Genomic DNA, 72,089 nt, shown 5'->3' with positions numbered 1-72,089 from the left:
CTCCACCCTTCCATCTTCACAGTTACTTATATGAATGGAAAGTAGTGGTATGATGATAATCACAACTATCACAATTCCCACCCCTGTAAGCAGCAACCAATGGAATGTGATAAGGCAGAGGAAAGTACAGCACAAAAGTAAGCGGTAACATATGAGGGGAATACAGGCAAAATCAGTTTCCCATAGATTGAAAATCCAGAATAAGAATGCTGGCAAGAGCAGTAATAAAAATACAACTTTTAAAATTTTATAGTTTACTAGCAATATGATTGTCAAGACTTCCATTCAAGGAAATGATGTGACAAATTATGACATTTTAAAGAGAATGGTAGCTTCAAAGCAACAGAAGAGCTTATTATAGCCCTTAAATCAGAGCAAACACAAACAGGTTAATCGATCTTGCTTACAAAAATTGCCCTTTAATACTTCACAGTGAGAGATCACAGTATGAGATAAAACAAGCACCCCAACTGCATACAAAAGTGCCCCACTCATCAAAATCCCTAGTAATTAGGTGTGCTACAGATCCTTCAACACTTGGGGGGTTTTTTGTTTTTTGTGGAGGAGGAAAAAAGAGGCTACTTTTGTTTTCTCTCTTGCATGCTATTTTTCCCAGAGATAAAAGAAAAAGTTTCATTTTCATCTGAGGCCTATAAGCATCTCATCTTAAACAAAAAGAATTTACTAGCTCTGTCTCTGTGCTCAGTCCTATCACTGAATAACAACAGTCAATCCTTTGTAATGAGATCCTTAATAATTTACTTTTATCACTACAGTAGGTTAAACCACATCAGCATGACAGAGGAACAGAAGCCAACCAGAGCAGGGACAAAAGGTCAGAGCAGTGAGAAGACAAGGGATCAGTTTTATGTTTTATTATCAGAAGACAATGCCTAGTATGGGAAAAAAAGTTCAGGTGAAATCATTTCATGTCCCCGGAATTGCCATTACCAAGAACAAACATCACTAGTGCCTTTTCTACAATACACCAAGAAAACAAAGACACTACTTTTATGGAAGCTAGAAGACAATATGGGAAGATATAGAGGTGTGATCATTGTTCCAAAGAAATTGTGTGTGTGTGTGTGTGCGCACGCACACATGTGTGGAGAGAGGAGAGGGAGAGGGAGAGACTAATCCTATGAAACTGCAGCATAATGTAGTAAAAATCCTGAAGAATTGACTTAATTTACATCTTTCAATTGAATGTCTAGAATGGATGCAGTTATCCACTGAATATTGTACCAAATTTTCTGAGCCAATTCTTGGCACAAGAATCTTTACAAATATCATATGTCCCAGAAAATAACTATGATTTAAATGCAAATGTTCATGCTTCTTTTTTCCTTAACTCTTAGAAAACAGAATGAAATAAACTTATGATAGAACACATGATGAAAATAGACAGCCCATTTGTTGAAACGTTAGAGGTTCATAAAATAAGGTATGAAAGTAGTGATAATGTAAAAATGAGGAATGAAATATATTAATGCACTAAAATACCGATTGTGAGTTATAATATCCACACACTATTTATTTGTTCAATTTATGTAACCACCACTTTAGCCAATTAACTCTGGGCAGCTTACAGTTCTAAATAATAAAACAGTTAAAACAATTAAAAAGAATATAAGAATAAAACATTCAAATAATATGATTTGAAAAGGGGGTTCACATGCTGAATCATCCATCTGAGGGCAAACTTTGCTGATTACAATGGACAACAAAGATCTTGATTCTTGAATACTTTTAGGTATATCTTATAGATTTTTCTGCTAATCATGAAAATAAAATGCACCATTTTATAGTAATCTGTTTTTATGCAATGCCAATGTACCTTTTAGTACCTGTTGGCTATGCTGCACATGTGAAAGAAACATATGAAAACAGGACAGGTCCCAGGACAGAAAAATGTGGCACTTGAACCATTTATTGATCCAATAAAGATACCTTTTCTCCACTTCACATAAAACTCAGAGTGATGAAACATTAGAGTGAAAGTGATGAACAAGGAAGGTGAAGGTTTTTGTTATTTGAGACAGATGTTTCCAAGAGTAACTGATACCAAAATTAAGGAAGGCATTTTTGTTGGTCCACATGTCAGATACAGTACATCATTAATGACAAGCCATTTGAAGATCTGTTAGTGCGGCTAGAGAAAACGACCTGGAGAGCATTCAAGGATGCTGTTGAGATTTTTCTTGGCAACTACAGAGCACCAAACTATATTCATCTGGATGACAAACTGCTTGGCTACTATTTAAAATGTCCTTCTATACTACTCAAGCTATAAGTCCTAATTATATTTGTCCCATCCTTGTAAGCTGCTTAAATAAGATGTTTTCAGGGTGCTGTTTAAGGATGGTGGACCTTGCTCTTGAAAACATGGATCAGATCAAAATGTATACTATGTCTTATGTATTTAATCCAAATTATTCCAAGTTGACCTGTTTTAACTGAAAATTTTTATCATGGATTAATGAAGAGATAGGACAATATAGGGGTCCAAATGTCAAGAGATATGTTTCAGATTCCTAACTTTAATCGTTAGGCCATGGATTCTGTGACACTTTTAATATGTCAACATGTGACTCTCATGTTCAGACTGCAGTTCTCCTGCCATTATATTGGTTTACCAAATAAATAGATGATGGGCACAAAAATATGGCAACATTGTGAAATCATGTAAATTCACAAGATTCATTTTTTCTATAAAAGTTGCTTCTATTTGGAGCACACAATTCTTCACTGAGAGGGAAAAAAACATATCTTTCATTCATTTCATTTTTTAATCTGACCAAACATGAACTCTGTGATGGATATAATTAAATTACTGCATTATCTAGTAAATCAGACCCAGATGTGATATGATGATCTCATGAAATAAAGACCTCCCGTTCCCTTAGGTTTGAATGAGATCAGAAAGGGAGAATTAACTCAGCTGTCCAGTTAAATCAGTTCTTGTTCCTCCTTTTCTAATACAGTACTGCCAAGTTCATCTTTTACAGTTCATGTAAGCTCTAAAACATTGAGCCTCTGTACAAATCAATAAACAATATTAAAACCTTTGTCGTGATTCTCTGCATTTGCCAATTCAGGTCTTGCCCCCAAGAGACTGAAAGATTTTTCTCAAACATAATTAACTCATTTAGCTTAAATATAAGGCACTCAATTAAAACTATAAATTCAGTGAGGTAATTTAAGAGTGCCTGGTACCGTTTATGTTCACCAACTCAGATATTCTACAATTTGATCAGAGGGTTATTTACCTTTTATGTGACTCTGCTATATTAACAATTTTATTTTGCTACATAACAATTGCTAAATAACATTAAGTCTTCTATTTTGTTATTTTTATTTTGCTTCAGTTGGGAAGTAGAAATGGGGTAAAAATTATCCTAAAATGAAACAGGATATTTCTGAATGTTTGTTCATTTGCTACAGCATAAATTAAAGATATAAGAGATTTGTGAATTATATTTCATTTTAAAAAATCATGATGATTTTTATACTTATAGCGGAGAGGCAAATGGTCCACATCCGTGACACTGGAGATGGTAAGAAAATAACCTTATTATTTCCCACAAACATAGTTCTTCCCATCAATAGTATCCAAAGTTTCAGTTTGACCCATTTCATAGAAGAGCTATTTTAAAAGATAGGGAAAAAAAATATACCTCCAATCCTCAATACAATTGTCCAATTTTGATGCCGTCCTCTGCTATAAATTTGCACACAGCTGCAATTAACACTTTACACAAAACGCAGAAATCCTATTAAGGGATCTTTCACCCCATGTCTCAATTAGCTTTTAAGGATGAGACATAGTGATAAATCATAGTCTAAGGAGCAAATTATAAGGAGTTTGACACTAATGAAGAATTCCCTATATTTCTCTGTGTGGGTGTCTCTCTCTCTCTGTCTCTCTCTCTGTCTCTCTCTCTGTCTGAGAGAGAGAGAGAGAGAGAGAGAGAGAGAGAGAGAGAGAGAGAGAGAGAGAGCAAATAGTAGTTTGTGGAAAGAGATTTTCAGATTTGTAACAATAGATTAAAAAAACCTGCATTTAAAAAAAACCTGACATATTAAGTAAAACCAATTCAAACAATTAGCAAACCAAATATTCTTCTTTTCTTGTTATCTAGAATATTTCTGCATCGACCCTTCATACATTGAAGTTTTTAGGCAAAGTTCCAATAAGAAGAATAGGAAGGATAACATAAAGCATAAAGAACAGAAATTTGCACTCTACAAACTATAGGACAAATGACAAATTGGAGGACAAAACTAAGGATTAGTCATAAGCATTGGAGAAAAGCAAGAAATTGTGTCAAAGTCAGCAGCTAGATTCACATTCAGGCCACTCTGACAATAAAGTCTTGTCTTGATTCTTTCCACAGAGAATTACCAGCATTACAGGATATTCTGAAACTTTCAAGCAAAGCCGATCATGAAAACAGCAGCTTTTATTTTATTACTTTCAGAGCACTGCCTTGTCTTGTGGTAAAATGGAATTCTGCTTTCTATTGCCACATTTGACAGTTCTCAGACATAATATATTTAGAGAATACTTCTAGAGTTAGTATTGCTAAGTCTGGCTGAGTAAGAGTTGATTGTATTTAATTCCGTCATATGACATTGCTGTAAGTCTAGATCCACTTTCCTGTTGATAATTCTTATTGAATTCAGCGGATCTAACTACTGAGTACATATATTGGATTGCATTTCGCAAAGTGGTTATTTTGCCTCTAATGTCAGAAGCAAAAAGAGCCTATCATAATTTTCTATTTTCCATGCAATTATTTTACTCATTAGAAATACATAACTCATTATCCTGCCAGAATGAAAGATATTTAAGTCCTATCAATTTTACCATGAAAGTGATCTATGTAAATCACTCCTAATGAACTTTGTAGGATCTTGCAAGTCCTTCTCGTTGACTGGATTGTACCCAGCTGAATCAATGGGCACTTAGCAAAATAAAAGAAATAATCATAGTGAAATGCTGAGTATAAAGGGCTGCATTATTATTTTGCACGATCGTTTTCTCTGAAGAGAACAGCATAACACTTTTCTCTCAATATATAGTCCAATGGGTCTACCTTCTGTTATTCTTACATGAAGAGGCCATTTTAAAATCATCTCATGCCCTACAGAAATCATGTTGGGTTTTTTTTTTAAGGAAATTGAAACTGGCTAGCAAATCAAATTGTAAAATGCTGGATAGGTCAAAGTGGTAGAATTTCCCAACCTCTTTCCAAGATTATATGCCAAAATACTGCATAACATATGAGATTTCTCCAACCTTGTTTTTTTTTTCCCCTTAATAACTTTAATGCATCTACACAATATCGCTTTCACAAGCCCTTTTAGATGAAATTGCAGAATCAGGCAAAATTTTCAAATATAATCTCAGCCAAACCATGCTCTAACGGTTTCAACTGCCCAAACTTGTATTTATGTTTTTAGAATTCCATGTACAAAAATGAAGCAGCTGTTATAAAGAACACAAACCCTATTTTTTTCCCAGAACCACCAAACAGCTGCCAATTAACTAAGACAGAGAACCCCCTTTTCTACTTCTGAAGCAGCTACCATTACTTCCCTTAATTATAAAGCAAGAAGTAAAGCAGGGAATAACCCTGCAGTAAATTTGAAGGTGACATCAGCCAACTATGCCAGTCACTCAACAGCCTCCTAGTTTTGCTTCAGGTTAAAAATAAAAAAAAAAACCATCTGCATGGGAGTTGATTTTTGAAAGACTCAGAACTGTAAACTCATCAACTAGGCAACATTAATCACCTTGACTTTGTTTGAAATGGTGACACTGGAGGAGTCTGAAGTAAGCCTGGAAGGGCAAAAGCCAAGGCTCAGGAAACAAACAAGCTTCACTTCAGCCATAATGGCCCAGTAAAAAGGCATAGAAATCTTTTACCCAGGTAGATATATTGCCCTGGTGAAACATGAAAAGGATGAGGGAGGCAGAAAAGTCAGCAAGCCAAACTGGAATTATGTGGGATTGACAAATAGCCAGATTGGATTACTCAGAAAAGGTAGGAAGCAATAATGAGCAAGTAAGTTTATAAAAACCATTAACAGGGAAAGATTTAAGAACATTCGAAGTGAGTCAATTTCCTCGTGCACCAGGTTATATAAGCATTTTTTTTCCTAAGAAAATAATCAAGTAGAGTTGGGGCATCTGTAGATGATTTTATATTGGCAATTCTACTCCTACAACCAAGTTGTAGTTACCTAGTGGGGTTTTATTTTATTTATTTTTTTGCTTCATTTTTTATGATCCTTTTTTGGAAATTAAAATAAGAATTATGTTCCAATTCAGTCAGAATCAGCTGAAGTAAAAACTTCTCAAATTGGAACAATTTCTTCTCTTCCTTTTGGCACCAGTAGCAAAGTTAATATTGATATCAGTGCTTAATAAGAGGGCTCTTATTGCAGCATAATGATAGCAAACAAATTGTTGGAATGCATTAAAATACTAATGGTGTGTGTGAGTGTGTGTGTTATAATTCTTATTCTAAGAGAATTAGGGAAATGTTCCTATTTGCTCATATGAATAATACAGGTTAATATAAAAATTAAAGTCTGTAGCCCTGCATTTTTCAAAATTAACTGTCAGTGTAGCTAGTTGTTGAGAAACCGTATTTACTTCAAAAAGCCAACCAAATATTATACTCAAGTGCTTGGGATTTTGATTGGCTCATCAGAGATGAAGCACTTTCTAGAATGCAGACTTCAACTTTTCTTTAGAATATTCATTGTGATAAGGAATATGATCAAATACTGAGCATGTTATATGGTTTTGAATGATGTAGCTTACAAATGGTATGGGGTCCTCTTCTTGATCAGGGGCTTGGACTAAAGTTTTCTTCCAACTCTGTTATTCTGTTAAATGTTTTGTGTACTTTTCTATAATTCAAAACCCATAAACCTTACCTGTTAAAACTAAAGAATTTAGTTCAGGTATATTTAATTTCAAGACTAAAGGGTATCTTGAAGTATGATGATAAGATTGGAAGAATAGCAATCTGTTTAACGGAGAATGGAGACAGATCAAACCCATTCAATGTAAAATGCAACGTGCAGAGGTGGTGATTGGCGGTGATGTGCTGTGGCGATCCTGGCAGCCTGGAACATGTCTAAAACAGAGCATATGGAGGTCAAAAATGTGACGCGCGGAGGCAGCGATGGGCTGTGGCAATCCCAGCAGCCTGGAACAGCTGATTGGCAGTATTCCGGGAAGCTGATCCGAAGCCAGTCAGCTGCTCATGCTGAATCAGGCTGCAATAACGTGCTGAAGCTGTCCAGGCTGTTTGCTGTTTGTGCAAGGATGCTAGCCAAATGAATACCAATGAATGCTGGTAGGCAGAGGCAGAATTTTTTTTTCTTAGGTTTTTCTCCCCAAAAACTAATGTGCGTCTTATACTCCAGAACATCTTATACTCCAAAAAATATGGTATATACCAACATGTTTGCATGACATTTCATAAACACCACTGAATATCCCACTCAAGCTTTACTAAAAACTAAAGTAAATGTAACTGGTAAGTGAATTATATGCTTTTGCTAGTGTATAGTTGAAAAAGTACAGTAATAAAAGCCAGTGTTTTTGCTAATTAAATTTACTAATTATTAGAAGTGTTTGCTGCTGAAAGATTTAAATCACTTATTGAACCTGAATGAAAGCGGTAGCAGAAAGCACAGGCCTCTGGAGAGCTTGGTAAGAAAGGAATGTATTAAAAATATAATTGGTTTTAAAGCATGTTAGATTATTTTGTTCCCATGATTTACTGTATGCTGTCTGATTTCTAGTCACCTTAATGTTGTGGGATTTTCCTTTCAGCTTGTATTCTGTTAATAAGTTATTCGGAAAAGGTGCTAAGACGGTTCTCTTTTTGTGACAAAATCCCAGGATTTCAGAGTCCAAATTAAAGTTGAACAGCAAAGTTTCTCTTGAATTGCTTTGGGAGATGCAAGTCTTCTGAGATAGTTAACTATAGAAAGCCTGTCCAAGCCTTTTGTTCTTTCTTTCTTTCCTTCTTTCTTTCTTTCTTTCTTTAAAGAAAAATATAATGATATCTGACAAAGAATCTCTACATTTATCTACAAAGTCAGGACTTTCAGATTTCAAGCATTTCTACAGCTCTTGAACTAGAAAGCTCTAGTTCAGTGGTGAAATCCTCTGCGGGTTGCCACCAGTTTGCTGCCCGTGCATGCCTGCTGCACACCAAACATGCCAAACGCATGCTGGGCACGCGCATGCAAAACGCACACCAAACGCATGCTGCATGCACATGCACACCAAATGCACACTGCACACATGTGCATGGACAGTGTGCACCAAACGCACTTCACACGGAAAAAGAAGCCATTTGAAGGTGAGTAGAACAGTGGGAGGGAACAGCTGTGCCGCTTGATTTAGATTTGCTAGAAAGCAGGATTTGGCACAGCTGATCATCGGAAATACCGGTTGGGACAAACTGGTAGCTTTTTTTCACTACTGGTTCGCCCGAACCGGTAGCTTTTATTGCTACCGGTTCGCCCAAACTGGTGTGAAACGGTAGCATTTCACCCCTGCTCTAGTTATATTGCACCAATGAGCTGGTGTGTACAATTATATGGAGGTGCTGATTGTTGTTGTTGTTGCCATTGCAATACAGCCAAATTTGTTATCACGTTAGCCATTTACAGAAGAAAGGGATGAGGGGGGAGTTAAAAAACAAAATGGATGTGGTACATCTATGGAGGCTACCCTACTTCTTTTTTTAATTTATTTGTATTAATGGATACTAACCAAGCAAGACTAAAAAATACATCACTGATAGAATACTACTGATTAAAATTAAATAAACTTGAGAAGAAAAAAGAAACAAAGGAAAAGATAAACAAGGCACCACATCATAATAACATAAAATGGATTCAATCTTTAATCTTCTTATTAAATCTAAACTAGAAAGAAGATATTGTTCCATCTTCTCATTTTTAAATAAAATGACATTGATAACCCATAGCTTGAATTTATTCTTAAATATCATCAGTATAGATTTCTTTCCAACTATATAAAATACTTATCTTTGCCAAGCTCTAGGCCAGTTATGGTGAACCTTTTAGACATCAAGTGCCCAAATTGTGTGCGCGTGCATGCCCAAACTGCAAGGTGCACGCACACATGAATGCATGCATGCGCTGACATGTGCACATCCATGCGCCAACATGCACACATGTGCCGACATGTGCTAATGCATGCATGCGCGGACATGAGTGCATGTGCAACAGAGACCTGAAGATCAGCTGGCCAGTAGGAGGCGGGGCATCCCAGCACCGGCAGTGCAGCAAGAGGTCATATCTTTTTCTTTCGTGAACTTCTTTTTGTCGTTTGCAGGGAAACAGAAGCTCACGAAAGAAACACCATGGAGATCTGACCTGCGACGATGGCGCACATGCCAGCAGAGAGGGCTCTGCATGCCACCTCTGGCACGCATGTCATAGGTTCACCATCACGGCTCTAAGCTTAACAGCCACATTTCTTAATAAGTATCAATGCTGTATTTCAGGAATATAACGTCGCATTATATTTTTAACTATTACATTTTTCCCAAAGCTATATCAAACACAGTATATATATTGTAACTTGAAACCAAAATATGTCATGACTGGAGAAGACCAAGTCATATAAGCCAGAAAGCCCTCAAAATTCTTATAATGCTCTATCACTTCTTGAAATGATGATCAAACATTATTTTCTCCCTTGTTAAATAATGAAAAGACCAGTGAAACATTTGCCAGTTCAGATTACTCAAATATTCAGGCATTTTAAAGAGAAATCATCCCTCCCACAAAGCCTGCAGCCATTCCTCCACTTTTGAAAGCAAAGGAAGAATCTTCTGCCTCCTCCCAAATTGTAAATACTATAAAAGCTCAGTTAGAGATGGATTGAGGGAAACTGACTGGGCTTCTTTTCTGTTCCAGCTTCTGTGATCCTTAGAATATCAAACCCAGTCAGGATGGCATGGGATATCCTGAAGTTATAAGAGAAATCTATGATCTTAAAAATAATCATTGGGTCTGACATGCGTATGAAATTCAAAACTTATCACATTCTGTTTCATTCTGAACATCATTCCAGGCAGGGGTGGGTTCTACTTACCTTTACTACCGGTTTGCAATGGGATCGCTTGCACATGCACAGAAGCTTCTGTGTATGCGCAGATTTCTTCTGATGACATCAGGATCAGTGGGCGGAGCCTCCCGACAGTTTTACTACCGGTTCTATAGAACCGGTCCAAACCGGGGGCAACCCACCACTGATTCCAGGGGATAGTACTTCAAACAATGGACAAGGCTTGACAACCTGCATTTTATTACATTTAAGGTAATAAAAATCTAATTTATGTTAACTCATGATATAGGTTCCCCTTATATATAATATTTTTCCTTTTTTTCATATCAAAAATCACAATTTGTTAACTTGTGGATGGTGTACGGAGGTCATACCCATAGTAACCTTGGAATCACAACATTGGGCAAGGCCTGCATTAAATTATCTTGCTCTACAGACAACCACTACCATATGAGATGAAAATATAGATCCTTTCTTAAATTAGTTCACTATTCAGATTTGCAGATCCTACCTGTCTGTCTGTCCTTCTGTCTGTCTTTCTAACATCTACCATTTAGCTATCTTTTTATCACCAGAAGTGGCAATCAACCTACTTTATTAGAGGATTGGAATTAAGATTTTTTTTATATCATCTAAAAAAAAAAAACTAAAGCAATTTGGAAACCTATAATTATATAAGAATTGATTGACACACATTCAGATCTTTGCATTTGCATAGCTTATAGCATGTAATTAAATGGAGATTAATATGCAGCTGACTCTTAATGGAAATTAATATTAGATACATCAGCCTTTCACTATTATTTAACACTGGATTCCTCGTCTCAGAAACCCTCTGAAATATGACATGCTAAATAGATACTGTTTCAGAGAAGCAGGATTTTACTAAAGACAAGTACATTAAGCCAAGTATTCAAAAGTGTCATTACTAAATTGTCTGGCAAGCAATAGCAGTTCGGCCCTTAATGAACTTGTAAATAAATGTTTGTCTACCGCAGCAGCAATTGCACAGATGCTTATTCTTAACTATCTGTGGATGTCAAAGTCAACGTGATTGATTAACTTCCATTGAAACTTCTTTTCAATGTGAAACAAAGCTGGCAGAAAAGCGCTACTTTGCATGCAATGTTATGATGAGAACTTTATCCCTATAATTTTTACAGTTTTCTATATGCAGTCACTCTAATTGCTTCAGAAAGACACTTAAATGTCTTCATGGGGAAAAGGTTGAAAGAAATTATTGTTCCCTTTACCCATATTTGGCGTGACTAAGTTGTACTGTATGAGTAGGGATAACATTTAGAGATAAGATTAAATTCCACAAGTCCTAAGATGCACATGGGAAGAGCAATATTGCGAAAGAAATGTACGTACTGTAAATATCCATGATACTTTGGATTCTTAAACATGTGGAAGCCACAAAAGAGGATATCTCTCATAGTCCAACTTTCAAGGCCTGTTACCTCTCTTCTTCCCCATGATTTACAATATACATAGAAAGCTACTGGAGAAGAAGGCTATATCCATATGGCAAAAGGAAAATCTGAACTTGCATTTATCATCTCCTTCTGTCTTTAACAGTTCTTGAAGAGAACAAAAGTTGAATGATCTTTTAGAGCCCTATTTTGCAACAACAATGGTCATTCAAGGAATAAACCTAACAAGGCATATTGCCTCCAGACAGGTGGGATCAAGGAGATGTTTTACACATTCTGTAGACTAAGTAGAGTCTGTTTTTTTTTTTTAATAATTTGTTTATATACAGTGCTACTCTCTGACCTATCTTGATGTTCTTTTTTTGAAAGCAGAGGAATTTGCTTGAAATCTGTTTTGGTTACGATTTTGTGATCCCTGCTGTTGTTAAACTCACTGTAATTCAGTCCATTTATCCAGATACACAGTTAATATTTTTCTCTTAAAATTAAAGCTATGAAAAGTCCACAAGGAACTAACTTTGTCTTTCAGATTGGCAGTCTCCAGGAAAATGCTTTCAACAAGGAAATGTTAAACCAGGACCTATTGCCCTCTTCGATGATTTTTTGGGATTAGAGAAACACCATTTACCCTTTTATAACTAAGAGGAAGCTCAAATTTGCATTTCTGAATACATTTCTTTATGTGAGGCTCCATGGGATATTCTGATCCAAGGGTTGCAGTTTTCACACTCCCCTTAGTCAAATAAATCAGTTTTGTATTCCAACATATCACTTTCTCTATAAAATAAAGCAAGAGAAATCTCTTCTATTTATAAACAGATCTTTAAAGCCTCCTCATTCAGTTCTGGTCAAAAAGAAATTCCATTAATAGCTACTAGAAACCACAACACATATATTTTAATCCTGGTCAAATAACTTCAGTTTATATTTCTTCCACTGACTCTTATAAAACATAATCTTTAATCCCATCAAATAATGTCCCACAAGTTGATTTATCATTTTCTATTTGTCTTCTTTTAGGAACAACTTCAGTAGTTTGACCCATCCCCTTTGCAAATCCAAGATAAGAAGGCTTTCCAAATCATTATTCTGGTTTATTATTTGTGTGTCCTCTTTAGTTGTTAAGACAGGAGCCAGTATCATATGTAAATCCATTGTGTTATTCTTTTCCATATCATTCTTGTAGTCAGGCATTTTTAAATCCATTTTCAAATCCATAGCATCTTTTTTTCCATTTCACTCTTGTAGTCTGGGATTTTTTAAAAGTCCATTTTCAAATCCACATTCAAATCAATCTAAATCTCTATTTTAGCCAGTAAACTCTGTTCTTCTTTTATATCCTCTGTTAAATCCATTTTTATAGTATCAGGCAATCTTGTAAGTAATTTCTGAATAATTTCTTTAATTTCTTCCATAGTCAAATAATATTACTTCAGTGTATTAATGGACCTCTTCTTCTCCAATTGTATCCTTAGTTCTCTCAGACTTCCCTCAAATCAACCTTCAAAGTCCCCTCTCACTATATGTTTATTTTCCAATCAACAAAACTTTCCCACAGGAGGATTTCTTACCGTTAATTTCAAAATCTTCATCATTTTCTTTCATAAAATTTTAAACATCTCACAGGAAATGCTCTTTCAACTCCATCCGGCCTTTTGGAACATCAATGTTCTAGTTTCCCATTTGCTGTTTTCCAAACATTAAAAGTTTTCTTTTTAATCCTTAAATTTACATAACAAATTTCATCCAGGGTAAAAGGAATCTCTCCTGGCATGATAAAACTTGATCTAAGAAAGTACTTAGCATACAGAAAATCAATAACTGACAATAATCACTGTGGATAGTGAGATGGGCAACATATAAATTTAATAAATACATGAATAATAAGAAACTTCTTAAAGTAGTTAAGAAAAAATGTGGGAAAAGCCAGTGTTTATTGGAAGGTGCAAGACCACAGTTTAGGCTGGATGAGTTTCTCCCTGCTCCCAGTGTTGTCACACCTGAGGATCTCTTTACAGATGTGTTCTGTGCAGAGCAAATTTGCAGGTGGCCATAGTCAACTTCTTGATCCAGAGAGGAGTTCTGGGAAACCAGTCCATTCACTGACTGCTTTTAATGCTGCAGTCATTGGCTTCAATCTCATGGAGCTATCTTCAGTCCTCCATTGCTTCCCTGGACGTCTCCTAGTAAATGTAATTTTAGACTTAAGTGGTATTGATTTCTAGCCTACTCTACAGGGATAACAATTACCTATTTGCTTTTGCTGTTGAAACCCATATCTCTGCTAGAATTCAAGGCAGCAAACATAGCAATAGCACTTAGACTTATATACACCCCATAGTGTTCTACAGCATTCTCTAGGTAATATGTCAACATATTTCCCCCAATAATCTCATTTTACTGATCTCAGAGGGATAGAAGGCTGAGTCAAGCTAAAGCCTATCAGGATCAAACTCCAGGTTGTGGGCAGAGTTTGCCTGCAATACTTCCTCCTAACCACTGTGCCACCAGAACTCCATACATGGTTTCCTTCCCCATTTTATCCTCACCACAGTTCTGGGAAATTAGGCTAGGAGAGTAGCTGACCAAAAGTTATCCATTGAACCTTATGGGTAAGTAGGGATTGAAATCTGGTTCTTTGAGACCTAATGTTAATTATCTAGCCATTGCACTTATTCTTGTTCTCTAATAAGTGGGCTGGTAAACTGAAGTTCAAATTGACCTAGGACCAGGTAGATAAATTAATCTTATTTTCTACCAGTTGACATTCATTTGGGTGAAGGAGAATTTATTTTGGAAATTCTTTCAAAGAAAAGAGGATTTCCAAGAAGCTCATGGATGGAATTTGATGTTCTTGTGCTAATTCGTTACAAAGTGTCCAGGGGGTGGACATGATTGACTTTTTTCCACCATCATCGGTGGAAATGTGCAATCTATCTGGATTCAGTTAAATCTTAGTAAAAAACACAGAAGGAAAGTCCATGTCTTCATTTATTTATTTCAATAATTCTGCTATTTTTAAATGATAAAATGGAATCTTCTTCTTGAGAAATTTGGGGATAATTTTTCCTTCCACTGGAAAAGACCCTTGTACCTGGTTCTACTATGGATTCATTTTTTGCTTGGTGTAATTACTGCCTTTCTGATTATTCTGTGAAAGTTAACTAGCAATAGTAGCCGGTTGTCTTGGGAGCCTCAATTATTGCTCCCTGGTAGTAAGAAAAATCCCCTTTCCCAGTGGATAGGAAACACTCTATCTTCAGGAGAATTAAAAATTCTGCTGTTGTTGCTGTTCCCACTAATAAGTACAATGGGACACAGACAACTTCAGACTCTATTAATTTTTAGTGTGACTGCTACAGCTAAGCAGAATATCATGCCAACATCCTCAAAATGAACTTCTCTATGAGTAAGAAGGTATCAGTGCACAACTAAATCTGTTTTTAAAAGAAAACTCCCCCTTTATAGCCCAACCCTATATCCCCTGTAGGGCTCTTTCAAAGGGAGCGGATGCAAATGTGACCAAGGATGATTAATAGAAAGCAAATTGAAGAGTCATTTATCAACTGGCCTGGCAGTGGGGAGGAGGGCCCAGGAACCGACAAGAAAATTCTAAGTTCCTTGAACTTGGTGTTGGATAAAGCAAAAACAGGACAAGGCAAAAAATTCATGAATACGCTCCAGTTAATCTGTATGCGTGCTGCAGTGCTCTGTAGTTTAGATCCATTGAAATCTGAAATTCCCTTCCCTGTTGATGTCAGCTAGTTAGCCAAGATGGTGCATTACAGTTATGATCACTGCACGGCACATAATTTAGATTTATCTCTTTAGGGATTCAGCTCCACCCCCTGCTAGCTAATATGCTCACCATGTTTAATGATGCACAAAATTTCCCTGAGTACAGGTTATTTATCTTTATCAGGGCTTGCTTTTGGCTGGCTGTCAGTTATCAACAAGAATATTTGTTCCTAAATGGTTTGTGCTCATCCATATTCCAGTGCAATCCAGAGGCCCATAACATCGCTAATATTTGCAGTAAAAGTGCTTCAGATCTTCTGATATATTTTAGTAATCCTGATTTATGAGCCCCAAGTAGCTCTCCTTTTGATTCAAGGATATGAATGTCTTGACAAAAAGTGGCAAAGACTCTATATAATATAAAAAAGCAAGTTGATGTATTATGATATTTATTTGTTTGTTTTTCTCACCAGACATACAATGACCTCTATGTGATTATGTGCACGTAAGCATGCCTAGAATCAAGATTGAAAGTGGGGAAACCATCTTTCCCCCATTCCACCCTCACCCCCCCCCCCAGCCTTCATACAGAAGCATTACATATTCAAGCTACCTCTCTACAAAGCCAGATGTGTCATTTTCACAAGGACAGAATTTATTTCTTATTCAAAGTATCTGGCTGGCTTGCAGCTGAACATGGAGCTGGATTCTTAATCAAAAATGTGAATTGTGGCGTGCAACTGTACTCATTATCCAGAGCTTTTTGCCACTGCTAATATAGAATAGAATAGAACAGAATTTTTTATTGGCCAAGTGTGTTTGGACACACAAGGAATTTGTCTTGGTGCATACGCTCTCAGTGTACATAAAGGAAGATACGTTCATCAGGAATCATAAGGTACTACACTTAATGATAGTCATAGGATACAAATATGCAATCAGGAAACAATATCAATATAAACAGTAAGAATACAAGCCACAAAGTTACAGTCATACAGTCATAAGTGGAAGGAGATGGGTGATGGTAACGATGAGAAGATTAATAATAATGCTGACTTAGTAAATAGTTTGACAGCGTTGAGGGAATTATTTGTTTAGCAGAGTGATGGCGTTGAGGAAAAATGTTCTTGTGTCTAGTTGTTCTGGTGTGCAGTACTTTATAGCGTTGTTTTGAGGGTAGGAGTTGAAACAGTTTATGTCCAGGATGTGAGGGGTCTGTAAATATATATATATATATTTTAAACAAATAATTTTTATTGAATTTTTAAGTTTTAAAAAACAAAGTAAAGAAAAATACAACAAAAAATGAAAACACATTAAAAACACGTAACAAGCATAACATTACATCATATATTATTTTACAGCTTACTGTATCAACCTGGATATATATTCCCTATTCTTATTCAATTGTTCATCTACGTACTTATATTTACATTCGTATCTATTTACAAAACCATCATTATCCGGATAACACTATTCAGTAATTTACACTTCCTAGTTTTAACTCAATTAAATTAACAGTCCAAATTATTATTTTGATTTCTTTTTTCTAACCAATCATATAGTTTGTTCTACACTATAATATTCTGACTCTTTCCTCTCCTTAATTTTCAGCATCATCTTATCCATTTCTGCACATTGTAGAATTTTTCGAATTACTGTTTCCTCTCCTGGTACTTTATTTTGTTTCCATCCATAAGCGATGGTAATCCTTGCTGCCGTTAATATATGGAGTATTAGATATTGTAAAGATTTGTCTATTTTTGGATTAATTATTCCTAATAAATAGAGTTCTGGTTTAAATTCCATTTTTAATTGGGTAATTTCCTCTAGCCAATTTTTAAATTTACGCCAAAAATTTTTTATCTTGGGGCACATCCATCACATATGGTAGTATGTGCCTAATTTGTAACCACATCTCCAACAATTATGTAATAGATTTGGGAACATTTTGGCCAATCTCGCTGGTGCCAAGTGCCATCTATGGAACATTTTATACAAATTTTCTTTATAGGCTACTGCCATTAATTTATAGTTTCTATCCCACAATTTGCCCCACTTTTCTAATTCTATATTGTGGGTCTGTAAATATTTTCACAGCCCTTTTTTTGACTCGTGCAGTATACAGGTCCTCAATGGAAGGCAGGTTGGTAGCAATTGTTTTTTCTGCAGTTCTAATTATCCTCTGAAATCTGTGTCTGTCTTGTTTGGTTGCAGAACCAAACCAGATAGTTATAGAGGTGCAGATGACATACTCAATAATTCCTCTGTAGAACTGTATCAGCAGCTCCTCGGGCAGTTTGAGCTTTCTGAGTTGGTGCAGAAAGAACATTCTTTGTTGTGCTTTTTTGATGATGTTTTTGATGTTAGGTGTCCACTTTAGGTCTTGAAACTATTTGGAAACTCAATGCTTTTATTTGGAACACTTATGCTCAACTGTCTGCATTTATATTTTTGCACAATAAAACTGTTATAACAAATGGTCTTGTCAAGTATTGCTGAATTCATTGTCATGATGTGATTTCTAATCCACCTAAGGGACAACGATGTTTCTATGAACACTAACCTGTATGGAATGGAGGCGGGGTTATATATGATAGAACTGAATATTATTGATATCATTTTCAGAATACACTTTGATTGCAAGACCTCAAAATAGCCATCAAGTTTCTCCTTCTTATTTCTGCAATATCTGATTTTCTCAAGGCAGAGATCCATTGTCTTCTAAGAGGGGAGGGCAAAATTAAGTCCCATTGAGAACTTGATCATCTGGGTTATTTTTATTTTTATTTTTTTGTCAAAGTTGCATTGGAGCCAGCAGTTAAAATTAATAAACTACAACAAAAATAAGAATTCTAACCTGCTTCAATGAGGTTTTCTTCCCCGTATAAAAAAAGCTGTAGCACCTGCACTCTCCTGAACATTCATGTGGGGAAAAAATGTTTTGACTGCTGCATTTGAGCCATAGTGGTTAACTACACAAGGAGTTAACTCCAGCCATAGAAACATGAGGCTCAGACAATTTAGAATGCATGCTTAACCTAAGATTAATTCAATTTATTTAAATGGGTACTTTGAGGAGTAGCATAGAGAATCTGCATGACTTTGGTGGTGAAGGTTGAACTTGCTTTCAAGGCTTCCTGACTTGGACTCAGCAGTAAATCATCCATCTCCTGACATTTCACAGCTTAGCGCCATCTCTCAGCTTAACTCAGCAGAAGAGCCACAGACATGGCACAGCTGAATTGGAGTCTTTAATGCAGATGTAATGCAACTACCACAAAGCAATGCTATATAATTTCCCACTGCCAATAAGTAGAAGTTTGTGATTTTCATGCTCTTCAGAGTTTAAACTGATGGCTTCTTTCTCCCACCCTTTCAAATTAACTCGGTGCAGCAATTGGTGGCCCTGAAACTGAGCAGTTATATTACATTGACATTATAGCCATCGCTGGGCTTGAAAATTGCTCACCATCCTTTTACTCTCTTCCCTCTCCATATGAATTTAGAAGTGTTGGATCCTTCTCCTTTTACCTCATTTTTGGTTTTGACAACTATAGAATTAGTTTATTTTATGGATTAGCCCATGAGCCATATCAAAGTGCAGAGTTCCAAACACAAATAAAAACAATTCAAAATGAATTGGAGACAACTATAGAGGTTTACTCACTCTTTCCATCTTTATTTTTTTTTTCTTTCATCAGGAAATTTCTCCATCTCTAAATTCTACATGTCTTCCCTTTCCTAAGGCAACATTCATTTCATTTTTTTCCCTTGCCAGAAACTATCTGTTTCAAAACTCGCCTCTCCTTCCACTTCGTGGATAGAGAAATCAGAGACAAAAATATTTTCCCCTTCTACTGCATCATCAGGAATTTCCTCCCATTTTAAAATTCTCCTTCCCATGTTCTGACAGGGCAATTTCAGCACTTTTCTTGTCAATTGTGCAGTTGTTACCTTCCTCCATTAATTAACTTCTCCTCAGAACTGCTGACAGGTTCAAAACCATTACTTCATGGACAGTTGGGTGCCCTAGTCTTATAAGGTACCTACTTACAAAAAGAGTAATAATCTGCTGCTCGTCAAGAACATACTTTGTCTGGATGTCCCTTCCAGTGAATATTCAGGTTTTCCTTACCTGCAGCATGAGTCAAAATATCATTTTCTTCTATTCTTATACTGCCACAAGTTCTTTTTGGACTCCCAACTGCTATTCAATGAGCAGGTAGCAGCTGTAGCCAAGATGGCCTTTGTCCTCTTCATCCCTTGTGCCTGTTTCACCCTTTTTAAGGTCAGGGACCCTTCAGATAGTCACTCATGCCCTAGTCACATCAGAGCTTGACTACTGCAAAGTGGTCTATCTGGGGCTGTCCTTGAAGACCACCTAGAACAGAGGTGCCAAACCCGATCACATCACGGGCCATATCATGACATATCTGGATTTTTTGCCTTTGTGGGACTGGGGTGGGTTTGGCCTGTGTGGGCCAGATCCGGCCCACTGGCTGTATGTTTGACATGCCTGACCTAGAAGATTCAACTGATCCAAAATACACCAGTATAAACAGTATAAGCATGTGTGTGTGCTAGAAGCCGGAAGCCAAAAGAGCAGCCGCCCAGTGTGCATGTGCATGATGGGTGACTGCTCTTCTGGTTTCCAGTGTGTGCATGCACGCCGGCCACCTGGTCTTCTGGTTCCTGGCTTGCATGTGCTCATGAAGATCATCTGGCCATGTGCATGCCAGAAACCGGAAGAGCAGCCACCCGGTGCACATGCATGTGACAGGAAGATGATCTTCCTGTTTCTGGCACACACATGCGCACCAGCCAGCTGGTCTTCACGTGCGCATGCATGCCAGAAACCAGAAGACTAGGTGGGCGGTGCGCATGCGCACGCTGGGGGGCTGCTCTTCCAGTTCCGGTGCTCCTGCACGCGTGAAGACCAGCTGGCCAGCACGCCAGAATCCAGAAGAGCAACAGCTGACAGCTCGCGTGCCCAGAGAGATAGCTCTGCATGCCACGTCTGGCACGCGTGCCATAGGTTCGCCATCACAGGCATAGGGCCTGGTTACTTGAGGGGCTGCCAATCTCCCATATCATCCCAGCCACTTCAATCTGGTTAGTCTGGTACACACTCTGGGTTCCTCTAATTAAGCATATATTGACATGTGTTGAGACCTCAGAAGTGTGCCTTCTCTGTTGCAGCACCTGCCCTTTGGAATGAGGTGCCCCAAAAGATCTAAAAGCCCATATCTTGCTGATGCTCTGAAGGAGCCTTAAGATCTGACTTTTTGGCAAGTGTGATTGAAGCCCCTTTTAATTTAAGATTTTTTTTCTTTTGTTTCCACCTGGTTTGTTATTTTTATTATCTTGTTTTTAAATATTTTGTAAACTGCCTAGAGTCATTGTGAGTTGGGTTACACATTGCATATAAGTATAGTAAATAACAGCAACAACTAACCAAATGCCCATTAGGAGGACAGGAGCTCCACAGCATCTTCCCTACTTGTGTTGTTCATCAACTGTCTTTCATAAAATACCAGGCTGGATGAAAATTGTCACAGAATTTTTCACAAGGAAAAACTGTGTTGGCTTCCAGGAATCTGAAAAAGAGTAGAATATATGCAAAATTTAACATTTATTTTCACCTTGCATTCTCTGCTAGTCTCTCAGCATTGGAATAAAACTCATCCTGTTTTAATTATATGAGCACTAAGCCAATATAATAAAGCCAACAACAAGGAAATCACTTACACACTGCTCAGGTCTATAGGGAGAAACCGCAAGTTCAGAATGGAGAGCCAGTATGAAACATCCATTTTCCCTACTTATCCACTTGGGAAAATATTATTCCAAGGTGGAGAATGGCCCCTTCTCTAAGCCAAAGTTGAATGAGCTCATGATATAAAAAGTGAAATATGCCCGAGGGCTACTTGTTATACGTTGCTCAGTATTTTAATACCAACTCCAGAGTGGAAAATAGATCCAATTTGTATTCTAGCTGTAATAGTGGAAATGCTCACAGCCATTTTCTCTTCCAACCAAATGACTGGATGGAAACAGTGATGAGAAAAGTATGGCATCTCTGATATTGTGAGACTGAGAGAAATGAGAAAACCCATCATTTAGAATTCAGTTTCTTCTACCTGTCAACATGTCAAATCTTCCTAGAAGAGAAAGTTTTAACTTGAAATTCTAAGGCTACATACAGCTCCCAGAAAGTCTTGAATACAGCACCCAGGTACCTTCAGAAACTGATACCAGTTTGCAAATATTAGATACGAATTGTATGAACTGTATTTAATTTTAATTAAAAATCAAATAGAGTTTATAACCTTGTCCCACTCAGCACTGTTGGGAGTTTGGCTGTTGGCAGTGCCTCCTGAAGAGATATTTAGTCCCCTGTTCACTTTGGCAATGAAATTACAGCACATTCTCTATGGTTGCCTCCAGAACTGTGGATCTCTTTATGATATGGCACACATACAGGACCGGTAGTAGCCTCTGTACCTCCAATGATAGGTGAGCCATGTTTCAAGTACAGAAGTTGATCAAATTGCTTCAGAGAACCAGTCTTGCATCTGAAGTTACAATATGGTTGTTTATGTTGGTGTGCATGTGTAGAGTGACAGAAGGAAAGAGAAATAGCAGGTGTTTATACCGGTAGCACTAGAAGAGCTTCCTGGTTCTAGAGATACTTCCATTAATAATAATCCTGAGCATTTAAGAAGACAGAAAGAAAGAGAAGGAGGGGGTTTTCCTTGTCTTTTGGATACTTTTAGATGACAGAGTTCTGCCAGAATGCCATAGGACCAATTATCAAATCATCTTCTGAACACCATAAATTACCACAATGTTCCTCTACTTTGTCCTCACTATGTTCAACTCCCAAATTTATTTCACTAGTTATATGAAATACAGATGGAGAGATAATTTGAAATGACATTCTCACATATAAAACCTTTCACAAATAGAGGAATGATGCAGGAGTGGGTTCTACTTACCTTTACTACCGGTTCGCAACGGGATCGTGCGCACGTGCACGCTTCGCTCACAGGCGTGCACGCGCCTTACTTCTGCACATGCACAGGAGCTTCTGTGCATGCGCAGATCACTGATGATGACACCTGGGGTGGTGGGCGGGGCCTCCCACCGGTTTTACTACCGGTTCTTGTGAACCAGTCTGAACCGTGGTCCGAACCGGTCTAGAACCACTGGAATGATGCCAAGGAAAGTATGACCCATCCAATCATAAAGAGGCTGCTTTCCAGGACACGCAGAGACCATATCTGGGGCTGGGAGCAGGAGAGAGAGATTGTATTGCTTAGTCTTGCTTTGCTGCCAATGTCTTAGGACATGTGCTAAATAAGTGAATGGTCTATCCCTTTTTTTTTTTAATTAGATTTATATGCCGCCCTTCTCCGGAGACTCAGGGCGGCTTACAATGCATTAAGCAATAGCCTTCATACTTTTGTATATTTTATACAAAGTCAGCTTATTGCCCCCACAAACTGGGTCCTGGTTATGTGATAAAACTCAATAATCAATAATCTTGGGGAGAATGTTCATTTTAATTGCTGAGATCTTACCTGTGAAAGACAATTTTAACTTCTTCCATCTATCTATATCCTGCTTTATTTTTTGCAATAATGGAATGTAGTTATCCTCCTTTAAAGAGGAATATCTTGAGGTAATCCATATTCCCAAGTACTTTATTTTCTTCACTATCTGATGATCTAAGGACTTTTCTAGCTCTTTCTTATTTGCCTCTGTCATGTTTCTTGCTAAAATCTCCCCAAGATTATATTTTTATTCCAAACTATACCAGTGAATCTTGATAAAAAATATTTCCTAGATCTGGAAAAGAAGGTGCGAGAATTTTTATGGGAAGGGAAGAAGGCAAGGATTGCATACAAAACACTGCAAGGGAAAAGAAACATGGGTGGCTTTGGATTACCCGATTGGGAAGTATATCAGAAGGCGGCTAAATTAGTATGGATCAAAGAATGGGTTACATTACAAAACAAGAGAATCTTGACGTTAGAAGGCCACGATCTACAGGCAGGCTGGCACGCTTATTTATGGGACTTAAAGAACAAAAAGAACTCATATTTCCACAAACACAAATTAAGGGAGACCCTTATTCAAACATGGGAAGAAATTAGGCAACGATTTTACGTGAAAGTACCGAACTGGCTTTCAATCATGGAGGCTCTGACTGCCTCTAATAAAAGAGATATCTTGAAATTCGGCACGTATAAAGACATATTAGATGATAATGGTATTCTTAAATCACGGGAAATATTAAGTAATCAAGGCTTCAATTTAGATTGGTGGAGTTACCTACAGATAAGCTCAAGATATCAAAAAGATAGGGATCAATTTGGTATAGAGGCGAAGTACAACAATTTGGACAAAATTATGTTGGGGATTGAAAAGAAAATGCTAGCAAGATTTTACAACCTTTTATTAGGCGAGGACAGAACAGAAGGAATAGCCAGAAATCAATTGAATATTTGGGAAAAAAACATTGGTTATAGGTTAAATTTCAATGACTGGGAGGAGGCCTGGAATAGAAATTATAATTTGACTAAATCAGCAATTTATAGGGAGAACCATTACAAAATATTTCATAGATGGTATTTAGCCCCAGCTAGATTAGAAAAAATATTTCCCAGTGCTTCAGCAATATGTTGGAAGTGTGGAAAGGAGGTTGGCACCTTCTTTCATATGTGGTGGTCCTGCCCCGAGACAGTTTTGAACAAAAGTACGAAACTGGCTATGAGAAATAGTGGAAGAAGATATAGAATTTTCCCCTGAAATCTTCTTATTAGGAATGATGGGAGATGGACTCTCTAAAGATAAGATACATCTAATTATACATGTCATAACAGCGGCCAGGTTAACCTTTGCAAAATACTGGAAGGACAAACAAACCCCTCCAGAGGTGATAATAATAAACAAAATTCTAGAATGCGCAGAAATGGCAAAATTAACAAGTGCTCTTAAAGACGATGAGAATTCAAAATTCAAGGCAGTATGGGAAAGGTGGTACAAATGGTGGAATAATAGAATGAGATTATAAGGATATGTTTATTTTCAATAATGGTAGATTCGAAGATATTTGATATGTATATAATGTAAATATGTAATTGCACGACACCTCAGATGTTAACAGAGATTTGATGTTTTCTTTTTAAAAAAAATTTTTTAAATCAATAAAGTGTATTAAAAAAAACTCAATAATCAATAATCCTTAGTTTGAAGAGCACAGAACTTGTGCATAACTGTAATTTATAGTTCAGCATCACCATAGGACCAAAAACTGCCTTACTTTTGCCTTACAACCTAGATCAGTAATACTAATGTCTCCTATTATTAATGAGAGTGGAATCCCCAGCTGAAAAATCATGTATTAACAAATAATTCTGTCCTAGATTTAATAGGTTTTTTTTTTCTAGTGAATGGAATTATTATAAGAGTGCAAACTTTGCCACTAACAATATCCATATATTTAAGATGCTTCTGATATTAAACAAGACAGAAGGGAGCAGCTTTTGAGAGCATTGCTTTAGCACCCGTAATTATCCTTCCTTACAGACTACCCCAGCTATCATTTCCGTGATTTACAACACAAGCTTACTCTATTCTTTTAATGGAGTTTTCTTTTCATAAAGTACAAGCTTAATTTTAAAGATATTGTTTGCCTGTGATCTATATCTGTATTTTGATCTATTATTTATATTATATTATATTAGCCCCATGCGAGAGGTTGATGATTGTGTGTGTGTGTGTGTGTGTTTGTGTGTGTGTTGCTTCTTATATGTGGAAGGAAGGAGGCGGAAAGAAGCACCATATCTGCATACATAAAAAACATCTATTAACATTAGAATGCTGCCATTATCCTTTTTTCAGATGACAGCGCTATTTAGAGTTATCAACTAAGATCAAATCCTCTTTGTGCTCTGCATTACGGGAATACAAGGTATTAAGCAATCCCAGGTTTTAGACACTACCAGCAATTAATTAATCAATTAAAGATAGGCAGCCACCTTATAGGAAGATCTAATTTTAATATTCCAGGTTTTCAAAGGCAGGAAATTGAGAAGAAAGTCATCATGACACTTCAAGTGTATTTGTGAGTTCCAAGTGAACATTTATTCTACGTAGCAAGATAGACAATAGTTTTGTGATGAAAACCATCTACTGTATATGGGTACTGACTGACAACTCTTCTGATTTTGTACAATGCTTAAAAGAATGTTATGGGCTCTTCCATCCCAGGTTGTCTACCAAATTAATAGTGAGGAAGTTACAAAAAAAAGACATTACATGTTCAGCCTTGGCTTTTTTCTGGTACCTTCTAAGATCATTATACAATCCCTGTTTAGCAATGCTGATTGGCGATTAGGACAAGTGTAGACTTAAGTGTCTATACTTAAGTGTAGACTTAATATATGGTCTGCATTCATCTAGGCAACCAGGTTACAGTAAACAGATACAGCAAACTGAAACTTCAGTAGCCACTCAAGAGTTTTGTAGCCAAGAGATGGCAGCCTTGGCCATCATATTGGGGAACATTCAGGAATGTGCAATTGAAGTGGATGGACAGCTGGATTCAATTGTGATGACTAGTTCTCCTAATATGATATCTCAGACAATAGAACCGAAGCTGCCAACTATTAGATAACCTGAATTTGTATCACAGAACACCAGGCACTGACAAGATCACAATTCACCATTAAAATATAATATATAAAACAGCTGAACTACTGTTGCAGTCATTTGAGAAAGAATAATTTTCTGTTTGTTCTTGCTGCCAACTTCTTATGGTTAATACACGATTTTCTCCTCAAATAAAATTAGTTAAAACAGGCTGAGACTTCCTCCCATTTGTCATGTTAAGCCTGGACCTCTTGTGGAATGGAACTAAGATTGCCTTGCTCCTTTTTTAAATACAAGATTTCTTTTTTTAAACATAAACCTTTCCATCTCATGAAAAACCCGGAAAACCAAATACTCCAGTCTCTTAATACCACTTTATTGTTTCTTCTGGAGCCAGATAGGTTCTCATTTCAATTTCTATGGCGATGACAATGCTCGCATTCGGCATAGTTTCAAATGCACCACAGCGAAGATTCTCCCCTCTCCCAGATAAATCAAAACATAAAATCCAGTGAAAATAATTTGGGTTTTTTTAAATAAAGCAGAAATAATTTGACTAGCATGCTATATCAATTTGAATAAGCTGATTGCACACATATACACAGACACACATAAAAATTGAATACTTTCATACTACTGAGCATTGCTTACTGACCACGAGTGCTTTTTTTCCCTCTGCTGTCAAAAATTCTGCACCTACCATTTATCATAGGCATAGCAATAGTGTGTTTACAGTCTTTATTGAACTTGTCCTTACAACAACTCTATCAGACAGGTCAACATTTTTTTTACAGCTGAGGAACTGAAGCTAAAATGTAATGTCTTGTGAACTGTGAGAATATTACTATGGTGGGTCTTGAATTTAGGCACACAGGCTCTTAAATCCTAGAAACTGATAAAAATAACAATAACCACTGTTAGCCAATGTAGGGAAAGTGAACTTATTCTTCCTTCTTTCCTTAACACAATTAATTTACCAGTTAAATGCAGTGGTGGGTTGCCCCCGATTCGGACTGGTTCTATAGAACCGCCCACTGACCCCAACATCATCAGAACGCTTCTGTAATGTGCAGACGAGCGCATGCGCGAGCGAAGTGAGCGCCCACACGCAGCCCCGTTACAAACCGGTAATAAAGGTAAGTAGAACCCACCCATGGTTAAATGTATTTGTTACAATTATTTAACATTTTTCAGAACAGAATAAAAGAATTGGAAGGGATCTTGGAGATCTTCTGGTCCAACCCCCTGCTCAAGCAGGAAACTCTATACCAGTGATGGAAAACCTTTTCAGCACTGAGTGCTGAAAAGGGAGCGCACACAGGCTCTTCTGGACCACAACCCGGAAGAGGAGCTGCCCAGGGTGCATGTGCGCCCCCAAAAATGAACTTCTGGTTTCCGGTACATGCATATGCACCAGCTAGCTAGTCTTCTGGGTTTCTGGTGCACATGCGCGCATGAAGATCAGCTGGCCGATGTGCATGCTCACGCAGGAAAACGGGAGATCCAGCTCTTCCAGTTTCCGGCACTGCTGCATGCAAAAAGGCCAGCTCATCGTCATACATACATGCATACCAGAAACCGGAAAGAAGAATGGGTGATGCTGCGTGTGCCAGGCGACATGCCATTTTGGGCACACGTGCCATAGTGTTACCATCATGGCCCTATACCATTTCAGACAAATATCTCCTTAAAAACGTCCAGTGTTGGACGCCCACAACTTCTAAGGGCTAGTTACACTGATTAATTGTTCTAACTCTCAAAAAATTTCTCCTTCATTCTAGGTTGATTCTCTTCTTGCTTTACAAAGATAGCATTGGTTTACAAGGATGACACAGAATCATTTAAAAATACAATAAATGTTATTTAAACATGTAAATGGAATGAAGTATTCTGGGGAAAATCCTGCTAAGTGAAAATTCTAAAGAGAGTTCTCCACTGTATATTACTTCTCTCACATGCCACAAATAATAGACCCATACAGAGATGTCCTCAGTGAAATTTTTAAAGTTGTATTAAAACAGTAACCAAACAAATCTACAACCAGGGTTACACAGATACAAGAATAATTTCACACATAGTAACTGCTGAAGTCAGTGGATCAGAATCTCAATGTCCAGAGGCTTGTTCACCATATCACTCACCCAACTCAACAATTTCCTCAAAGGGTTAATGACTTCTCAATCACAGGATAAATACATAAACACAAACAGTGAATTTCTACCTAATTTAGTTCATATCATCCTTTGGTCAAGATGCTAAGCCAGAGTTTTCTTGCCCGAAATCTTGCTTTTACTGCCTTGGATTCTCTTGGTTTCCTATCAGATCTTCAGACAGTTTCTTGTCAGCTCTATGGCCCAGTCAGTCCTGGTCTACTTCCCTAGGTATGGCATAAATGGGCATTCCTTGCTGTCTTGGTGTACCAGCATGCCTACCATCCCTGTCTTACTGTCCTCATTTATTTGTACTTGCTTACTTCATTTATGTTTATACCAGTGGTGGGTTGCCCCCGGTTCGGACCAGTTCTATAGAACCGGTAATAAAACCGACGGGAGGCTCCGCCCACTGACCCGACGTCATCAGGACCCTTTTGTGCATGTGCGCACGCAGCCCCATTGCAAACTGGTAGTAAAGGTAAGTAGAACCCACCCCTGGTTTATACCTATACTTGCTATCTTGTACATGTTTGACAAACAAAATAATAAATAAATGTTGGATTATTCCCTTCATGATAGAATTTGCCCACCAAAGCATCTCCCTTGAATCTGGGCTGCAGGCAGCTACACCAACAAGTAGCACAGTAAGGCCTAGAGAAGGGAGAAAAGCCTAGTATAGTCTCTATTTATCTCTTACTCGAAAGTCATTTTTTTACTTCTGTCATATAAAATACAGCAAGAAACAATGCAGTTAAAATCAGTATTAAAGTTAATGCCATCAGAATCAAGTAATAGTTTAAGATTTGCTGACAAACTTGTGATTTTACCATTTTTCTAAATACTGGGAGGATAAAGGCCACAAAAGACATCTTGAGAAATATATTCCATAAACTGGAAGTCATACTGGAAACAGTGTTCTTCCACATACCAGAAAGCTGAGTTTCTGGAGAGGCATCTTTTAAAGGATCTCTTGTTATTTAAGTAACTGAGAAAGTTTATAGCAGTAGTGGAATTCAAAATCTTTTACTACCGGTTCTGTGGACATGGCTCGGTGGGCATGGTGTGACTTGGTGGGCATGGTGTGACTTGGTGGGCATGGCTTGGTGGGCATGGCAGGGGAAGGATACTGCAAAATCTCCATTCCCACCCCACTCCAGGGGTAGGATACTGCAAAAATTTCCATTCCCAGCCCACTCTGGGCCAGCCAGTTCTCTGAACTACTCAAAATTTCCTCTACCAATTCTTCAGAATTTGTCAGAACCTGCTGAATTTCACCCCTGGTTTATAGTAAGAATGGCAATCCCCCCAATAAGCCTTAATTATCCCAGGCTTTAAGACACATGTAAATTCTTCATATGTTGCATGCACAGGATTGGTTTTGTTTTGTTTGTTTGTTTTTTGCTCTCTCTCTCTCTCTCTTTTTTTTTTTTTTGGTCAGTCAGTCTTGAATCTTCTATCAATTTCACTTCAGTTCTGCACACAGGGTTGTTGTTCTGGAGAAAACAGAAGGCAGGAGGTATGTTCACCATCTTGAGTTGACCAAATTTAAAAAGCCAGAATAAAAATCTAAGATTTTTTTTCAAAGAAAACTGTTTGTTTGTTTGTTTGTTTTTATAGTCATTTTCTTCATAGTACATATTGCAATAAGTGGAAGATTTTCTTCTAACCCAAATAACACAGGGAAGTTTATGATCCTGGTGGGATCAGCTCTTGCCTTTAACAAAACCCTATAGAATCACCCAAGCACTATTTTAGCTTTGATCCCACTTCTGTCTGATGGAATTGTCAACTTTCTACACTGGAACTGTGCAACTCCTTTCTATATCTGATTAAAACTCATCAGTTTATTCAATTACCTTGACTAGGTTTTTAGTTTACAGTTCTTGTGCTCCCTATTCACGGTGAACGAAATGCGGGCTTTACACACCAAACACATTTTATATTATGCTGAACTTCACCATATTTTTAGTTCTGTAGTCTTCATTAACTGGAAAGTTTCAGCTGACAACAATATGAACTGTAAAACTGATTATCATAACCTTGAAATATATACAGCATGTGAGAAGAGCTCTTATCATCTTTCTTGAAGTTTAATCAAGTCTAACATTGGCCCTGCTAACCTTCATGCTATTAAAATACATATAGACTTTTTTTTAAAAAAAGAACTGAGGCATTTAAATGCCAGGAATTGATTCTTTTTTTCTTTGCATCCCCGAAATAATACTGATACACAGATCATCGTTTAAGTGAATTATGGAACTCAGTTGCAAGCGAAAATAGAAATCTGCTACTACAATAGGCAGAACTCAGCCAATAATTCTGTAAAAGTGTTACTTTCAAAAGAAAGGAAAACTGCTTAGGGAAAATTATGCAGGAACTTTATTGTATTCCTTTCCACAGACTGATGGTTTATGGCTATCTATTTTAGCAAAAGGGAAAACATTCACTTATTTTTTTTCCCGAACATTTAAGTAATTTGAAAATCAACTAGGATTGTTTTTCATTTTCATTTTTTTTCATTTTATTAAATTTGTATACCGCCCTACTCCCGAAGGACTCAGGGCGGTGAACAGCCATAAAATAAAACATATAAATACAAAATTTAAAATAGAGATAAAACAAATTAAATATATTTGGCTGAACCATTTTAAAACCCCAATTTAAAACCAAATTTAAAATTCCCATTTAAAAAGAGGAAAAGTTTAGGTCAGGCCAGCTTGATGGAATAGGAATGTCTTAAGCGCGGGGGGGAAGGTATGCAGATCCGGAATCCTCCTTATCTCGGGGGGGAGCTCGTTCCAGATTGTAGGAACTTGTTATATTGTTATATTCTATTTTTGTAATAGTCCTATGCTTAGCATTAAGTCATGTGTCTCCTTATAATTTGTACTGTAGCTTCGGTTTCCTGCCTCCCTTAGATTCTTAAGAGCCTAAAACTAACCCTAACCTTAATCCTTAGTGGTTATCCATCATATTGGGATTTTTCCATGTATTTTACCAGGAAACACATATAAGGTGTGAGATGCCTGCTAGGCATATCTATACTCTACAATTCTATGGACAGTATCTATTTTCCACTATAAATTTGTGGAGACATAACCCTAACCCTAAGTGTATTTCTATCCTAGTGGTATTTTTCCATATATTTTACCGAGAAATGCAGATAAGGCAGTTTCAAAATATGAGAGGCTTCCTAAGTATACTGATACTCTACAAATCAATTGGCGATATCTATTTTACTGGACAAATTCATGGAGTCCTAACCCTAATCCTAACCCTAATCGTGATCTTAATCCTAACCACAATTGAAATTCAGTATGTATTAGAAGTCTGGTCTTTAATGAGCTGTGGTGGCTCAGTGGTTAGAATGCAGTACTGCAGGCTACTTCTGCTGACTGCCAGCTGACTGCAATTTGGCAGTTCAAATCTCACCAGACTCAAGGTTGACTTAGACTTTAATCCTTCCGAGGTCGGTAAAATGAGGACCCAGATTGTTGGGGGCAATAGGCTGACTTTGTAAACCACTTAGAGAGGGCTATAAAGCACTGTGAAGAGGTATATAAGTCTAAGTGCTATTGCTAATATAAATCCATTTTAAGAATGAAATCAAATAACATGGAGATTCATATTTCAATTTACTTTTTCAAATGTTGTTAAAAACTCTTGAACAACTGACTACAGACCATCTTGCTTCCCGGTGAAGTGACATGCCTTTAGTGTTTTGTTACAATAATCATCTCTTGAAATTAATAAGAAAAATCTTTATAGTAGGGAATTTCAGTATCTTCTCCTGCACTAGTACTCGTCCTCATGAAATAAGTTGGCTAATTATAAATGTTGGTAAAATGGATTGCTATAGCAGTAGTGAAATCTAAAATTTGTTACTACCGGTTCTGTGGGCGTGGCTTGGTGGGGGGGGGTAATATGACTGGGTGGGCGTGGCCATTTTTTTAAAAAAAAATTACTTTTAAAACCATTTTTTCTACAACCTCTTTGGCGAAGAGATTGTAAAAAAATGCTTTCAAAAGGCTCTGACAATCCCAGCTGAGTTGCCTGATCGGCAGAGGCTTTTTCTCTTTTAAATGCCTCTGATGATCAGGCAACTCAGCTTGGATCGTCAGAGGCTTTTAAAAGAAAAAATGCCTCTGCCGATCAGGCAACTCAGTTTGGATCGTCAGAGACATTTAAAATAAAAAAGGCTTTTTTTTCTTTTAAATGCCTCTGATAATGCCACTTTTACCATTTTGAATTAGATTATACGAAAGAAAACATTGTGAATGTCATACCTTCTTTTGAGAAATTAATGCTAAACTGTAGTGTCAATACAAAGCATTGAATTAGTTTTCTTTGTTAAGAGAAGAAAGGAATATGAGTTAGGTAACAAAAACTTGACCTAAATGTCTATTGTTGAGATGGTAAACAGAGATTTAACAAATATTACAATTGGATATAAGAATGTTGTATAATCATGACTAAAAAGCTTGATTCAAAAATCAATGTGACCAGACGTCCCGCTTTTGGCGGGACAGTCCCGATTTTTAACAATTTGTCCCACATCCCGCGGCGTTTTAAAAAAGTCCCGATTTTTGGAAAGAATGCAGACAAGCTAGGGAATGGCGGGAGAACGGGAAGGGAATATACGGTTTTCACTCACCCTCATCCTCTGCCTCTGTTGGATCGCTGGTCCCCGTTCGCTTACCCCGCCCACTCCCAATCTATTGCTGAGTCCCAGCTGATGGCTAGAGGGAAAAAAACTGCTTAAATTCTTGCCGCGGGGTTTCAAAGGGCCGCCCTACAGCTGATCAGTGTTAAAAGAAAACAAATGAGTAGACTGGTGCCTGCAAAAATAGAAAAAACAGCCCCTTTCAGCTTCAGCATAGGTTAATTACCATAAGTTGATTTGATCAGCATCCCGACTCTCAGCTGATTTGCTCTCAGCTGTTTTGCGAAGAGCTCTGTTGCTAGCTAGCTGCAAAGAGGTAAATTGCTGGAGCAAATGTTGTTTTCCCCTAGCTATGCTGAAAAAGCGAAACTGAAAGTAAAGCAGGGTCTTTGCTGCAACGTGACAAAATGAGGCAGAAAGAGATTTCTTTTTCTTTTTCCTCACCAAAAAAGGTAGGTGCAAAACTGCAAACAATGGGAAATTTAGGGCAAAAGAGGAGGTTCAAGATTTTAAAACACAAAAAGAAAAAAGCTCTATTTAACTAGGAATTGTAATAATTGAGATACTATTAATTGTATATTGTGTTGAAAGCAGAAATGGTTAACTTGAGGTTTGGAGGAATATATGGGGGAAATTATTTGGTTTATTATTATTGGTAAATATAATTAATTAATTTGTAAGAAATTGGATTGCATGGAAATAATTGAAATATTCATGTTCATATTGATTAATATACAAAAAAGATAGTTATATAACTAATTGATTTATATTAAAATGTTGAATTTGTATTAAACAACTGTATTACATAATTACATAATTAACCAGTGTGAGGATGGATATAAAAATAGATGACAATGGGAAGGGGTATAATATAGAATAGAAGGGAAAAATTGAATTTGATTAAGATTAGAGATAAGGATGAAGGGTAATATTGGTTTTTTATAAAAACAGATGAGGAATAAATATGGCAAAAAGGAAATATAGAAATTGTAAATTTAATTGAAATGACTAAACACTGTTCAAATTTGTGAACCGGCCAAATACTCTGTTGAAAGAAAATACATTGTATGTTTGTATGTGTGTTTCTAATTATTGTTATTTATTCATATTTGTTCTCTTTTATTCTTTAAAGTTTAACAATTCATTCTTTATCTTAATATCTTTATATTTGTTTGGGGTTGGTTTTCTTCCCTTTCATCTTTTTTATTGTACAGCAATCTTTCTCCTCAAACCTACCACCTCTCTCTTTTCTTTTCTTCTTACTTTCTCTTCCCCCCTCTTCTTCTCCTCCCTACTTCCTCTTCCTTTCTCCTTCTCCTCCTCTCTTCCTCCCTCTCTTACCCTCACTCCTACTCTAATTTCCCTTCCCTTCCTTCATCCCTCTCTATTGCTGTATCCTTTTATGCATATGGACTACTCAGAGGGCTGAAAAAGTTATTTTTGACTGGTCCTCACACTTTTGACCAGTCCTCGAGCTTATGACTGTCCTCACATTTTATGTTTTTACCCTATCTTGTGAAGAGAAGTGAAGAGAAGCAGTTGTGAAATGAGTGACACGATTGTTAAGAATGCTACAATGGGCATAAATGATGACCAGTCATAAGTGCGAAGACCGGTCAAAAGTGCGAGGACCTGTCAGAAATCACTTTTTTCAGCCCTCTGGGTAGTCCTTTTGTGCACATGGACTACTCAGAGGGCTGAAAAAGTTATTTTTGACTAGTGCCCCTTCCCCTTCCCCCCCCCCCCGGTCAATGGTGTCCCGCTTTACCAATGTTAAAATCTGGTCACCTTATTCAAAATACTTGTGAGCAACTTAAAAAAGAATGAGGGAAGGATGAAGCACTGGGTGGCTGGGGGTTAAAAAAGAAGGCTAAATTACTGATACGGCAGGAAACATTATGGATTTTTATTTGAACTTCAACATCAGCAAGATGTTTGTTAAACAATAAGGCAATTATTTCTTTAGTATCAAGTCTTTGTTAGACTTGCTCCAGTCCTACTCTTCCTAGAATATGACCCAACAGTATCTTTATTTTCAGAAGTCTCTTGATTTACCATGTTAATATTAAGTTGTGGGCAGGCTCTGATACACCCAAAGGAAAGGTGATAAAATATGGCTATTATTTCTTTGTAACACGTAAAAAAGATTCCATTATCTAATTTGGTACCATATCAAAACACAGGTCATTTTAATAGGACAGAACTGTCTCTTTAGACAAAATGTAGAGATGAGAGTCGTTGCAGCTGAAACGAAGAGTGTGCCATCTGTATCTGAAAATTTCAAATCCTATAAGAGAATTGGAAGAAAGGATCTTCAGGGGGAAAACAACAAAGAGACAACACCCCCCAAAATCCCTATGGAATATTGTCAATTAGAAAAGAAAATGGGGGGAAGTGGCCCATGCCAGAGATGACCAGTTAAACGAAAGACATGGTCACAGAAGCTAAGGTACCATTTGAAGTACCCTTTCTCAAAACAAAACAAAAAAATGCACTAAGATACAGGATAGAGGGGATAAAGAAGAAAACAGAAATATTGCCTGCCGTATTTTTTGGAGTATAAGACACACCAAAGTATAAAACGCAGCTTAGTTTTTGGGGAGGAAAATGTGGGAGGGGGGAATCTGCCTACCAGGTATTCATCTGACTAGCATCCTTAGTCTGGTCAGCTTTAACACATTAGTTTACTGGTTTTTTATCCCCTGCTTGGGGATAAAAAACAGCTTCTAAGGCACAGCTGAGAGGAAGCAGCAATGAGAAAAGCAGGCAAAGCATGGAGATCGCTTCACTCAGATAGCGCCTAGTTAGGGCTGAAAAAAAGCTTCTAAAGAACAGCTGAGAGCCCGAGCAAAGCACGAAGATCGTTTCTCTTGCTAGCACCTCGTTAAAGTACAGCGGAGAGTCGAGGGAGCAGGCAAAGCTGGGAAGATCGCTTCACTTGCTAGCACCTCGTTAGTGCCTCGTTAGGGCTGAAAAAAAGCTTTGAAAAAGCTACATTTGGAGTATAAAATGCACCCAAATTTTCAGCCTCTTTTAGGATGGGGAAGGTGCGTCTTATACTCCGAAAAATACAATATATACTTTTGACTTCCTTTTTTCTATTATCTTTCCTCCTATTTTCCCCTTTCTTCCAGAGAAACAAACCAAAAAAGAAGTGACACATAATTATATGACTAAGTATTTTTCCAGACTAGTCTATCAAGGCCACCTGGTCTACCCAAATATGGGACAGCACACACTGCTTCTGCTTTCGCCTTTCAGCACCAATCCAGGAGCCTTCGCAGGCAATTGCTTCCCTGACAAACTATTTTATTTTATTACTATATAAGTAGCCATTTCTATAATGAGAAATCTATCTAATCGACAAAACCAAAGACAAAATTTCAATTTTTTTTCATCACAGCACAAGCACAAAATCCAGAAGTGATATCCAAATAAAAAATGTACTTAAATAGATTCTCCTCTTTGAATAAAATGATCAATTTAACCATTTCTGCTTTATCTTCCTTGCTATGGAAATAGTATGTATGTCTATTTGCACAAATAATCTTTGTGGGCTATCACAATTTTTATTAACAAGGTTCACTGTATTCTTTCAGATTCTTTGACTTTACAGGGAAGAAATATTCTTTTTTTTCCACTCTTTTTATAATGCTAAACTTTTCTTTAAACACGTTTCTAAAATCAAAATTTCTGTTGTGTTGACTACATCCATTCTGGGAATGGAAAAGGTGATGTTCTCTGTGCTGTCATATAACTGACAGAATACAGAACTGTCTTCAGACTACAAATTAATTTATGTGCAAAGAAGAAAAAATCACAAAGGAAGGAAGGAAGGAGGGAGGGATGGAGGGGGAGGGGAGGGAAGGGGAGGGAAAAAGGACATAAATCCATTTTGTGGATTTGGAGAGAGGAGAAGGGAGGGAGGGAGAAAGAAGAGAGGGAGGGAGGACACATCCATTTTGTGGATTTGGAGGGAGGGAGGGAGGGAGGGAGGGAGGGAGGAAGGAAGGAAGGAAGGAAGGAAGGAAGGAAGGAAGGAAGGAAGGAAGGAAGGAAGGAAGGAAGGACATAAATCACATTCAGGGAGCCAAAATAAACTCTGCCTATTTTATTTCAAATGAACATAGACTAAGGCTAAAAAGTATTTCTAATGCAGCAAATTACATCTTGACAGCATGTTTCCTAATGTTTATAATGTGGATTACAAGAATAATCAAGTCATTAGAAATATAGGCAAAGGGAGACATTAAAGAAAGGAGGGAGAGAGGGAAAGAGAGGAATATTAAGTGTTGATTTGTTCTTCTTTCAAATGATTTTAGTTATTTCCTTAAGGCTCAGATCTAAACTCTCATGCGTATAATTGTAATTGGAGATTCTGCATTGTGCTAATGACCTGTTTGATGAGAAGAATAATTAATAATAAAAGCATCTGTCTCTTTCCAGGGTTATCCATATAGTATGTGGGAAGCCAGTTGCTTGTCATTTCTATTTAAGAGTATTAAAGGAATACAAGTAGACCACTTTAGCTAAGCCAATTGTAACAACAAAGACAACAAAGGTGATGATATTATAAGCTTAACTGTTTAATGAGCTCAAATCACTGAGCCAACAACTTTGAAACTTTGGCCATTTTGGTGACAATTTATAGGCCTCTATTTCTTCAAAGCATTCTGAAGTATGACAGCCTTCACCCCAGTGGTGGGTTGCTCCCGGTTCTGTCCGGTTCTTTAGAACTGGTAGTAAAAGCGGGAGGCTCCGCCCACCCACCCAGACATCATAATTGATGATCTGCGCATATGCAGAAGCTTCTGTGCATACGCACACACGCATGCTCCCATTGCAAACCAGTAGTAAAGGTAAGTAGAACCCACCCCTGCTTCACTCCTATCAATCTCAGAACCTAGAAAATTGGTACAGAATAGCAAGGAGAGCCAGTTTGGTATAGTGATTAAGGCACCAGGCAAAAAAAAAATGGACAACGTTGAGTGCTAGTCCTGCCTTAGGCATGAAGCCAGCTGGGTGACCTTGGGGCAGTCTCTCTCACCTCCAAAACACCTTTCCAAAGAAACTGCAAAGACTTGACTTGAAGGTAGCCAAGAATGAGAAGAGCAAGACCAAGTCACTCTAGCCAACTAATGGGAGAGCATACTGCACTTTGAGCAATGTCAGCTCCTGGATTGAACATGGACTGTTGCTGCACTGAGCAGAAAGAACAAAATGTATTGCTACTAACACATTCTGACATGTGTCTATACTTGTCTGTACTTGGTCTTTTTCCTCCAACAATCAAATTGTTAGAATGAAGTTGCCTCTTCGTGGGGGACATCATTTCCATTGAAAATTTAACTAGCTGTTTTTCCAACAGCTACAACTGGGGTTATAAACGAAGGATCGGTGCCAGGGGTGAAATGCTCCCAGTTCGCTGTGGTTCAGGTGAACCAGTAGTGATAAAAACTACCAGTTTGGGTGAACCAGTAGTTAAAAAAAAAAGCTACCAGTTTGGGCAAACCGGCAGTTTAAAAAGTTACTGGTTCCTCCAAACTGGTATTTCCGACCATCAGCTGTGGCGCGGAGTTTAGCTTTGCTAGAAAGCAGGATTTCCTGCTTTCTAGCAAAGTTAAATTGCACGCCACAGCTGATTCCCACCTCGCTGTTCTACTTACCTTCCCAAGCCTCCTTTTGGCATGTACTGCGCATGTGCATGCACGCAGCATGCGCCAAAAGGAGGCTTGGGAAGGTAAGTAGAACAGCGGGAGGGGGGGGTCACCACTAATTAGTGCATGTTGTTTCTCCAAGTAGCAAAAAAAATTGAGAGGGATATTTTTTTATAGGGAGTATTACACTGATTAACATCTTTCCGGAAAACTGAAGAAAAGGTTTGCAATTAAATCCTATTTAGACAATTGGAAAAATCAAGTGTTTTACAAGGAGTACGAAACTGCCTAACACTGACTGGAAGGATTAATCAAGAGAGGGAAATTTTGGTTGGTTGGATTGATCAAGAGAGGGAAGGATGGTTGGTAAGACTGTCTGAAATTTACCAGGCAATAGGTAAACTGAATAGACCAAGCAATAGGAGGCAAAATGAGGCAAGAGCTCCCCAACATGGGAAAGTTAATTACTTCCAGACACCACAAAGCTTGGAGGTGGAAGGATTGTGGTTTCTCTTGTGACACAAGTAAAGTGAACGTAAATCATCTCAACTACCCAATACCAGAAAAGATTGAGAATACGGAACTCTAGACCTAAGTTCGAAGTTACACAGTGCTCTTTGTATCCACAGAGGAAGAGATGGGATTTATAAATCTCTCAAATTTCAGATGATCCAATAAAAAGGTTTGGTTAGTGAAAATATGCTGGGATGGAATGAAATTATTCTCTTTTTAATTCAAGTTTTCTAGTGGGTATGCCACTGTTTGCAGGAAGAACCAGTGCAATAGCTGGAGTCCTTCTGTTTAGGCTGGTCACCTGTTCAGTGTATCAAGGAACTTTTCTTATTTGGTATTCCTCTCCAAGCTGAAAAAGAAAAATCACTTGTTCTTTTCTTGGCCTTGGGCAATATAGAGTGTAAGCACAAAAAAGAGTTTTCATTTAACTTATTCTATATGTATAAATTGTTTGATATTTTATTGTCACCCAGCTCAACCTTTTCTTTTCATGCTGCTTTTAGAAATAGACATTACTGGATACCATTCATAATATGTTGCTTCTGGGAAGCACTATTAACAGACTTAAGTCTAATGTTAACCTACAATTGACTTAACATAAAGACTAGTTATGAATGCTAAATAAAGGTAAAGGTTTCCCCTGTCCAGTTGTGTCTTACTCTAGGGTGGTAAATGTTTTTGGCACCGAGTGCCGAAAAGGAAGCACTTTGTGCATGTGCATGCTTTGTGCACGTGTCTGGGCAGCAACCAGGAAGTGGAGCTGCCCAGGGCGCATGTGCGCACCCAAAAATGAACTTCCAGTTTCAGCTACTGAACTTCCGGTTTCAACCAAAAACTCTTCCGGGTTTCTGGCACACACAGCGATCAGCTGGCCGGCATGCATGCTCACACAGAAAAACGGAAGACCAGCTCTTCCAGTTTCTGGCACTGCCACATGCAAAAAGGCCAGCTGATTGTCACGCACACATGCGCACCAGAAACTCAGAAGAAGAATGGGCAACACCATGTGTGCCAGGTGACTTCGGGCAAGCATGCCATAGGTTTGCCATCACAGTTCTAGGGTATAGTGTTCATCTCTTTTTCTTAACCGAAGGAGCCAGCATTATCCAAAGATACTTTCCATGGTCATGCGGCCAGCATGACTATACACCGAGGTGCATAGAATGCTGTTTCCTTCCCACCAAAGTGATACCTATTTATCTACTTGTGTTTGCATGCTTTCGAATTGCTAGGTGGGCAGGAGCTGGGGCAAGTAATGGGAGCTCACCTCATCACTTGGCTCTTGAGTCTCAAACCCAGGCTGTCGGCTTTCCAGCTCACAAGCTCAGACACTTCAACCGCTGATCCATTGTACCCGATCACATTATAAATAGAGCATGGTAAGAAAGGGAACACAAAAATATATCACTTAAGTCAGTTTACCCTATTGCATAGTCAGTAAGTGCTTAAACAAGATTGAATAAAAATGGAAGGAGTAATCTGAAATTCTCCACAGTTGAGATGGCAACCTCCAAGTTATCTTATAAGTATTCCTTCCTCCAAGAACCTCTAGTATAAATGGTTAGATCACCCATTCCAGTTATTACCAAATTGTAAAGCTATAGGAATTAATGGAATATTTACAGAACTATGACAAGAAGCAGATGAAAAGGAACATGAGTTTTTTTTTTTTACTAATGGATGCCGGATAATTGAGAAAGCCAAAAAATAAGTGAGTAAACCAAAGGCTTTGATCATGCCAAACATATCAAGCTGTGAAATATCTTAGGAAAATGGGAATCCCAGAACATTTCATTATCTTCATGCAAAAACCACAATCTTGAAAAAAAACACATTAAGAAACCACAGTCTAGACACAACGTGGTAAAGCAGAGTGGATGCAGCAAAGGAGTGAGACAAAGCTATGTAGTTTTCATATATACTGAATGAACAGACACATAAATACATGTATACCGAAGGTGAGCATGGTTTTTAAAAATGGAGAAATGATCAGTGTTCATTCCACTGGAACAAAAAAGGGTGAATCCAAGCATTTCTCCAATTGCTGCACAATTGACCACATCCATAATGCTTAAGATCACACAACAATGTCTGGTGCCAACCATAGCAAGGACATTACCAGGTGTTCAATCTGGCTTCAGAAGGGGTTGTGGCACTTGTGAGTATATTGCAACTCTATGCTAAACAATGGGAAAATCTCAAGAACATCAAAAGAACATCTACTGTACATCTGCTTTATTGCTTAAAAGAAAGCCTTCAATTGGGTTGATTATGACAAGCTGTGGAGAGTCCTATAAGACTTGGGAATGCTAACACATCTGGTCAAGTTGGTGCACTCGCTGTACAAAAATCAGGAACTCACCGTGTGAACACCATATGGAGACACTGATCAGTTCAAAACAGAGAAAGGAGTAAGCCAAGGTTGCATTATTTTACCTTTCTTATTTAACCTGTAAGGCAAAGTGATAATGAGGAAGCTGGAACTTGAAGAATCAAAAACCAATGTAATGATTGGAGGAAGAAATATAAACAATCTTTGATATTCTGACAACACAACTCTCTTCTCCGAAACCAAAGAAGGCTTGAAACATCTGATCAAAAGGATTAAAGAAGAAAGCTAGAAATTTGGCCTCTTCCTGAACATCAAAAAGACCAAGTTCATGACAACTGCGGAATGGAAATGTCAAAATAACAATGAACAATGATTTTGATGAAGAGATCAAATACATGCAAGAATTCACTTTCATAGGATCGCAGATTGATCAAAGCAGTGGATGCAGTCCAGAAATAGTGTCAAATAGCATTGGGTTGCACAGCAATGATGAGCATGAATCAAGTATGGAAAAGCAAGGATATCAGTCTGGCAACTAAATGAAGATTAGCCCATGCTATCATGTTTCCCATAGCTACCTATGGTTGTGAAAGTTGGACCATGAAAAAAAAACTAGAAACAAGGAAAATCAACTTGTTTAAGTTATAATGTTGGAGAAGGCTCATGAACATTCCTTGGTCAGCAAAGGTGACAAACAAATAGATACTGGAGCATATAAAATCAGACATTTTATTTTATTTATTTATTTGTCAAGAACGTATTAGGTAATAAGTATAAACATGGATTGGTTACATAAAATAGATACAAATGGTGCAGTTTACCTTAAGTCTGTATCTATTGTGTGCTCGTGTATTGTTGTGATTGAAGCTGAAATAGTCATTGACACATAGGACATTGTAGCAGATAATTTTATGAGCTACGCTTAGGTCATACTGAAGGCGGCGTAGTTCTAAGTTTTCTAAGCCCAGAATTTCAAGTCTGGTGGCATAAGGTATTTTGTTGAGAGCAGAGGAATAGAGAACTCTTCTTATGAAATATTTCTGGACACGTTCAATTGTATTAATGTCCGATATGCAGTGCAGGTTCCAGACAGATGAGCTGTATTCGAGAATTGATCTAGCAAATGTTTTGTATGCTCTGGTTAGTAGTGTGATATTACCAGAGAAGAAGCTCTTTTAGCATTCTATTTCCACCCCCCAACATCCTCAGCTTATAGTTTGGAAAATCAGCAGCAAAATGGCTATTTCAGCAACATTTATTTCAGTTCAATCCATTTGGGGACAGGGTTTATGGATCTGATGATGAAAAAGGGAGCAGTTAACCTCCTAATAGACTTCCAGTTTGAGTCCTATCCAAAACTCCCAAAGCTGGATGCATTTATGAATTTGACTCCATCTATGTCAGAAGATAAATAATACCAGCTTCTATCTCCTTTAATAAGTCAGAAAACTGATCCAGAGCATTCTTATGAACAAAGATCCTGTCATAATTAAGAAAGGCAAAATAGTCTATTCTTAAATATACAGTCAGTGCGGTATAAGTACAAAATAACTTAGAACTTGGAACTATTAGCTATGAAATTCATGGGGTTTTGTTTCTGTTCTTTTTTAAAAAAAATCAATTATTATTTTTCAGCTTGCTTTGCTGCAGGCTACTGGTGTTTCTCAGTGATTTATAACCAAACATAAAACCAAGGCTAAAACTAGCAGTTAAGATTAGTTTAAGTTCACAGTACCTTTCAGACTGGCTCATTTCTTTCAAGTCAGTGGGATCTCGCATGTCAAACAGCCCAGCATTATGCTACTGTCACCATTACTGGTAGGAAATGGAAAGCCCATTTTGTCCTTTGTCAAGAGCAACAAAATATCTTGAGTCCCTGGTGGATTCCCCCATTTTCTTCAATAATGAGAATTCATAGGAAAAAAACCAAAGAAACTTTTTGACAGAACTTGGAAAGATCAATCGTGGAGAAATTCATCCATGGCCTTCTCTGCCAGTCTCCATTTTAAAATGCTTAAAATGGCCACTTACAGAAAGTGCTGGTACGAAAAATTTCAGGAGAAGTAGAAACTTCATTATTAAGTTCTAGAACAGATTCTTCTTTATAAGATGTAGCATAACTGATAAGGCCACAAAAAGGGGCAGCCTTTTTATATCAATCTAATGGAAGTCTGGATTTTTACAGTATATGTATGTGTATTCCAGTATGTATGTTAGTCCTATTATCCTAAATCCATCCCAAAGAAAAGGCCATGGACTCACCGTGTGGCTACCCACAAACCAGAACACAGGACAGGACAGGACAGGACAGGACAGAACAGAACAGAACAGAACAGAACAGAACAGAACAATAGAATTCTTTATTGGCCAAGTGTGATTGAACACACAAGGAATTAGTTTCTGATGCATAAGGTCTCAGTGTACATACAAGCAACAAGTGATAAATCACAATTATAAGCATAAAATATATTACCATAAATCATAAGATACAACACTCAGTGATAGTCATAGGATATTAAATAAGCAATCAACATAAATCATACTAGGATACTAAATAAAACAATTAATATAAATTGTAATATATAAGCAACAAAGTTGTAGTCATAAGAAGATAAGGAATAGGTAATAGAAAAGGTGAGAAGGATAATAGTAATACAGCCCTACTAGGTAGTTTAACAGTGTAGTGGGAATTAGTTGTTTAGCAGAGTGATGGCATGGCGGGGGGGGATTGTCCTTGTGTCCAAAGTGAAGGGCAACCCTATCTTGAATAAAAGGTGTAACATCTGTATTAATAGTAACCCCAATCCTGATGGCATTAAATTTCAATCTGGTTCACCCCATCCAGTCCATCACAGCCTCCAAGCACTGGGTCCATTCGTGTCAGGGTTTTTATCATATATTTGCTTGGCTAGGTGTCAAGATGTAAAGCTGAGATGTTGATCATACCAGACCCCAAACAGATAGCGGATTTCCCCTAGCAACTTCAAATACATGTTAAAAAGTTATGTTGGGTACACTGGAACATCCAAGGGCTTCACTTTTCCTGTCCCAGCAAAAATGACTGGCATTACCTGCTCAGGAAGAATGGAACCACTACAAAAACATTGTCTCAAATTTCCAATCCTTGCAGATGGACGAAATCTGAGTTAGTGAACACTGCTGAGATTTAACAAAACAAGGAAAGGTAGGCCACCTCTCTTCAGGTCTTGCCATAGATCAGTGGTGGGTTGCTACCAGTTCACCCTGGTTCGGGCGAACTGGTAGTAGTGACGCAGGAGGCTCCGCCCACCTACCCGGATGTCATCAAATACGCTCTGTGCATGCACAGAAGTGGTGCACGTGCAAGCACACTGGTAGCAAAGGTAAGTGAAACCCACCACTGCCATAGATCATCTATAACAGTGACCAGAATGGTCTTGGTTCACTGCCGGAACCTAATTTAAAGGGATCCAGATAATCTCATCCAGGATGCTATGTAGTTAGAAACAAACCACCTTCTCAAGAAACTTACCAGGAAACAACAGACTGGAAACAAGCCAAAAGTTATCTAAGAGAGCTGAGTTAAGGGGTAGCTTTGTGAAGAGAGATGCACTTCCCACCATCTCCTTCAAAATAGTGGCATAATTTCTCCCTTAGAGATGATTTAATCCTTTTCCTGGAACCATGCCATCAGCCTTCTTTATAAATCAAGACCACAGTTCTCAGTATTCATATTTAAACCATCTCTAGAGTAATAGAGTAATAGAATTTCTATATACTAAGGGACTTGTGGAATGGCTCATTAGTTATTTTTACTTGCTCAATCCACATTACATCATGCTATAATAAAGCAGCTCTGTTAAACTTTTCCTTTGTTTCTTTTTCTTATTTATTCCCGAACATTGCTCCCTCGGAAATTAAATTTCTACCTAGGTATTTTATAATCCGAAAGATATATAGACAAATGGAAATATTATTAAGGAATTGAAAATTAATTTGGAGTGAAGGAATTAAATATGTATGAGGGAGCTTGACTAGGAAATGACAAATGAAATGCTATAATGTATTTGAAGGTGTAAACCCTTGGGAGCAGAAAGAATTATTTAAGAGTTGTTCAAAGTATTAAAACTAAGTCTGATGGGGATGAAATTAAGAAAAGCAAAGAACTATCAATTTCAGGTCTGGAAAAGCTAGTTGAAATTTAGATTTCTGTTACACAGTGCACAAGGTTCCCATGTGAATTCGTTTAGCACTTCAGTTTGGACAATATCCAACTTAATGTGCACCAGGAACGAAGCTACTTAATGAAAGAAAATTTCTCACCACTATAATTATACTGTAATGTTTATAATATCTTTAATAACTTTCATTTCCAGTAAGAATAAACCCAAGATCTCATACCTTTTTATTATTCAGAATATCCAGACCTACAATTTCAAGATTTCTTGACAAATCTTCTTCAAATAAATCTTCTTTTTCTTCTGGCATTGTCAGTTATATGTATGATGCAAAGTGTACAGGTGTCTATTATTTCTAAAGTGATCAATTCTACTTAAAAACTAGCATTCTCATGTTCTACTTTCCTTCTAATGAAAGGGTGGAATTTTATATTATCATGGAGGCACTTTTTCAAATAGAAGTATTCATTTCAAAAACGTAGAGGACAGGGTTTGGTGCATATTGTGGGAAATCATCATCATCATCATCATGAAAGCCATGTAAATGTTTTTGTTTTGATCTGGTTCATTTTTTCCTGTCTCATGACAAAGCAGTAGCAAAGATCTTTCTAGAACTAGTTGCCATTTTGCTTTTCTCAAAATGAGGAATGCTTTTTTTTAAGGGCATGCTGGAAAAAATGGTAGTAGAAAGGATCTTTTTTATCACCAGTGGTGGCAAAAATATATTTAAAAGGCCCACTGTACTGTTCCTATTTCTGCTGATATTGCTAAGCAGCATTGCAAGATATAATCATGCGGATTGGGGTATTGTTTACTTCTTGATTGTTGCCCTAGTATTAATTTTGAGGTTAATTTTTGTTTTGTTTTTTATCTCAGTGTTAATTCCTGGAGAGGATGTGTTCTAGTACTTTTGTTCCATTTTTGGCTTGTTGATTGTCTCTTTTGAATGGCATGTAGATGTTGTTTATCTCTATGTGCATGTTGATAGCTGATTTGTCTGAGTGCCAGGCTCCCAGGAATTCTCTAGCATTTTTGGACTTGGCTTGATCACAGTTTACCAGTTGAAACATGAATGTGCTTGGGGATGGTAGCTTCAGTTAATAGAGGCTTCCCATAGCTCTTCTATTGGATCCGATGTTGTTCTGATGCTCCTCACACACAAGTATGCGCGCGCACACACACACACACACACACACCACCGCTATGGAGTCTCTCATTGTTCTGCCTACAACTTATTCCTTTTTTGGCAGCTGCTCCTCAAGTGTTCATATATTGAGTGCTTTGGTCCTTGTGTAATGATCCAGTCCTGGTCCAGTTCTTTTTACACTTTCAAGGCTTGGATTCCTGTCCTGTGCATCTAAGTGGTTTGCGTGGTGTGTGTATGCACATGTGTAAGAACAAGTAGACAAAGGTAGGATGAGAGGTTAAAATAAAAGCTTAATTCTGGATGGAATTAAAAAATAATAGAATACTAACAATTGAAGAGCATGAAATACAAGTGGGTTGACATTAATTCCTCTGGGATGGAAAACACAAAACACACAGCTATTTCAAAAGACATATAATAAGGAATGCACTACTACAAACCTGGCTGAAAATTAAAAAGCAGCACTATACAAAAATACCGATCTGGTTCTCACCATTAGAAGCAGTAAGACATCCAAATTTAACGGAATTAAATAAAGTAATAAGATATAAAGATCTAATAGAACAACCAGGAAAATTGAAACCAAAACAAGAGTTGGAATCGGATTTAAATAGAGAAATTGACTGGTGGACTTACACACAAATCCAATCTAAATATAAGGAAGATACAAAAACATACGAAATTCAAAGAGTGAAACACGAATTAGGCAAAATTATATTAGGACTGGAAGAAAAGCTAATTAGCAAAATTTATAAATTTTTACTACAATATAAAATAGAGGAAGAGATAGTGAAGAATACAATGATTAAATGGGCACAAAATTTTAATTATACAATAGATTTGAAGAGGTGGGAAACAATGTGGCAAGTAAATACAAAATTAACACTATCGGCGGCATACAAGGAAAACCAGCTGAAGATGTTTTATAGATGGCATTTGTCACCGACAAGACTTGCAAAGATATATCCGAACAATAGCACAACATGTTGGAAATGTAAGAAATCCCAAGGAACATATTACCATCTATGGTGAACGTGCCTGGCAGCAAAAAAAAATTGGGTAAACATCAAGAAATGGATAGAACAAATAACAGACCAATTTAAAAAAAAAAAGCTCTTTGTGCAGAAACTGACCAAACAAAGTTAATACTGGTGGGATTTTAACTCTGGAAAAGGCCAATCAGGAGACCTCCTTCACAAGGCTTAATGGATGGGAGGGCAGGAACAGGAACTAAAGTTAACCTAAGTGTGCAGCAAAGTTCCCAGTGTGGGAATCAGCAATTTTAAAGACAATGCAGATCACAGCTGATACCAGTATGGAAGGTAAGGAGGAGCAATAGCAATAGCACTTAGACTTATATACCACTTTACAGTGATTTACAGCCCTCTTTAAACAGTTTACAGAGTCAGCATATTGCCCCCAGCTATCTGGGTCCTCATTTTACCCACTTTGGAAGGATGGAAGGCTGAGTCAACCTTGAGCCTGGTGAGATTTGAACTGCCAAATTGCAGTCAGCTGGCAGTCAGCAGAAGTAGCCTGCAGTACTGCACTCTAACCACTGTGCCACCATGGCTTAGGAGACAATAAGGTGCAGGTCTGACCTTAAATCAAATAGGTATCCCAAGTTATCCCAATTTCAGAATTTCAGTTTCTGCCTCCAAAATATCTAACGTTGGACTTTAATGTTGAAGATTTGGAAGATGCACATTTTCAGTGCTAAAACTTTCTAAAATGCTAGTGAAACCTGATCGTCTGAGAGGGAATCAAGTATGAAATTTCCAAAAGCCTCTGCTTCAGTTTCCAAAGCTAGTGGAGTCAATATCACATCAAAGGATTCACTTTTGTCTTTAGCGAGGAATTCCAGATCCAGTAGTATTATATTAATACTTTTGCACCTTTTGTTGTCAGCCCTGCCATTTGGGCTACTTGGGGATCATCATTCAGAAAACTAAATGCATCATTTTAGAAAGACACTCTGTGTGAAGCTTCTGTGTGTCTCATCTTCATAGGGAACTGTGAGTTTAAAAAAACCCCAGAATCAGCATGCATAACAAGTGCTATAAGTAGTTTAGATTATTGTTGTTTAGATTTAATAGTGGTATTTTCATAGTGGTATTTCTGAAGCTACTATTTTACACATAAAAACATGAAGATCCATTTGGTATCGGACATTCGCCCCCATATTGTTCCCTGTGCATGAGTTTATAGCCCTTCATTAGCCTGCATCACAAATGGTGACTGATCTGTGTAATTAGCGTGGAAGAAATTCCATTTCTTTTCATGCAGGAAGATTGGTAGCTATAATTTTATGGGTTGAACTAATGTTTGAGGGAATAGGTTTGAAATGTTTTGAACTAAAAGCCCTCTGATATATTTTTTTAAAAGCTTTACATACCTTATGCTTTAAAATATTTTTAACCGGTCAAATGAATTTTATTTAACTTTCATTTGAACTAAAAACCTGGAAAAATTCAAATGCTACAGTTGACCTAAATGCCATGATAACTCCTGAAAAGTTGTGAAATGTTTCAGCTTTTATTTAGGTATAAAATCACTTCCAAGTTAATGACACTACAGAAGAATTTTAGTTTCACATTAAACAGTTTTAAGGAATTATTTTATTCTAACGTGACAAATACTAATGAAAAGAGACCTCAGGACTGGGGACTGGGAACTACTGGGAACTCTCAGGAAAGGAGTTTATAATCAACTATGATTAGAGGTTCCCTCTCTGGATTGAAAAAGTCATCAACAAGTGAAAAACAAGGTACAATAAAAGAACATGCTAAAAATTATCAATAGAGAGAAAACTCTTAGAATTTGCAAAAGTTAATTATCAACAAAAGAAAACTGAACTCATTTGTGATTCTGACCTTACAATGGTCAGAAGCCCCTTCAGGATATAAGTATCCCTGAAATAATTGTAACATCTTCTAGGGTTATATAAGTAACTATTGAAATATGAGTCAGATATTTCATGTTAAAGATTGCAGGATCAAATGAACACAGGACTCAAAGGGGCAAGTAATACACAGCAATAGGAATATTAGTGGAAGACACATCACTGCAAATAATATGCCAAGAGAAAATGGATGTTAAGGTGTTTTTCTGCTAGTACATTACCCTAATTATTCTGGATAAAATAGATAATACATATTCAGAAAATTGTTGGACTTATAAAAATCATATTGGAATGTTTTACCATAGGCAATAGCAATGTCATAAAGTCCAATTATTCTGAAAGATGATTGCCTGCAGGATGCAATAAGTCTAAATGCTGACTTCCTTTTTTATCAATTATTTTTCTTTCTACTAATACTTACAGTGTGTGTGTGTGTGTGTGTGCGCGCGCGCGCGCGCGCAAAAAGTGAGATTTTCTTCCAAAATTTGTAGTTTCTTTTATCTTATATTGCTTTATAAAAGTAATTTCTATGGCATTTAACATCTATGTATATATCTGCTTCTTTTTAATAAGTAATTTAAACAAGAAAAAGAAATGACTCAGTGGGTCATTTTCAATCAGCTTCTTACTATGAAAATAGCCTTATGAGACATTTTTTTCCCCCTGTGCCTTTGAGTCACCATTGACTCTTGGACTAGTCCCTGCAGTTTCTTGGCAAGATTTTCAGAGAGGGGTTTACCCTTGCTTCCTTCCTAGGGCTGAGAGAAAGTGACTGGCCCAAAGTCACCCAGCAGGCTTTCATGCCTGAAGCAGGATCAGAATTTAGGGTCTCCTCAGTTTCCAGCACGGTACCTGAACCATTACATCAAACAAGTTTTCAATGAGGCACTATAGAATTATTCAAGAAGTCCAGCACTCTAATTGTAATAAACTTTGTGATGACTTTTGTTGACTGAATGAGTGTATAATCAGTTGGGTTTTTCATTTTCGTTAAATGCAAATCCTTCACTTACAATACAAACCGGTGGTTAATTCTGGAGGAAGTATTATGTTTAGAATCACAGCCTTTGAGCTGGCTTTTCCTTCCTGTTGCTCCTGACATCTCTAAAATCTTGCCAGGTGCCCACCCTAAATTAACTCTGGTGACAAATATATATTCCTATAGATGCTGCTGAGTTCAATTATGTTTTGTTTCAAAGGCAGTGGCAAGTTGTGCATTTATTTAAACAGAATTCTCTGCTGATTTGGCTTAATTTAGTTCAAACCATTACTGGTTCAGTCTAAACCAGCAAAATTTATGAACCCATTTACCAGGTCTTTTAAATGCTTCTTTTGTTTCTGCACAATGAACACTGAAGGAGATGTGATTCCAGAAGCTGGGCCAGCTTCTGTTCCTTTGTGCCAAGTTCCACATTATATTTATCTCTCAGCTATCATCCAAACACAGGCCTATTTAGCACAAAACTGCCTTTGTCCTGCCAGCAAGATTTCTTTCTTCAGGCAGCATACAATGAACTATGAGTTTGTTTTCCTTTCTTAATTGTTCTCTTCCTCCCATCATTCCTTCAAGTCTTTGGCATTCTCAGCTGCTTGTTCACTTAGGTCTTCATTCACTGTTTTTTTTTTTTTTAACCTTCTCTTCCCTACCCCACAACTTTGCCCACAACAATAGTAGCAGAAAGAAAATATGAAATAAATAAAGAAATCAATATCTGTTATCGTATGTACAGTAGTGACCAAAATTGTGGAAACCTTTTGGGAAAAGTGTATTTTCATTTTATTTTATTTTTTTGGAGTAGTACCATAAAATTATATATCAATGGAAAGATAATTTAATCAAGAATGTAATGCAATAACTTTTATGAAGGATTTGCTATTAGAATAGCAGTTACAGTATAAAGAAGAAAAGTGAAACGTAGAAAAAATGAGATATATAAAAATTATTACGTCAGTTAATACTTAGTTGGGTAACCTTTAACATGAATTACGGCCTTACAACGTCGTCCCATGGAGTGAACCAAGTCTTTTAGTTCTGCAGCTGTTATCATGTGAAACCAAGATTGAATGATTACTTCTATTAACTGGGTTTTATTGCTGGGTCACTTCTGACTAACAAATTTCTTTAGTTGGCTCCATAGATTTTCAATTGGGTTAAGGCCATTCCAGCAGTGGAATATGATTATCTTGAAACTCCCAAAAAAAGTGGTGTTATTAGCCACTAAATCTCAAAAATACACTTTTCCCAAAAGTTTCCACAATCTTGGCCACTACTGTATATACGAATGGAGAATCATCTTAAAAAATAATGCAGAGAAAGACCACTCGCTACAAAGGCTTTATTAATTTAAGAAATGGTAAAATGGAATTACAAGGTTCTTCATTCCCTTCCTTTCTTTCTTACACTCTCACCTCACCCTGTTTCATCTCCTCACACTAGAAAGGAACAGTTCTTGCATCAGAGATAGAAGCTGAGTCCAAAGTAACGTACTTTTGACATTAGGTTGAAGCCTATACATGCCAGAATCTACAACGTAAAGAACTGTTTCAAGCAGCAGCTACCGGCATACGTTAGTGGAAACCCCGCAACTGGAAAGACCCCCATTATAGACAGTACCATCTCTTATAGAGCAAAGTTGTTTGTGACCCACAGCCTGTCTTCTATTCCCAAAACAAACCTTGCCTAAAAATACCATTTAGACAAGTGCAAACACACAGCAGCAACATCAGAAAAAGGGGGAAAATCATACAGTATGTACCACATCTTCCAACAATATGGATATACATGCAACTTCATCAAATGTGCCTCAACCCATATAGCACAACCACCGCAAGCTATAAAAGGCTTTAGATCACAAAAATGAACCACTTATGTGAAATCAGGTTCAAAATCACAGGTTGTTTGCCTCTCTTCTAAGATGTTCCTGTATGAGATCTTTGCAGCTTCATCTGTCAAATCCTATCTAACTGAAACTCTTCTGCTTCCTCAAAAGAGTCCACTCTTTTTCTTTTTCTTTTGGTTCTGCTTCTGCTTGGAATTGTACTATTTCAATCAGATCATTCCCCAAACCAGCTTTTTTCATGAGATCTTTGATCAGGTAGATAATTCCCATTGTCAACATAACAATTCATTTTGTTCTTAAGCCAAAGCATAGATAGCTGGAACAAGCATCTATTGCTTTTTGTTTACCTTCTGTCCTCTTCTTCTACTGGACTATGTCAAAATTGAAATTGTAAGTTTTTAGGGCCAGTAGCACATCTCCTTGAGCTCTCTGTAAAGCATGATGCATACTGATAGCATTATTAGCATAGAGATTTGAAAAAGATTTGATGTTGATTCATTAAGGGCAATAATTATGAACTGCTCTTTGTGTTCTCATTCCAACTCTTCATTTACTGGATCAGAGTGCAATTTCCTTTTATATATATACTTCTTTTTCACCATTTTTAAACTGTTGTGTCCCATAAGTCATTCATTAAGCACCCCAGGGGATAAAATACCTGTTCCCGTTAAGGAAAGAAATCAAGCTCTGGATTTTAAGTAAAAATTGACTCATTTCTAGCTTTTCAGTTCATGAAATATAGATGTGAATTAATAGCCAAAGATGCCTTCAATTCAAAATTATTTTAATGAGACATAAATTTCAGTTGTTCAACATTTATACAAGACAGAAATAAAATAATGCAGATTGCTTGATTCAATGATTGTTTGTATTTGTCTTGGAATGGCTAATCACTGTCAGCAGCAGTCATATTGGGTCTCCCCATCAAAAGGTGATGCTTCTGAATTTAACAGTGCAAATTGCCAGATGTCTGCCCTAAATTAACTCTGGTGACAAAGATATATTCCTATAGATGCTGAGTTCAGTTATGTTTTGTTTCAAAGGCAGTGGCAAATTGCCCCTTTTATATAAACAGAAGTCTCTGCTGATTTGGCTTAATTTAGTTCAAAACATTTCTGATTTAGCTTAATTTCATTCAAACTATTACTGGTTCAATCTAAACCAGCAAAATTTATGGATACATTTACCAGGTCTTTTATTTGCATTTCATTGTGCAAATCCCATGATTTTTATACTTAAAGCAAATGTCATAATGCCATTATCTGGTATTTGTGTTATTGATGTCATAATATATATGATGTCATTGTGACTTGCCTTTTGCTGGATGTAAATTTAATAGATTCCATAGGTGCTGTTTCTGAGATGTTTAGCCACAGTGAAATCCATTCAGTCGGTATGAAATTTGATTCTGATGGCACCAGATTTAAAAAGTAACAAATTATTTCTCAACTTTCAAAATGCGTGCACAGTTCTAAGGTTCATTCCTTCTCATCTTACTTAACAAGTTACATCCATATTGAACAAAGTAGAACAGATTCTAAACTAATCCTTGATAAATATACCAGCATTTAAAAATCAAAGGTGACCCACTGTTAGAAAAATAGCAATCCATACGGTTTGCTGATTCGACTTGCATCATTGAAGTGGCATCCAAAATTAATGGCTATAATTTTACACTGCAATGGAAAAGAATTATCACCTTCAAATGATTGGATCCATGAGAATCTTCAAAATAGAACCACAGCTGTGGATGATCTGCTACATTGTCATAAAGCTTCTTTTCATCATTTTCTCATCTCCCGAAGGAAAGAGAGAGATGAGGAAAATGTTGATAACACTTCACTGAATAGCTTGACAAGATTGCAAAAGCATTGAAAGAAAAGAATTTTGGGCCCCACACAAATCAAGCTAGCAGTCAATTTTCTCACTAGCCCTTTCATCATTGGTGAATAAGCACAATTGCTAAGATACACACAGCTGATGCAAAATGGAAAACATAGACTCTGTAAACATATGCAGAATTGGAAACCAAGATAATCTGATCTGGATTGTCGGTCATGAGCTGAATGCTGGAATTTCCATATTGAAGCAAAGCTCTGTTTGTGGCATCAAAGAGAGTGGACTTCAGCTGATTCTGGGTAGATGCAGTACGAGTTCCTGCTTCCCTAATGATGGCAGTTATGCCAAACTACAGATGTTGACTGAAAAATGTCTTCATGGCAACTCATATAAAGAGTATATAATTTTGTGTTTGCTGCATGTTGTCAACTATTATAGTTACAGTATAATCATGACATTGTTAACTCATTACTATAGTTGTAAGATTGTTTGCTAGGACCTAAAATAACAAATCTCATCTAATGCCCAATGAACAGTCTTGGAGATTGTAAACATAGCTTTACAGCCAAGTTCAACTATAGATTCATCCCATCACCTTGGTCACCAAGGTGCCAAAACTAATTTGAACAATTCCATATGGCAGTTGTCAAGATATGTGTCAATATGGATCAAAATTTCAGCTCTAATTAGTTTCTTCAAGTATATCCATCTAGCTGCAGATCAGCTGCCGATCTTTAATTCTATTCAAGCATTCTCCTTTATGGTTAAATCTTGCAACATTATCCTGAGACAAGTATATTCACCTTCATTTGTGGAATGTATACAGTATCTCCTGATATCTCCTGATATAAGATTAGGAGAAGATATCATGGTTTCCAATGCTGGGCACAAAATAGAATATTATTATTGATAAACTGAAGCACTTCAAAAGAAAAGTAATCAAGATGATAAGGTTCCTGAAAGAAAATGTATGATGAATGACCAGAAGTACCAGGCATGTTTACCACAGAGATGATTACAAGGAGATGTTACGAGCATCTTCAAGAATCTAAAAGGTTATCATCTAGAAGGCAAGGCAGAATTGTTCATAATTATGCCAGAAAAGAGGGCAAGAAACAAAAGACTTAAATACAAGGAGGAAGAATTTGAATAGGATAGGCGACAGAATTTTGTTTTGCTTTGTTTTATAGATAAACCTTTTTTCTTGATACATAGCTATGAAAAACTCTGACAAGGTGATCTGGTTTCAAAAAGATTCAATCAAATAATCTCAAGTATTCAAATAGAAATGTTCAACCAATTAAAGGCATCTGATCAAACCAGATGTCTTGGATTCCTTCAGAGATGTTTGATTCAGAGATCCAATGAACTTTAGGCTTGCCAGAATCTCAAAAACTATTGGAGTTTTTGTTCCATGTATGACCAAAGGAAAGACACTATTTGAACACTATGATATTGAGTACCGATTCAATTAACTGTCTGATAGACAGTCCCTGCCTATCAGAGCATTTAAGAGAGTATTCCTCTTTTTGTTTTGTTCTTCTCCTAGAATGCCAGTGTGTTTGCCAGCTTAGAAAAACAAGCAGACAGAGGGTCTTTGCCTCTTGCAACAGCTTACTTTTAAATGTATTATTGTTATGTTCAAGTAGGATACTTTTTGCATTGCTTTAGCATCACATCTATTCTGATCCAGGCAATTTAAAAACCACTGTATTTTTTTTCTTTTTCATTTCTGCTGCTTCTGTCATGTTTAACAGGATATTTCAAAAGTTTATTGCCAGGAAGATGTTCAACAGAAACATGGCAGTGTTAATATCCTCTAAAGGGCCAATCATCATTGCTATACTCATACCATTTTGCCAAAACAATGAAGCAGTTTCTGGCATTTTGATGTTTTCCCTCTATAGCAGAGAGTGGAATATTTGATTTTACTAAATTGCAAATCTCAGTTTGATTCACACTGAATCTGGTTACCTTTAAATCTCAAAGCACAAATTCAGAACAAATTGTTGTAGATTCAAATCTCATATTCTGACTCTGTGTTGGAATTTGGTTGAGGCTCAACCAAATGGTTCAAAGGTAATATACCAGTAGCTCATGAAAAGAATATGAAATTAAATGATTTTGAAGGTAGAAAAAGTGAAATGAATTGCTGTATTCATCAACATCTTATCTGAAGGTGTAACAGAGAGGCAGTGTGAAAGCTGCAACCTGGTGAAAAGATTCAACATTTGACCCGCAGCATAAAATAGCTTTTTGCTATTTTTTGCCTCTGGTATATCTCTTCCTCTCACTTGAAGCTGAAGCCAACATCCTCAGTACTGCTGAAAAATATAGCAAACAAACAGACCTAAAGCAGAGAAAATGAGTAAGTGTTGTTAACAAAGCAGACAGGATAAAGCTGAATCCTCCAATCCCCTTGGAAGAAGAGCACAGATTCATAGAGTTTATGGGATTATTATAAATTATTGTGGGAGTCCACATTGTCAGTAAAAAAAAAAGGATAGAGATGTAATATAAGAATGCCCAGAATAAAACTGAAATATCGAATGGTGTCCTGAATGATTACAAAGCAAATGTAACTTTAAATTACTTTTTTTCAGTTGGGGAATCATACCTTTTAAAGTAATAAATTGTATTGGGGACAAAGTGTTACATGAACCATGGCAATGATCTGATGGCAGCACTAGAAGTCAGGGGCTTAATGTTCAACCCACAATCCCCTTGGTTGAAAAAGTTTGTGTTAATAGGTACATTAACCCTATCATAGAATTACTGCACTTGATTTCCTGCCAAAAACGAATGGAAAATTGTGTGAGAATTGTTTAGTGGTTTGCTGCCAAATATTGATGTTATGATCCATGGGAACATAGTAAGTACACAGAGACACAATGGCTCAAGGCTCATACGTGGTCCATAGATCACTGACTGCCGATTCTACTTTCATACATATTTCACATTTCACCCTGCTTTTTTGAAAGCAAATGTAAAATAAGCTTGAAATGTATGATTATGTCCTGACCTTGCATAGTAATGTCATTGAATTTTCAAAATAGGGGGTTTATTTTATAAATAATCTGCACATTTTAAAGCGGAAGCTGTAAAAATATTCTGTGGGGATTACTTAAATAATAGTAAATATACAAAAATAATTTCATCTTCTGTCACAGGAATTTAACTGGTGTTAAACAACTCTTCCCTCTCTCCCTTCCTCCCTCCAGTAATTCTGAATAGTCAGGTTTTGCTCCCTAGTTAAATATATATCACACATTCCAAGTTGTTCCATGGCATACCTTTATTATTAAATAATTTTTAGCTAGTAATACTGAATTAAAGGTTTACTCTCACATTTGATACTATCACTGGCATGTTGAATTTATCAATCATCTCTATTTTTTATTATGGTGCTTCTAGTCCCACTTAGTTGAAAATTAACATGATAGAACACAGTAGAATAAACATTTGATAAATAAATATTCTTTAGGATCATGTGTTTTTTGTTTCATCTCTATATTCTCTTTAGGATCCATGACACATTTTCAGGAAGCAAAAAATGTCTAGGTCTTATCATGAGCCAAAGCAAAATACCTTCATAATCTCTTATTTCAGTTTTCATGGCTTACTTGTTGATGCATGAAGCTGAGCTCCCAAGAGATTCTGATATGCCTTATAAGCAAATTGGCTTTGAAAAGAATAATATTGCCAATTTCAATGTATATTTCTGTATGCTATTTGTTTAGCAACCTGAAGCAGATGAAGCTTGGAAGTAGTCTCATTTACATTTACCCCCTGTGCTTTGTCAATAACACTTACTCAAGTTCTCTATTCAAACACTATATCCCTGTAGGTAATAGTCTTGGCATTTTTACAAGTTTACATTCATTCAGGGAAATGAGTGAATGGATGACCATCATGAATTATTGCCATCTGATAGTTATGCTGTTTTAGCTCTTAAAACCATGATGAGTGAAACGTTTTTCCCAGGTTTTTTGACAGGTTTTTCTTGACTTCATAGGTCTGTAGGGAGATTCCTGAGAAAGGACCATAAGAACAGAAAGAGGCCATGTAGGAGCATATTAAAGAATGATTTATCTAGTCCACCATCTCCTCAAGCGAAGTATGGAGCTATATAAAATACTGTAGATAACATAAATTGCTTTTCTGAAACCTTTGATTCTAGTCAGTTCTCAGTGAAAATGTGACTGTGCAATTTAATTGAATGGTTAGTCTTGGATATCATCAGGTCATTGCAATCGATATGCTGAAATAAGAACCTCTTAGCATATTTTGAAAAGGATGGATGTTTGGGATGAAATACAACAAACGTTATCTAGATCAATGTTTTCAACTTTAAGAGTCCTAGACCTCCATGAGGAATTCTGGGAGTTGAAGTCCACAACTCATAACGGTACCAAGTTGTAAAAAAAAGTTGATCTATACAAATGTCCTCCAGATCTGTTGATTATCACTGGTGAACTAAAAGTTGAGTAAAGCTGCTAAATTGCAGGATTTCGTCCTCTGAAACAGAATCTTCATTTTAAGAGAAATGATGGAACGCACCCAGTGGTGAAATCCAAATTTTTTTACTACGGTTCTGTAGGCGTGGCTTGGTGGGCATGGTGTAGCTTGGTGGACATGGTTTGGTGGGAGTGGCAGGAGAAGGATACTGCAAAATCTCCATTCCCACCCCACTCCAGGGGAAGGATATTGCAAAATCTCCATTCCCACCCCACTCCAGGGGAAGGATACTGCAAAATCTCCATTCCCCCCCCACTCCAGGGGAAGGATACTGCAAAATCCCCATTTCCTCCCCACTCCTGGGGGAAGGATATTGCAAAATCTCCATTCCCACCCAACTCTGGGGCCAGCCAGAGGTGGTATTTGCCAGTTCTACGAACTACTCAAAATTTCCACTACCAGTTCTCCAGAACTTGTCAGAACCTACTGGATTTCACCCCTGAACTAACCCCAACCCAATCACATTTGAGTCATTATACTTATTTTGATTTCATGAGCAATATTTATAGCTCTTTTCTCCCCATCTTTTTCTCTCTGTCATCTTTTTAGTATTACTGGTGACAGACTTTTATGCTTTCTTTCCATTCATATTATGCTCATTTATCTTTCCTGAAGTTTTGGGGATTTGCTTTACGAGCTGCTACAAAATGAAAGTAGTGTCTTATTTTATTTAGGTAATTGTACTGATATTACAGCACATTTGAAATCTTTTTTTCGAACTTCAAATTCACTTGAGGGCATCTACATCAGAAACACTGTAGCTATTGAGAACTATTGATGCAAAATGCTTCAGACCTGCTTTGGGTTTCATTTAATAAAAATCATATTTCAAATTTTTTAACAGATTTGTTTTTTTTAAAAAAAAGAATACAGTACATAGTAATGAAAACTAGATAGATTAGTTTCTTTATAGCTACTTTACTTGGAAATGCTGAAATTCAAACCCATTCTATTGCTTTGTCACTAGAGTTCAATTATCAGAAGGATGGTTTCTGCAGCTCCGTTCAGGTTTCTATGTAGACATGCTTTATTGTAATAGTGTGGGAAGAAGACATCTCTGTTTTGTTTCCCTTGTGATTTGTGGACATGATACTAAATAGTGCAGAGATAGACAGGCAGGCAAGATAGATAGATAGATAGATAGATAGATAGATAGATAGATAGATAGATAGATAGATAGATAGATAGATAGATAGATAGAGAGGCAGGCAGGCAGGCAGGCAGGCAGGCAGGCAGGCAGGCAGGCAGGAGGCAGACAGACAGACAGACATTGAGCAAGTGGTTAAGATACCAGTTTAGAAACCAGAGATCTTGAATTCTTTGTCAGTGACTTAGACATAAAGCCAGCTGAATGATCTTCAGCTTTAGGAAGGAGGCAATGGCAAACCATTTCTGAAAAATTGGCCAAGAAAATTGCAGGGTGTAAGCCAAGCACTTGCCAAGGGTCAATAATGATTCAAAGTCACACACACAAAAGTTATATACATACTTAAGGAAATATTTTAAAAACTGTAGAAAGCATAGGAAATTGGCTTGAAGGACCAGAGAAAAGGTTACTAGAAATGCAGTGGTCAGACAAACAGGGCTTGGGCCTATTGTAACTGTTACAATAAAGTAGTTATGGCCTATATGGCATTAGTATATACCTTATAGGACAAAAAAACCCAAATATGTAACCCTAAATATCTCAAGGAAGAAATTCCCATGCATGTTACTATCCAAAACCTATGGTCATCCTCAAAGACCTTTTTCAAGATACCTTCTCTAAGTGAAATTAGGGTAGATGGCTACAGATAATAGGGACTTCTCATAGGTTCTGGTCATAAACTCCCCACTCAAAAAAATAGGCAAGTGAACTGGTGATGATGATGCTAGTAGACCGAGTGTTTTTCACCACTGCAACCTTCAGCACTATGTCTTGCATGCTGGGTTGGAAATGGTGGATTCCTCTGTTTCTTTTTCCCTCTCATCTATGTGATGAAAGCAAATGCCAATTGCTTTCCATTCTGCAGGTATGTTTTTCAAGGGGTCGGGAAAAACAACCAAGTGTTTACTATTCCACTAATGCATCCATAAAAAGAAAGGGGGAAAAAAACAAGGATCCCACCTTTCATGACAAGCAGTCCAACACAGCCTTCAAAATGGCTGCTGAAGGCAAAAAAAAAGGGGGGGGGCTTGGGATAGATGCAGAAGCAAATCTTCCAGAGCATCCACCAAACAAATGGAGCATTTAATCTTCCAGAGCATCCACCAAACAAATGGAGCATTTTCATAAAATGGAATGAAGTGTAGCAGGAGGAGCACACTACTATGATTATTGGGGAATAGATTCTGCTATCTATTCTATATTCAGTTCCTGCTATCTGAAGCAATAAGTGGCCTTGGGAAAGGCCACACACTTGAGAATATAAGAAGCATGGTGTTAATCCTAGGACATTTTTATAGTTGTCTTTTTCATATCCCTTTCTGAGCCATTATTTTTACATTCTACTATTTTATTAGTTTTAGGGTACCTCTATTTCTTAGCCACCAATTTATATTCTTATTGATAGCAGAGGACAAAAATCCACTATCATCTAAAACCTCTTCAAGTTCACTTTGTTTTCCTTATTTATTTCTTCCATGAGCTGTCTGTTTTCCTTGAATTTGGCTGTATCGACATCAGTTTTACTATGACTTTGCTATCAAAAAGTCAACATTCAAAGAGAAGCCATACTTATATCTTCACCTATAATCCTGAGGTCAGATAGTCAAAATCATGATGCATCCCAAAAAAACAGACCACATTTTGCAGACAAGATTTGAAAGATACAAAATGCAAGAATAGTATTAACCCCAAAGCCTGATCTGGTTTCATTGCAAATCTGCCTTGAAAAACCTATTCTCAACCCTTGACATGCATAGTAAATATTTGTCTCAAGGTCATAAAATGGGATAGTAAGAAAATGTGGGAGTGGGTTTTAGTCATGGAAGTCAGTTGTCCTAAGTCAGAAGAGGGAAAAATTTGGCTTAGCTTTTATTTCAATGTGAATTTATCTCATTTTGCATTTTTGAAGCAGTAAATGAATCCAGTCTTCACCTACAAAAACTTCATTTCTTCAAACTTTGCAATGAAGTTCATAAATCAAAAAAAGAAACATATATTAGGGAAAAGCTTACGCAAATATAAAGATACATGACAGATGAAAATGTCCACAATCTATTGGAATAGGAGGAAGAGTACAAAGTAGGCAAAATTTGTTTGCAGTAGACAATACTGCAAGCCACAATGCCGATTTAGAGAAATGTGAATAAAGCTTATATGAACTGAGGTGGGAGCTTTGAAAAAAAAAAACTGTTACAGGAATGGGAGAGATAATCTTAATAAACAGAAAAATGCAAAATTAAAACAATGCAAATGTCATAATTAGCGAACATGAGAAATGAAGAGAAGTTCAAACTGAAAAATTATCCCATCCTTAATGCCAATATGTTATTGAAACCAATAAACCTGTTCTCTTTAAATCATTATTTTACATTTTAATTGTTATTGCTTTGCAGATCCTCAGGGTAGCATATATTTTCACTTCTTCCATTTTGCAAACTTCAAGGCCGTCTCTTAATATACACTGTGCTTTAAGGTGATTTTTATTTAACAAATTCCTTCCCCTGCAAAATTTATCCATTTCATCCTCACAATCACTCTGTCAAGTAAATCTGCAAAGTCATGAGCATGAGCTCCCCAATAACCTTGACAGAATAATAAAGCCAATATACTTAAGGCATTCTAAATCCTAGTCCAAAACCTTTACCACTGCATGACAATGCCTCTCTTTCAAGTTGAATGGAGCTCAAGTCCATATGATGATATATTTGTATTGCTAACTAGGGCATACAAAACCTTTGCCAGACCAATTCTTGAATACAGCTCATCCGCCTGGAATCCACACTGTATATCGGACATTAACACGATTTAGCGGATTCAGAGGTATTTCTCAAGAAAAGTACTCCACTCCTCTACTCACAATAGAATTCCCTATGCCTCCAGGCTTGAAATTTTGGGCTTGGACAATCTGGAACTGTACCACCTGTGATCCGATCTAAGCATAGTACACAAAATTGTCTGCTACAACGTCTTGTCTGTCAACGACTGCTTCAGCTTCAACCACAATAATACACGGGAAAACAATCAATACAAACTCAAGGCAAACCACTCCAAACTTGATTGCAGAAAATATGACTTCAGCAACAGAGTGGTCAGTGCCTGGAATGCTCTACCTGACTCTGTTGTTATAGCCTCAAACCCTCACAGCTTCAATCTCAAACTGTCTACCATGGACCTCACCCCATTCTTAAGAGGTCCATAAAGGGGGTGTGCATAAGCACACCAGTGTGCCTACCGTCCCTGTCTTACTGTCCCCATTTATCTGTATTTACTTCTTTTCTTTAGGTTTATGTTCATACCTATACTTGTTATCTTACATGTTTGACAAATAAAATAAATTAATAAATAAATAAAAATTTCCAACATTATTAAAAGAACATACAATGCAACCATATGGAAACCATGGTCGTGTCACTTAGATAACATATGGGAAATGTCTTTGCTAATGCCTAAGAAGGATTGGAGACAGACTTTGTAGCTTTGAGACTTGGGCTTCCTGCTGAAGGCCTAATCTATTATTAAAGCTTTAATCAGTTAATCACACCAATTAAGAGATTTAAGGTTACAGCCCTAATTAGTTCCTGTTGTCTATACTTTGGACACATACTTTATAAGGAAACAGCAATACTTTCATTTTCCTTTTTTAAAAAAACATAGTGTCTTAAAATGAGAGTTATCGGGAATTTTTGAACAGTAACTTTTAACCAAGAAATGTATTGTAGATAATGATGGTTGTGCAAACCACCAAAACTGGTGGCCTCCAGATGTGATTAAACTGCAATTCCAAGAACTACCAGCATGGTCAGAATGAATTATAGGAACTGTAGTTTCAGGTCACTTGGATATACTAGATGAGGAAAACAGCTACCGGTAATCATCTGTAGAACAGTGGTAGCCTATGCTTAGTGTGTTTGGGTTTCAGAAAAATCTATCACTGTCACTGGGAGACTACATCTGCAACCTTGTTGGTGTGCCTGAAGTTTCCTCTCAAAAAAAAAGCTAATAATAGATTAGGAAGGGACCTTGAAGTCTTTTAGTCCAGCCCCTTGCTCAAGCAGGAAACCCTATACCATTTCAAACAAATGCTTGTCCAATCTTTTTTAAAAAAACACCCTCAATTTCTAGAGGTGAGTCCTTCCACTGGTTAATTGTCCTCACTGTCAGGAAATTTCTCCTTAGTTCTAGGTTGGTTCTCTCCTTGATTAGTTTCCATCCATTGCTTCTTGTCCTGCCCTCAGGTGTTTTGGAGAATAGGTTGACCCCATTTCTTTGTAGCAGCCCCTTAGACTAGGGGTGACATGCTTTCATGTCACTTCTAGTCCTTCTCCTCCTCCTGGAGATATTTTTGAGGTATCTAAAAAAAAAAAGTCCCCTTCCTCTTTTTGTACCCAGCTGGCGCTTTCCAAAGCTGGCTTTTCCAGTGTTAGCTGCCCAAATCCCCTTTGATTGTGATTTTTAAAAATTATTATCATTTACATCGGCTGTCCCTTTCCGGACATCTCTGTTTTTCTCATTGATTTTTTTCCCCCCAACCATTACTTTCCCAAGTCCTCCATTTGCTTTCAACCTACTTTTTTTTTTTCCTGTGCAATTTAAAAACAAAGATTTAGAAACACGGGGCTTTAAAGACTTCTCTTTGTATTGGATTGGTGGATAAATCCCAGGCATGAATATGCCTATACATTTAAAATGGGAATGAATAGAAATTCTTAAAAGAAATATAGCATGAAGTGGGATAACTGAGATTTCTTAGCTTTGCTTTCTTTGCTGCATTGCCTTGATTATGTTGTACAAAAAATAATAATGGTGCACTGGTTAAGATTCTAGGTTGATGCTGATTAAATTTAAAATAGGACAGTTATGAACAGTGTACTGTAATGTAGGGAAGAAATAATAAAATGGAAAAAAGCTGTAGTGCTTCCTGGATGCGGTTTACCATTCTGAGCCCCAAGCAGCAGGAGACAAGGGTGCCTTGGTGCCACCAGCTGGCACAAACATACCACGGCGAAGGCGGAATGCTGATGCCATGCAAATGCAAGTAGCACTTCACTCCCGCACCTTCCGGCCATCACCACTGCCACTTCGGCACGCTTGGGCCTCCCCCACCCCTCTGTAACAGCACCATTATCTTGTTATGGTCAGCAAGGGCTGCGCTCCTTTTTCCATGTTGCACCACCTGCAAAGTTGCACTTTGCACGTGCCACCCCTTATGGTGGAGATTTCCAGCCTCACCATGGCCCGAGCTGTGGTAGTCACAGGACTGGCCCTTTGATCATCCCGGAGCAGCTCCTCCACCTGGGTACACTGGCCTGCCGGGGAGCAGACAGCTCCCCTGCAGGCCAGTGCACCCAGGTAGAGGAGCTGCTCTGGAATGACCATAAGGCTAGTCCTGTGACTACCACAGCTCTGGAATATGGGACCGACTTTCCCACCAACATCAGCAAGCCACTGTCAGTCTGCCTGTCTTTGTTTTCCTTCACTCAGATTGAACAAGTTTCTTGAGAGAAGGAACAAAAGAGGTTTCCAAGCTGTGTGCCTGGTCCAGGCACTTTCTCTCCCACCTGAAGGCCTCGCAGAAACAGACAGGTAGGCCCGAAAGGCGGCTGAACCTCCACCCCGCAGTGGTCCACAGGATTTTAAATTATGGTGGTCCCTGAGGTCCAAAAGGTTGGAGACCCCTGATCTAGAATCAAGTGAATGCAAGTTATACTACTGTCCAGATCTTGTCATTTAATAGGAGAAGGAATTAAATAAATGATCTGGAACACTTCATCCTTGGAGAATGTAGCCAATAAAAGTTTCTCAGAACTTTCTCTCAGGTTTGTCTCAGGTTTGAAAAGGGCTTTTATATAAGTGTGGAATAAGAGATGATTGGATACAACGCATACATTTCATCCATAAGATAGACTGTTCTTAGTATTCTTAATATGTGAATGGTACCTTTGGCTGACAAACATAGCAAAACCAAGATCAACCAAGCAGATCTTATAAAATGAGGTCTCTGATGTTGGCTGAAGTGACCTAATATTCAGGTTTTCTTGTGTGCTGCTTATGTTTTATTGCATATGATGTGTGTAAAATTACTTTAAAGGCATGCACATGTATATGTGTGCCTAAGTATAATAATTTTAACACAACAACTTAAAGTTCACCCTGGAACTCAACACACTCCGGAGCTTTGCACAAAAAAATGCATATTGGGAATTTTTGGCTTATGAAATAGTTGAGCAAAGTTGCACTGGTGATCAAGAGCAAATATTTGAGTTTATGTGGAAGACAAGTTGAAATGTGCTGAATATGTGGCTAAAATGCCTTGGGAAAATTTTGAAACATTATCTGCTTCTACCTACTTAATGGTGAATGGAGAGTAAATTATGAAATTTATTTTAAAATCTCACCTGAAAGAGCAATTTACATTCAATGACACTAGCCTACTTGAAAGAGCAAGAACGTTTCTTGGAAATAGAATTGGGGAAATACAAGGTTGAATTTTGAATGATTTTAAAAAATGTTTCCATATAGCCAAGGGGGGAACCAATCCTTTTTCTATACGTGTGTGTGTGCATGTGTGTATGTGCGCTTCATATAAATGGAATGGAGTTGGAGAATGGAATGGAATGGGATGGAATGGGATGGAAAATAGAATAGAATAGAATAGAATAGAATAGAATAGAATAGAATAGAATAGAATAGAATAGAATAGAATAGAATAGAATAGAATAGAATAGAATAGAATAGAACAGTTCTTTATTGGCCAAGTGTGATTGGACACACAAGGAATATGTCTCCAATGCATAACTCTTGGTGTTTATACAAACAACGTGGTAAGTCATAGATCATAAATCATAAGATATTGAGCCTGAGTGGCTCAGCAGACTAATGCTACTGTTAAAAGGTAGTATTTAGCTTCCAGCTGCCTGCAGTTATTGCAAGTTCAATTCTCACCAGGCTCAAGGTCGACTCAGCCTTCCATCCTTTCTAAGGTAGGTAAAATGAGGACCCAGTTTGTGGGGTCAATAAGCTGACTTTGTATAAAATATACAAAAGTATGAAGACTATTGCTTAACGCCTTGTAAGCCGCCCTGAGTCTCCGGAGAAGAGCGGCATATAAATCAAAATAAAATAAAATAAAATAAAATAAATAAAATAAGATACAAACAACAAGTGATATATCATAAGATACCAATAGAAGAAGGTAGTACATAAGATGAGAAGATGAGAAAGATGAGAAGATGAGAAGGACAATAGCAATATAGCCCTACTACACAGATAAATATCTTTAGGCATAAGACAATGCTATGGGAATTAGGTGTGTGCGTGCATGCATCAATGAATGAAAAAACATACAAACATACATACGTACATACAGACATACATATCTACACAATGCACACACATAGTACACATATTATATCTCTCTTTCAAAACATTTAAAACTGATTGTAGATAGGCAATCAATTTGTTTCTGCCCCTGTAATGTGGCTCCTGGAAAGTTTTCTTTTATAGAGTTTTAGTTCTCTGGAGCTTTGCTATTCCAGCATAGCCCCCTCTCAATGTTCTGAATAACTGATCAAAGTTTAAAATTGCATTTGGATCTTGTAAAAATGACAACTTTTATTTTATATAGAACTTGAGACTTCCAGGAGATGTAACAGAAGAGACACCGCTAGTCAGCCCTCCCAGTACTTTGTGTCTCTGTCTTTCTTGACACAAAAATTGATGATGATGATGATGATGATGATGATGATGATGATGATGATGGAGATAGAGATAGAGATAGAGATAGAGATAGAGATAGAGATAGAGAGAGAGATAGAGATAGAGAGAGAGAGAGAGAGAGAGAGAGATAGAGATAGAGATAGAGATAGAGATAGATAGAGATATCCTCTTAAGGGCATGATGGAGTAACGATGCATCTATTCCCTTCACTATATATATGCCAGAATATGCAATATGAATATATTAGAAAGAAGCTTCTGTGTATATGCATGTCAATTTATTTTCAGTAAACTCTTTATATACATCACCACTTTAATCCTGACTGGGATATTTGCAGGCATGTATAGAAAACTTTTGTTTATGCCACCAGTTACTGATATCTCTCAGAGGTTGTGATAAAATATTTTCATATACACGGGAAACAACATTTGTTGAAATCTAAGTTGGTTTTATGGACCACACTAATTAATTTTGTTTGTTTATTTATTTATTTATTTATTTTGTCAAGCATGTATTTTATGACAGATACAAGTGTAAACATAATTATAAATACATGAAAAGGATACGAATAAAAGAAAACATTAGGACAGGGATGGTAGGCACGCTGGTGCGCTTATGCACGCCCCTTATAGATCTCTTAGGAATGGAGTGAGGTCAGTGGTAGGATTCAGCCAGTTCGCATCACTTCGGGAGAACCGGTTGTTAACTTTCTGAGCAGTTTAACAAATTGGTTGTTGGAAGAAATCATTAAGGCAGAGAACCGGTTGTTAAATTACTTGAATCCCACCACTGGTTGAGGTCTATAGTAGACAGTCTAAGGTTAAAGTTTTGGGGATTTTGGGAAGAAACCACAGAGTCAGGTAGTGCATTCCAGGCATTGACCACTCTGTTGCTGAAGCTGTATTTTCTGCAGTCTAATTTGTATCTATTGTGTGCTCTTGTATTATTTTGGTTGAAGCTGAAGTATTGCAATATTACCCCTATATCAAGCAGGAGTATCATACCAACAAACATTTGTCCTTATTTTCAAGTAAAAGAATCCAGAAAACTAGATTGTCATCCTAGTAAAGTTATCCAGAAAGCCACCACATTTTTGAATTAGTAATTGACTTTTTAAAAGTAAAGATGCCCTCAAGATAAATATGAGCAGAAAAGATGAGTACAAAAGTAGTTTTCTAGTTAATCCCCTCTGACATATTTTTTGAATTCCACTATAATATAAAACAACCCAGTCTACTGTATTGGGGTTACATTTCAATTATGATTGCACAAAATTTTGGAATTAATTCAGAACATGTGCATTTAAGTGGAGCAGCATGAAGCAGCATCAGTCTGAAACCCTTTAAAGCAGTTCCATCTTTCCTCAGACCACATAATTGCTGGGTGCAGCAACATGACTCTGAAAAATTGATATGGCTGCTCTAAAGAGATGAGTCTCCAAGCTCTCCAAAATGCTTTTTTAAAAACAAAGCTGAAATATTGCATAGCCCTAATCTCAGCCCCAGAATTTCTATTCAGTATTCATCAGCTTTAGAAAAGAGCCATGGAAGATTATTTTTATATATGATTATTGTTACAAAACTATTATATGAGGGGGGGAAATAGAAAGATTCTGAAATATTCACAATGTAGGAATTTGTTGTTAGTTGCAAAGTCATGTCTGACCCATCGTGACCCCATGGACAACGTTCCTCCAAGCCTTCCTGTCCTCTACCATCCCTTGAAGTCCATTTAAGCTCACGCCAACTGCTTCAGTGACTCCATCCAGCCACCTCGCTCTCTGTTGTCCCATTCTTCTTTTACCCTCAATCTTTCCCAGCATTAGGCTCTTCTCCAGTGGGTCCTTCCTTCTCATTAGGTGGCCAAAGTATTTGAGTTTCATTTCAGGATCTGGCCTTCTAAAGAGCAGTCAGGGTTGATCTCCTCTAGGACTGACTGGTTTGATCACCTTGCAGTCCAAGGGACTCCCAGGAGTCTTCTCAAGCACCATAGTTCAAAGGCCTCAATTCTTTGGCGTTCAGCCTTTCTTATGATCTTTCACAGCCATACATTGCAACTTGGAAAACCATAGCCTTGACTATACGCACTTTTGTTGGCAGAGTGATGTCTCTGCTTTTTAGTATGCTGTCTAGATTTGCCATAGCTTTCCTCCCCAGGAGCAAGCGTCTTTTAATTTCTTGGCTACAGTCCTCATCTGCAGTGATCTTGGAGCCCAGGAAAATAAAATCTGTCACTATCTCCATTTCTTCCCCATCTATTTGCCAGGAATTGAGAGAACTGGATACCATGATCTTAGTTTTCTTAATATTGAGTTTCAAGCCAACTTTTGCACTCTCCTTCTTCACCCGCATCAAGAGGCTCTTTAGTTCCTCTACAATGTAGGAATAGTTAGTGAAAATGACAAAACTAACAAGAGATGGCAAAAATTAATTTATTTGATTAGAGAAAGATCAACAATTATATTTATTAATGCCTGGAAACCCCTTATGTACTTTATGCTGAAAAAGAAGAGAAAAATGAGCTTGTGATTTATGGGTTCAAAGACTAGAAAGGGTAATTTATGGAGGGGAAGAAAGTATGACGTAATTGTAAAGAGAGAGGACAAATATATCTATAACTGCTGTCAGGAAGATTGGAAGCTACTTATTTATCAGCTTTCTTTTCTTTTCTTCCTTTTCTTTCTTTCTTTTTTTTTTCTATTTATTTTTCCAATATATTTTCACTATTTACTATTCTTCTTTATTAACTTTATTTTCTCTTATGATTTTTTTTATGTTCTAAAGCATTATTTAATAAAAAATTATACAAAAAATGCATTTTTCTGTTTCATGTAAAACATTTTTATACGATCATTTGTATAACATAACTAGGAAAATTAGGAATGATATATAATGACTTTGAAAACATACGTATTTAGTGACCCTCCTGTATTTCATTTTTAGTAAGCAAACCTCAGTTGCAGTGAATTTACCTGGAGGGGAAAAAAATCACACACTTCAGCAATTTTAGGGCTCACAGCTTGCAAAGAACAAGAACAGTTAAGAAGATTGATATGCAGAGTCTCTAAAGCAGAGCAAAAAGTAATTTGCTCTCAGTTTAGTGATATGCCATCCAAAAATCCAAGGCAAAATACATATGATGGTATTTAAGCAATTCGTCCATAGCCAATTTGCATAACTGTTGGATCTCTGTTGGCCACAGTTGATGGTGCACAAATGCTATTTTATGCAAGATTAACCTTCTTATGTATGTCATCAGAACTTATCCAAAATGTAGATTCGCAATGACAGCTTCCGCATATACATGGCACTGGCTTTCTGTATAAGTCCTTATGTACATGGGTAGCTAAAAGATGTAGCAATGTCAGGAGCCCATCAGTGGGCTTCTGTATACATATGTATATAGATTATTAAAGACAATAGGAAAGGCAATTCTTATTTAGACTACATTAAAATCTGAGCCAGAATAAATTCAGAACTTTCTTAAGGACAACTTTTTTATCCAGAGGTGATTGTTGTTGTGGTTGTTATCAGCTTCTGGGAGCTCAGGTTTCAGAAATGTAACTGTAATGGACATAACTGACATGTTTTGTTTGTTTTTATTATTTGGGAGGTGGGGAAGACACAAAAGATAATATGGCACCTCTAGTATATATTTGAATGCCAACAACAGCAGCATGAAAACCCTACTGGATTGTTTAGTTACAGATTTTCGGTAGACATTTGAACATCACTGGAACTTGAGGCTGAGGAGATAAACTTTTTTTAAAAAAAATATCTCTTGTATCTGCTAATTTCCTTTCTGCTGTTTTTCTTTTGTAAAGCCATCAAGTGCATGCAATCAGAGTGGGAAACCCAGGTGAAATGAGAATACTAAACTAATGAAAGCTATGAACTTACGTGACATTTTCTCCCGCCATGGAGTCCCCTCATCCCACAGAGCAACGCTGATTATCTTTCATTTGAGTGGCTGTTGTTGTTTTCCCAATGTGACCAAATGTTGCTCCTTTTAGATCCCCTCCTTATTAGATACGAAAGGGCATGGAGAAAGTTTTATTAAAGAGCCTTAGGAATTTGCAAGCACATGTGTGCCACTGCTGTGGAAACCACTTTTCCCATTCAACATTACCAGCAGGATGCAGACAGATGCTCTCTGAGCATTTAATAGCTACAAATGTTTTCAAGTTGCTTTTCTGCAAAGACAAGCATATTCTTCCTTACGCTGAAGAGAAGGAAGACATGTTCAACCATCACAAGAAGCCTGCTTTCATCTCACAGTTTAAAGAAGGAAATGTGGAGCATCTCCAGATGTTTTCAAACTGATCAAAATGACTAGCACCAGCTGTGCTTTTCCCTCTGAGCTGATTGCAAAGTAAACATATCCATTCTAATAGCTCATTCGTCATATCTTCTTTTCGCCCCACATACATAAATGGACATCCCATTTTGCTATATTAGACATGTCTGTAACAATATCTCCATTTCAAGTTACTAATAATGTTGTAAAAAAAATAACTTCAGTTCAACTTGGCATA

General features: G+C 37.2%; 1 long non-coding RNA gene across 1 annotated transcript; it reads right to left on the bottom strand.

Moving 5' to 3' along the window:
• Nucleotides 1-15,745: 15,745 nt before the first annotated feature.
• LOC148116809 (uncharacterized) lies at nt 15,746-71,532 on the bottom strand. Its single transcript, XR_015733823.1, has 3 exons — nt 71,455-71,532; nt 20,768-20,909; nt 15,746-16,524 (listed from the first exon to the last, which is right to left on the bottom strand). It is a non-coding gene; the product is annotated as an uncharacterized LOC148116809 (long non-coding RNA).
• Between the last annotated feature and the right edge of the window lie 557 nt (nt 71,533-72,089).

This window comes from Pantherophis guttatus, chromosome 1 (genome assembly GCF_059756535.1).
Source record: "Pantherophis guttatus breed Tessera chromosome 1, ASM5975653v1, whole genome shotgun sequence".
In the NCBI taxonomy this organism is placed as follows: Eukaryota; Metazoa; Chordata; class Lepidosauria; order Squamata; family Colubridae; genus Pantherophis; species Pantherophis guttatus.
Note: the sequence above shows the minus strand (reverse complement) of the source record. Positions and strands in the feature narration are given on the sequence as shown.